This window comes from Polyodon spathula, chromosome 1 (assembly GCF_017654505.1).
Source record: "Polyodon spathula isolate WHYD16114869_AA chromosome 1, ASM1765450v1, whole genome shotgun sequence".
Classification (NCBI taxonomy): Eukaryota; Metazoa; Chordata; class Actinopteri; order Acipenseriformes; family Polyodontidae; genus Polyodon; species Polyodon spathula.
Window position 1 is genome coordinate 6,121,438 of NC_054534.1, and position 72,089 is coordinate 6,193,526.

A 72,089-nucleotide genomic window follows, 5' to 3' on the forward strand; every position below is an offset into this window, starting at 1 on the left:
ACTGGTTAAAGCCATCTTTTATAGGCTACAATCATCAATCAACAATACATCCCTTAGACTTGGAAGTATTTCTTTTGGGACTGCGGGGGCCATCCTTGCTGCAGACGTGCTCTGCTGGATGTACTGTAGTAAGACATTCCTTCAAGGTCACCGGAGGATCTTACATTTGACACAACTTTGTTATCTGTACATGCATAAAAGAGAACAGAACGGGACTTCTTCCAGACTCACTGCTTAATACAGCTGTGAAATTCACTGAATTGGGGTACAATGTATGTATAGCGCCCCCACATTCAAAAGACTATTTTAATTCAGCACATTTTAGTAATAGTTGTATCATGTTGCATTAACACTCATAAACCAAGCTAATATTGATGGGTTTAATGTATTAATCAAAGTAGTTATTAGTAGCAATTAGTCGTAATCATGTTAAAGCTGAATATTGCTTTCTAGAATTGTAAAGCTTCACAACGTGGTGTAAGCATTTACACATTGGTCACAGTGCCGGGGTAGAATATTTTCAATTCTATAAATCTACAGTGTGTTTTTTATGTTTTTTTTTTTTTTTTTTTTTTAATTAATTTTTTTTCTGTTTCAATTGTAAACTCAACCATATAAACATTTTAAATAATACAATGTATTGTTTATAAAAACAGTATAAATAAGAGTCTTATATTTAAGGTGGTTTGAAGTGGATTTTTTGTACTGTGTTTTTTTTCTATCTATCTATCTATCTATCTATCTATCTATCTATCTATCTATCTATCTATCTATCTATCTATCTTCCATTCTGTGGTGAAGGTATGGCATGAGTTACCAAACTACGTTGTCAATGATGAATCAAAGGGATAATAAGCTACTAGGAAGTGTATGAGCATTCAATATGTTATTCTCTTCTAAGTGGTTGTAAAAAGATTGTGGTGAAAATCATGTTGTAGATCAACATTTTTACTACATTTTTTTGTTTATTTGGTGGTGGGGAGCTTGAATTTGAAACCGAAAAACATAGAGTAGTATTTTACTATTTTTGTGAATTTTATACACAATCCCATAAAAAACAAAATACAGCACCCTGCCGTTACTGCATATGCAAGCTGTAGGGCTTGTCATCCCAAGACACTTGACGTAACTATACTGTAATCTAAATTTCAATGCTCAGAGAAACAGTCACATGGAAAAACATAGGGAGAGATCATTGACTGGAGCTTCTGAGCGCTCTGCGCATGTGTAACATATACAGGACATATAACATGCACACAAGTTGACCAACATGAAAGGCCTTAAAAGCCTAAATAAATGTAGTCCCCGACCGTCCCAGTTTTCACAGATGACTTCCTTTGCTGTGGGAACCTGCGCTCCCTCTGCTGTGTTGCCTCACGCTTTAGCTGCGTGTGACCTTCAGCACCGACCCACCTGCTGGAAGCCATGTTGGATTCTCTGTCCAGGGAGATGCCTGCTTGACAGCAGAATGGTATCACAGGACAGAGTGGAGGAATTTCTCTTTCTCTGTCATCATTAAGGGGGTTCCCCCTATGGTGAAGGGAATGAAAAGTACGATTTAATGTTCTCAGGAGAGTGGCAGGGGAAGAAAGGCTCAAAGCTCTGCATGCTGCTTTCTGAGTGGGTCACTTCAGTCCTCGCAGCGAATGGGATGTCCCTGTGGAATTTACCATAGACTGAAAAGAAAAGGATTAAGACCCTTTTAAGGATGGAAATGCAACAAAAGAAGCACTTTTATGATGTAGCAGCATAAAATGAGGGCCTCCATTGTGTATCTGATTGCAAAAGATCTTTGAATTGAGCAGCCCAGGTTGTAGGCCCCCATCCCCTGCGGGTTTAGTGGCTTGTACAAAATGACTTGTCTGCATTAGAACCAAAGAACGGCTCTCGTTTAAGGAGTGAAGTAAGAGATTATTGGTTTGTTTCTTTTTTTTCCCCACACCTACTGAAGTGGCCTGGAGGGGGGCTCCACTCAGTGAAAGTTAAAGAAGAAAACAAAGTAATTTCTGTTCTTCCAGCATTTGCGCTTTCTCTTTTTTTTTCCTCTCCAGTCTGCCAGACCGCATTAGTTTAAAGGAAACCAGTTGCTTGCAACAAATGACTGTAAAAAAGTAATTACATTTTATTTAAACTCACGGTTAAAAGTAAAACAGTTTTACATGTACCGACATTTTCATCAGTGAATGCAATCAACTTATTTAGTTTGTTGTTTTTTTAACACGTATCTATCTATCTATCTATCTATCTATCTATCTATCTATCTATCTATCTATCTATCTATCTATCTATCTATCTATCTATCTATCTATCTATCTATCAAACTTATAAGCACATACCGTGCATTTGCTTTATTTAATTCCAAACTATTTCAATTGCTGCCTCTAGGTGGTAAATAGACTTCCCCAGTAGCCTTTCTTACCTAAAGTAGACATTAACAAGCCTTAATATTTACAAATTGTTTTGTATTTAAATGTGTTCAAATGTTTAGGTGTTTTGTTTTTTGTTTTTGTTTTTGCAATGTGGGTTTCAGAATCCTCCCTCTGCTACACACACACACACACACACACACACACACACACACACACACACACACAAATCAGGTATATGAATTGTATACGGTATCTGCCTGACTCAGTTGTGCAGCATTTAAAGAGTTCTTGGTTCCAGCTTTGCTGTTAGCGCACACTTATTGCTTGATGTCACCCACTGTAAATACTCATTCCTGAATGTGCACTAAAAAAAAAAAAAAAAAAAAAAAAAAAAACTATAATAATAAACAAACTACTAAATAGAGCATATTAAATAAAACCAAAGTTTGTTTTTAGATAACACTATGGGTTTCCAGAACTTTTTAAAAAAGTGCTGTGTGTTTTTTTTTTTTTAAAGAGCTTTTATAGCAGACAAACAGGAGAGTTGCCTTGAACTGTCTTGTCCACAATAATGCTGCACAGTAAAACACTTACTAAATCAAACCAGGCATATCTCTCCACAACCATAGCTGAAAGTAATAAAAGAAAAAAGACAGTAAAGTACATATGAGCCTTTTCATTAGGTACTGTAAATGTCTTTTTTGTTTTATATTGAACACCCAGCATGAAACAAACATATTTACACAGACACACAAATAGTCCCAGCCCCTTCGCTCCTCAGAGGCAGGTGGAGAATCCTTTACATACTCACTCCCTCTCCTGTTGAAGCCAATGAAAAGCAATGAACACTAGAGGGGGAGCTTAACCGTGCAGGAGGCTTCTATCCTCAAGGCCTCTGGGAGGGTATCAGGGTGATCCTATTGCTTAAATGAGCTAAAGCTAAGGCTCTAGACAGCTGCGGTTCAGAGGTCAGGAGGTTGAGAAGAGTGCAGGGTCAATTTATTGTCGGTTTTGGGAAAAGGGGCTAGCAAATCATAAGTGGAATAGAGAAGCTTTAGCAGTGCTCACGCTGAGATACAGAGCAGTTTAAAACCCCTCTGGAGGCAGGTTCACATCAAGAGGAGGATTAGTAGGGTTTCTTTTTTCTCGTTTTTGAGGCCTTTTTCTGTCATTAAATTGTCTAAGGAATAATTGAATGAATTATCATAAAATTTTGACAAATTCATTGACTCAGCCAGGGAGCAAGCTAGACGTTTTCTTATATTTTCTTCTAATAAGACATGACATTTGAAATTAGTTTATGTGGCGGTTAGACCTTTTGCTTTTTCCTGTGGTTCAGGAAAAAATGAGCATTAAGAGGATAGCTGTAACCTTAACTGCCAACTAACAAAGTGTGTCCTTGTTCTGGCTTTAACTTAATAGCGGCTTCAAGCCAGATAGTGTTATATTTTGAAAAGTCTTTTGAAAATGTTTCTTTTATATATTTTCATATGTTATATTTTTATCTTATGCCTTAATACCCTTTTTTCAGCCATGGATTGTAAAAATGTCTATAGCAGCAGGGTTGATATGAGATGTTAAGGGATAATGGCAATTTACTTCTTATATCTTACCCATCAACATGACAAGTTACTTCTTACATCTTACCTATCAAGCACTATAATTCACTACTTAGGTCAGAAATGTGCAGTTTTTAAAGAAACACGTATTTTGGCAAATATATTTTCATTTAAAAAAATGACATCTAGTACAGCATCTGGTTATTTCACCTCAGCAGTGTATTCAGGGCCAAAGCATCTTGCTGGCTGCAAAACATTTCTGTCATTGTTGGTTGCTGATGGGAAAGAAGGCCCTGCAAGGCCCATGTGTCTCTACAGGTGAATTGTCCAAGGAAGTACATGACAGTTTAAAAAGCATGGCTTACAAGCAGAGATCTATTTAAACTTTGATGTTTAAAATGTTATTTATTTATTAATTTACTTTTTTTTTAATTCTACATTTTAGGCCAATGTGGAAAATGGCTTGACTTTTTTTATTTATTTATTTTATCACTTTCACTTTAACAAAAATTGATAAAATTCTTGTTGCAGGAATGACCCTCTATCTTTTGAATCATTGCATAACTTTCAAGATCTATTGCAAGGTCATGTCCTTCAGGTAGACTGGCTTCAGAATGCAACAACAACAAAAAATGACCAGAATCAACAGAAGAGTAGCTCTCTGTAACATGATTCCAACACATGCATTAGAACTGGGGTTCAAAGTGCCAGCTGATTACCCCTTCCTTTTATATTGGATGGTTCATGATAGGGGAACTTGTTTGGAATTTGAATTAGTGCTTGTTTGAATAAAAAGCTTTAGTGTTGTGTATGTTGCTCTTACTGACAAAGATAACACCGGGCATTTCTAACCCCCTGCACTGTGCCACACTGAGCGGCTAGGTGCTGCTCTATGATTTCTTGCTCTGGTGGCGTGCCCTGACTGCGTCTGCTGAGTGAGAAATGTGTATTTGCAGACAGCAGTAGGGACCGCGACCACGTGCCCGTATCGCTTGGCAAACGCTCCAATACATCAAAAAGATTTGTTCAACCCACCTTTATAGAGGCCAAATCGAGCATGTTATTTTGTGTTTAGATCTGATTTTGGAGCCTACCAGTCATGAGAGCTCTCCCTCTCTTCGATTTAAAGAGAGTCCTGTAAAGCAGTGAGTGTTCACACATGCTCTCATTAGAGAGCTGTGTGTACTGACCCCAGGGTTTTCTAGCACAACGCTGTGAGTGAACTTCAAATATTACAGCAGATCAATCACTTCCAAGCTAGGCTTTTATGTTATTTTTTTTTTTCTCTAGCTTTCTTTTAAAGTTTTGCAAGCCTGTCTGATTTTACAGTACAGCGTTGGGTTAGAGGAGTAGAGGTCACATAAATGTTGCGGAAGTTAAACTTTTATAATTGAAAAAATCATAAATGAAGCATGGCTTTCTTACCAAGTACTGCAAAACCATATGAGTAGAAATGTTTGATTTTGTAGTGCATTAATTCATATGTCTGTGTCAACTTGTACAGATCTTGCTCTATGTATAGTAGATGTACTAAATTAAGTAGTATAGCCGCATGTTCTGGTAAAGGCCTCCCATAGGAAGATCTAGAAGTCTTTATGGACTGGTTACCTGTGGGTTGACACTATGACATCCAGTACAGTAATTATTGAATTGAATTGTACTCATTTTCATAGACATTTTTTGGGGGCACTGTTTACATAACCTTAAGGACAGTTCTAAGGATTTTTTGTGTGTATGTTAAGGACCGTTTTTTTAAAGCCCATTTTATTAATTAAATCAAGTTTACAGTTCATGAATCTTTTCCAATGTCTGACAGGGTTTATTACTTCATTCTAATTTTTCAAATCACTATGTAAGAGAATGTTTAAAAACATTCTTAAAAAAAAAAAAAAAAAAATAAAAATCACTCCTTAAAGTTGGGGCCATTATCACATAATAAACTTAATTAGTAGTCTGCTGTCCTTCTATGCCTGGGAGTTTAGGGATACTTGAAACAACATGTTTTCTAAAATGCACACACCTTTTGACCACTGGTCAATTACTAGTTTCATGGAAAAAAAAAATAAAATAAAAAAATAATTTAAAAAAAGAAACACTTACTTGATATATAATTGAGAAGAACAGTTCTGCATGATCGTTAGAGGTTATGACAGCTTTTATTGGTTTGCATTTTTTATCTGGTTCTCCTTTTATATCTGAGTAATTCTTAGACTTCCTGGTAGTTTTGAGTTACTATGCATTCTGTAAAACAGGGCACTTATTATGGGACTTTCTTTAGTAGATGAATTTAATTGACCCAAGGGTTTGGTGTCCAGGTGATAAGCAGTTTGTTGGGAGTTGTGTTGCTCAACCGCTGCTGGTTAGTGGTGCTTGGGGTGAAAGGGTTTCTGTGCCTCACTCAATCAAATTGCTTACTAAATAAAGAGCACTGGTACCCCAACATGGTATCCACACATGTTTCTATATATCTGGAGATGCGCTTATCCAGTTGTCATGAAACATTATTTAGCATACCTTATTGAGCATATCACACTTGATATATGGGAGTGGCTGTCTCTCTGTACATCCCTCCATCTGTACTGTATCACACTTCTTTGCATATATTGTAACCAATGTTATAGTGCTGAAAGTTAAAATACAACTAACAAGGGATTGTAAGAAAAAAACTATTGTTCAAAATTAATAGTCAGCATCAAAAAGTCTGAATAAATTACACAACATATACGTTATTCAAAATAAAATGAATAAAGCAAGCCTGCTTTGTTAAACAATCAACTAATTATCTGAAAACTCCACCATATTCAATAAGCCCAGCAAAATAAATTCTCTTATCAAATCCCCAGTTCAAATGCATGGCCCTTCTTTGCTGCGTAACGAATTCCTGTAGACATCCAGCACTGTTCCAAGATAGAAAAGAAACAAAGTCCTCTCCATTGAATCAGAAGCTATCACAATCCACAAGGTTATCTTTACTCACTGCAAAGTGACCAGTGAGACAAACTGTTATGGAAAAAGGAATGCTATTTTCAGCATGCAATTCCTTATAGCAGAGACGATCTTTGGTAGAACTTAGCAGATAAAGAGTTCAGCAACTTTGAATTTATTGAATAAAAGAGCACACATGCACCAAGGCATGTCTGTCTTGTAACGTTCCCGATTGACTGAAAAAGGTTTTTGTAGACACCTGTGTTTGGTCATGTGAACTGGTGAGGGAAACCTGGGTCCATCAGGCTGTTAGCAAGTGAGATAACTGTGAAAAGACTCAGTTGGCTACATTATATTCTACAACAGAACATTTAAACCAGTGTAACAAATCACAGTACAATAGCAGTAAGCATAACTTAAACGTAACTTAAACGTGTAATAATACACTTAACGGTAATAATACACTTTTCTGATGAAACATGTCATTGCTAATTCTTATTCTATACTATTCTGTACATCAGGTTGATATATCTCATGGTCATGAACTTTTTTAAACGAATTATTTAATTTGTTCATATTTGTATCATTACTAATCGCTCTACATTTGAATGTAAATCTTTGGTGAGGAATGTATATTACTGGCATACTTGTTCTCAAAATGTCTTGATATACCCCTGAATAGATAATAGAAGGTAATATATGTTACCTTAATTTGTATTTTTACATATAAAAAGGTCCTCAGATCAATGAACGACTGGTGAATAATAATACACGGTAGTGATTAATTTGCCCAGAGGAATCGTCGTGTTGGAAGTACAGTAGTAGGGACACATTTAGATGGATTGCACTCTGGGTTCAATGTGCAACTCCTTTTATGTACATGTTACATATTACACCACTGCAAGCAAGCACTGAAACAGTATGCAGTACTTCCTATCTAGAAGCAGTAGTGGGACATGAATATTGAAAGGTTAAGGTGCCTGTGAAATGTATGTAATGAGTAAGGCTCATAGTTTGTTACTATAGGTTCATTGGAGGGCGCTTGGATAATTTACGATACCCATTGTCCCCTCTGCAGGGATTAAGTCTGAATTATGTATGCTGCTATATGCGCACAGAACTGAAACATTTTAGTTTAAGTCAGCTGCTGACTCATGGGCATGAAATTATACAGACCTTGTTGTTAAAAAATGATGTTAGTCTCTTGTTGTTTAAGTCACAGCATTTTATTTGCAGGTCCCCAGAGGGAGAAAAATAATAGGTTTTGTAAAAAGTTACAGGCATTTCTATTTCCAGTCTTATAATTAATAACATTATTATGCTGTGCTTTCTCACCAAATCTTGCCTGGTCTTGTACATTTTTAAATCCCAAATGATTTATATTACCTTTTTATTTTAACCTTAGAATTTTGTAAGCAAATGAGGCCTGTTTGTGAATCTCGAGGAGATTAAAGCCTATTGATGAAACTTTTAGGGAGACTGTTAAATTAAGGCCATGACATTTAACTTTTTTTATTTTTTTATCTGATTTAATCAAAGGCAAATTTAACTGTTTAAATGAATGGTGTTTCAGGTCAATATAAAATATTTACCACACTGTTCATGCTCTCCTTATTTATTAATTAGAAAATATATTTATTTGAGGTGGAATAGTTTATCAGATACGGCTGCCTAGTAGACCAGATATCACACAGGTATTAATCTTAATTTAATAATATTTCTAAAATCAATTACATACAAAGCCTACATTTTAAACTGCAGAATATTGAAATTAGGGTGTTTAATCATAGCATAGAGAATGCAAACTTTTGATTAATCAGTTAATCATGTATTTTAAGCCCTATATGGAATTGAAGTAATAGTCTACCCAAAACAATAAAACAGAACATAAACATTAAGCTTATTAATACCTAATCCCTTTAAAGTGAGAATCAATCCATATTTCTGTGAATACATACATAAATAAATGATGGCATCTCGGAGTGGCTCACTTGGCACAAACAAGTGGTGTGAAACCTACGTTCAGGGGAGCTTCCAGGTTAGCAGCGTATTGGCCCCACTGCTACAGTGACCCCTACTGGCCATACACCTAGTGAGCTGAAGCTGAAACCGCAATATCTGGCCTTTGTCTTCCATGGGTCAGTATCTTGTTGACATCTGCTTTGGAGCTCCTGTGTGTAAACAGATGATTGGATTGAAGGAAACCCACCAACCAGTTCTCTTGGGCTGCTGTGGGGAGTTCCTGCGGTCAGGGAACATAACTGAACATTTTAAATTGGAGAGATACTATGTAATCAGTGTTTTGTTGAAGATCTTTTGGATCTTTTGCTTATTTGATACAATAATTCTATTTTGGAATATGTATGCATTCAAAGACAGTGCTAAAAATAAAGGTTGTTGCTATTTCCTGGTACAAAATCGCTTCCTGTGCTGTTTCTCAGTTTCACTCCATTTGTCTACCTGCAAAACGGAGCCTACTGCACAAGATGTCATTACATACTAGGATGAAATGCACTTGAAAATCTGTATACCCTATCCTACATTTAATTATAAATAACTGAAAGGTCTTCAGAAATAGGGTACCCGAGGGATGGCATTGCGAATGCTAATAAGAAAACAGATTAGATAGCCTTGATAAGCATTTCTTTGAAGTCAGATATTCTTCTTCTTCTTCTTCTTCTTCTTCTTCTTCTTCTTCTTCTTCTTCTTCTTCTTCTTCTTCTTCTTCTTCTTCTTCTTCTTCTTCTTCTTCTTATTATTATTATTATTATTATTGGTATTATTATTATTGGTAATAATGTAGGTTGATCCTTGTGCAAAAAAAATATTATGGTTTTTTAATTTATTTTTCATTTTGTATTTTATAATTACAGTACATAATGTCCCAGTATGTTATCTCAATAAAATATTTGTTTGTCATATTATTGTCCATGCACAAATTGTTTTAATTTAATCGTGATGTGCTCATAAATTCTAGGATATTATGGGAATGTTATTTAGAAAAAAAATCAAGCTCTTTAAATTTCTAAGAAGCCCTTTTTTTCTTATTACAATGTCGAGGCCCGGGGTCCCCATGGTTATACTGGCGGCAGAGTTGAAATAACCATAAGATCAATGATACTTTTTGTATAAAAGGTTCCCTATACAATTCAGCAATCACTAATAAATTAGAAGGTGGAGAATATTGATGTACAGCCCCGACTGTAACACAAAGAACTGAATTTAGTAAAAGGCTGCAGTGGGTAATGAACAGTATTTTAAGTCGGCAGTTTAACCTCAGTGCCTGTCAACTGTGACCTTTTACCAACCCCAATGAGAGCTTGATTTCTCACTTTGTATGCTGCTGCTGGCAAAAAGAGAGAGGGGGACTGTAGGATGTGACAGCCGGAGACTTCCATGAAAAGGAGCACGTACTGAAAAAGTGTGTTTTGCAATGATTCAGTACATTTGTTTCAATGTTCCTTGCACTGGTTGCGGTTGCGTTGGCGGATTGATTTGTGTGGAAGTTCCTCGTCTCCTTCAGCAAGGAGGCGTTATTGACCTGAATGGGAGCTGGGCTGACCCCTGGATGACCCCGCTCTTTCACCTGGAGTTGACCTTGAAAGGAACTGAGGTTTCACCCCGTCGTTTCTCGAAATTAAAAGCAAATAAAGAACCTTATCAGAATGCAAGCTTGATTTGAACTGATACTGCTTTCTTTCTTTTTAAACATCTTTAATGCCTTTCACACATTTTGAAGTCCTGCAGCTGCTCTGCTTACAGTATTTTATTGAGATTTATGAGCTGGAATTATCCCTCCTCCTTGATGCTAAATTTATATAATTTATCATTATTGATCGCAGCCTGCACTTAAACCTTCCTATGACAATTGCTATTTCAGTTGTTGTGGGCAGTAATGCAGTGGGGTGATTTAAACCAGTTTGAAAGCTATCTGTAATTACACATGAATAATCCATGAATGCTCTGACAAATCTACACTTACAATCAGCCAGGGTTTTGTATTAATACTAGCCAAGGCCAGGACATTTTACCCTCCTTTCATCCCTCCATTTCCAGTGCCAAGAAAACTAAAGGGAAGCTATTGTAAACCACTGCCTTTCCTGCTCAGTGTCTCCATATTTTCCTTGTCGGGCAAGACACTGGGTGTTGCATGATGTTCCACTGTGGGTTCAAGCACCAAATGAACTTGACTGCACATGAGTGGAGGAGGCACTGCAGAGTGTGCCAGCCTTCGTTTAAGACAGTGTTATTATGCTGAAGGGGCACAGACCACATTTTAGTTTTTTCAGTCCAGCAGTAGAGAAATCAGTGGGACATTTATTTTAATTCCATTTAATACAGGGGTGTCAAACTCCAGTCCTCAAGGGCCGCAGGGTCTTCTGGTTTTCATTCCAACTTAAGCTCTCAATTAACATAATTGATCTAATTATTTGTTCAATTTGACATTTAATATTTTTCAAGGTCTTTCACAGTTGATGGTTTTAAAAATGCACTTGATTCAAGGTACACTACCTATAAAACATTTTGAGGCCTGAAGAGAAGAGTTAATTGTGTCCAGTTAATCAAATAATTAGACCAATTAAGTAACTGAGAGCTCAGGTGGAACGAAAGCCAGAAGACACTGTGGCCCTCCAGGAACTGAGTCTGACACTCCTGGTTTAAAAGGTGTTGTCAATATGGGTAGTGTGTGTGTGTGTGTGTGTGTGTGTGTGTGTGTGTGTGTGTGTGTGTGTGTGTGTGTGTGTGTGTGTGTATAGATATAGATATAGATATAAAAATGTCATTGGGGAAAGTAATCATTAAAACTATTAAACTTTTTTTTTTTTTTGTACCCCGTATTGCTGCTAGTGAATTATAGTTTGCATTGGTACCATTCCAAATAGAACTAGTCCAGTATCATTTTTTGTTTATCTGGTTTCATAAAAGGAAAGTAGTATTTCAGGGACAGCATTGATTTGATCGATTTGCAACTTTGTACAGCCTCCTCTTGTCACTAGTTCCAGTATTTAGGTTGATATTGTAGATAATAGACTGATAAGCAATACTTCATGAATAAGTAGCTTAAATTTTTTAAATTTTATTTTTATATAGAATTAATTATTTTGTCTCTAAATCTGCATTTACCTGGCTTTGAGCTGCTTTGAACTTGAGCTGCAGATCACAAATGCAGCCATTCCATTCAAATCACTTGACACTTTCAACTTGCATGGTCACATGATTAGAATGGAATGATGGAGGCTCACAGCCCTGGCACTTATACCCCTTCTCCACTAGCACATCCGAACCGTGAGGGCTCGGTACGGTACAGGTACAGGTGGTTCTCCACTGGGTATTTGTCGAGCCGAGCAAGAACCAAGCCGTGAAACTCCATCTGAATCTGGCTCCGAGCCAAGCCGGGCCAGGGGCAGGGTTAACAATTGTCGTCATTACGTTGCATCAGTCAGTACACTCCAGAAAAAAAAAAAAAAAAACATGGAGGGCAGTGAGTGTGATGAGAGAAAAGTACAGCCTTGGGATGCTGAGGAAGTGCAGACTCTAGTTTCTCTGTGGGCAGATAGAAGTGTTCAGGAAGATCTGGAATCGTGCGTGAGAAATTAAAAAGTTTATGCCCAAATTTCTGACGATTTTAAACAAATGGACATAAACCACGGGTACGGTACACTTAACTCCCACACTCAAACACAAAATCTCTTCCTTGAAAAAAAATACGGAAAATAAAAGTTCTAAACTTATTTACAAAAATAGTCAAACAAAATACTGTACAGTTGTTGACATAATGTGTGGATCATAAAGAAATTTCTAAATATAATTACAAAATATGGTGATACAATGTACAGCAGTACCGTTGATCTATTCATTTTTTAACCATTTGTTTGCGCATCTTTTGGCAAACTGAGTTAATTTATAACAGCAGTCTTTCGTTGTGTGTGACATCAGAAGCACTGCTCGGCTCTGCAGTGGAAAAGCAACCCAGCCTGTCCTTAACCACCCCGTAAGGGCTCATTATGGCCCCAGCATGGCTTGTTAGTACAGTGGAAAAAAGGGCATTAGTATCTTCAGCACAAAGCAGGATAAATGCCATAATCTAAAATTGGAGCAACAGAACACAGACCAAATCAGAAAGATTGCAAACACCACAAAAGAGTAAGGGAGATTTAAAAATAAAATGCTATTTTAAATTCATTTAATTGAATAACAATATACTAACAGGTCACTGATATGGGTGCTTACATTGCATACTGTCTGCAATTTAAGTAAAGTATTTGGTTGAATAGGACAAAGCTCCTTTAACACTTAATTACCTTAGCACTGTGCTATCTGGTCCACAAGCATATCTGATTTCATTTGTTTGCTTAAGACTGCATCTTAATGAAGAGAACAACACCCACTGGTACTTGCCTAAAGGAGAAAATAAAAGAAAATAGTCACAAATAAAGGTAGATTATCAACCAAACAGAATGAGTTGAGGTAACTAAGACATGGGGCGATAGGATAGTAAAAGAAAAGGTTTAATTTTACAGATTGCAAGTTCAATTAGATGCTTTAATGTGCTGCCGAATGTTGGAAATAATTACGCCTGGGTGCTTAATAGTGTGAAAGCATGCAAACTAAAGAAATCCCTTTTCTTCCCTTGGGATTTTTAAAGAACAACACACAACTTAAAAGACAAAAGCAACATTAAGCTCATAAAATTAACAGAGCAAATGATCTGAAAGAAACACAACAAATCCGATCTTATCACTTTACATATGTTAGATATGGAAAGGTGTCCAAAGAAAATACATTCATGATCCTCTCATACAGCTTTACAGCAAACCTTCCCTCAGGTGACATGCTCTGGTTCATTGGAAGGCCACTTGATCCACGCAGAGAACTAAACTGACCCTGGAATGTGTGTGCTCATTTATACAACAGTGTGTTTCCTCTCATCAAATTCAGACGGTCATGCTTTCCTATTTTTAAGCTACGTCTATAGTCACTCTTTCATGCAAACAGACTTTGTTGTCATGCTGGTTTGGGGAAGCTAAGCATACTGGAGAGAATATGTCCCATCTGGACTGGGGACTCTCATATGCCGAGCAGGCATAAACATATTAGAACAGCAGTAGTGAAAGTGTGCTAAAAACAGCAGACTGCAGAGGGGCAGCAGATTTGCTGGGGAATAATAGTTACTTGTATTGGAATTTGGACAGGACCCTAGAGCCAGTGTTTCATCAACTCTTTAATTTCACAAAGCATACAAGACCTTGATTTTAAAGGTGTAAGGCAGTGAAACAAAATATAACTTGACTGATCATGTGGCCGATTTTGAATACCACTGCTGTTTAACTCTGTATTCACCCTGCTGGAGTTTTCCCCCTGGGTGGATTTACTGAACCACTTACTAACATCAATACATACAAAAAAAAAATACAGAGAAATTCGATCCTTGAAAATGTATACAGTCAAATCTCACTAAAGGCCATCTGCGATTGGAATATACTTTTACAATCCAGATTCTATTTGAATATAGCAATGTTAGGCCCAACTGTTGACTGGCCCACTGTATGTCGATTTTAGGGCAGTGCTATTAAGATTCACAAACCCCATTAACAACTACAACACACTAATATAATGGAGTATAACAGCTTCTCTTGCTGCCACAGCAGCCCCTCCTCACTTACTAACACACCCTGCAAAAAGCCTGAGAAGTGTGTTCCCAGGCTGTTTAAACATCTGATCCACTGCCCCAGAGTGGTGTGCTAACCATTGAGCTTGACAAACCTACTAGACTCTATTTACTCATCATTATGCTTGTTTTGTGATGTACTGTAACATGTTCTCAGCCTATGTACGATACCTAATATTTAACCCCGACATATATTCAAAGGTCACCATAGTACCTAGATATTTTGAATGGAACTGCCCTGTGTAAAGCTATGTATTTGTAAGCATTAAGCTTTGAGAGGAATATTCTTACTGTGCTTTGTAACTAACACATTATCATAAGACATTTATTTACATTGTTACATACAGTATGCATATACAGTAAAAGCTTGCTCACAACAACCACTCATTCCTGGAATGTGAGGGTTAATTAACTGAAAACGCTTTGCGACAAAATTCACAGCTGATGCATAAATGCAGCCTTTCGCATTTAAACTGAATTAATATTTTCAAATATATCGATTTATATAAAACCGTTGAAATACATTTTGATTCCATGTTGTAACACAATAAAATGTGGAAAAGTCCAAGGGGGGGTGAATACTTTTGAGAGCCACTGTATCAACAGCCAAAACTGACAAGCTTGAAGAACAGTGTGTAATTATCTCTCAATGGGAGCATGCAGTTTCTTTAAAAGTAAGCTTTGGCTGTTTATAGTTATCATTACAGTTGATCCTTTTTAATAAAACACATATATAGTAGCGTTTCACAGAAAACAGGAGAGACAGACACATTGGTTCCAAAAGATTTATTCAGCACCATTTTCCCTCAGTCAAACACACAGTTCATAGCTCCCGGAACCATGGCAACCACGACACAATAAGGCGTTGCAGCGCCTCTTATAACTCCAGCCCCGTCCCTTTATTCAAAGTTTACACATCCCATTGGTCCTCAGCCGCACACTTTGGGCCAATGGGAACACACTGAACATGTGAACACACAATGACTCACAGATGGGACGAGACCACGCATTACACTACCGATACAGCAGGAAGGGCCAGTTAAACAGCAGAGTTAAACAACGGTGGGAAATACAGAGAGGGAACTGCCACTGTTTTTCCCTTCCTCAATGGTTTGTCAGTAGTTTTCCACTATAACTATCAACTCCAGTTAATATTTGTACAATAAAAGTTTCAGTGAATTAGACCCTACGGCCACTGTACTTCATTCATTTTTATATTTTAAAAGCATCTTTCCCATTTTTTTGAACATTTTATTATTCATGCCATTTCCACACAAACAAGTATTTGTCATAACCATTAGCAACCGATTAGGTTCTTTTCTTTTTTTATCACCACTTTTCTGCAGGGATTAGAGTTATTAAAATGCTGGCTGTCAAAACTAGATTTTTCCTGTCTGTGAAGTAATAATGTACAATCACTGGCAACATAAGAAACAAAAATATGAGTTGGAGGCTGTAGTGTTTTTTTTTGTTTAAAAGTTGTTTTCTGGTTTTCTTTGGTAAGGAATTGTCTTTAACAATACAAAGCAGAGATGGAATATCCAATACTTGAGAGTTACTGAACACATCAGGAGCCTGCTGGAAATGTATTCGGCATGCTGGCACCTCCTGAGGGTAAGGCCTCTTTGTGAGGACTAAGACAATGCACTCCAAACTTCTTCAGAAGGGCCTGGCTCTTCCTTTCCACACCATGAGCTCCCCTCCAGGGCCCAGGCTAACCCCTTCCACTGTCTCTTTGTTCTGCCCCAGACGAAGGCTCTTTGTGTGCATGGGTGTGCTTTTTTAGACCAACATGCTTTAATAACAGTGTTTAAAACTGTACTTGATTAAACAAAAACATTGCTGTATGACTGGCTTTGGAAAAAAGCTTGATTACCACTTTCTACATAACATACTGATCAAGTGAAAATATAATATGCTGTCAGTAATGGCTCATTAAGGCTTGAATAGATCCCAGCCATTAGAGTGCTGGTGAGAGCAGGCGTGCAGGGCTTTCAGTTGATTGCCATCTATAATAGAATAATGTTTGCTCAATGTGTTTGTTTTTTTAAGTCACTTAAGCAACCAGAAAACAACCAATACATGTTTTATCTTTGTCTTATACTGCACATGGTTAGATCATACAAACAATCATGTCACATATTGAAAACCGCTCGAGAAGTTGTCTCAGAAAATTGTACAGATAAAGGAGCTTCATGATGGTTCGTTTTTATTCTGTAAGCTGTCACAATATAAGATGACCAGTAAATTGTCATGAATGTATTTCTTTAGCTGGCAACATCAACAGTTACCCATGAGCATGACATTGAAGGATTGTCATTTAACACTATTGTCCTTTTAAAGCTTTTGCTAATAGGCTGTTAAACGTTGATTTAACTGGAGAGGATGTCAGAAATGCAGCAGCTTTTCTTGTGATAATGTACATGTGCCTTAAAGAACATCAAATAAACAAAGATTTACCTGGATTTGCATTCTCAATCCACACATTTTCGGCACTGCAGACGGGTACAGGGAAAGGGGTAAAAACAACTCACATGGAACCAATTGGTGCTAATGTCTAATTAATATAAATAATGAATATTTCACTTGCTGCAGATCAAAGGGATTCACAATTTTGATCTGCTATTAATTGCTGAAAATGTATATACATTTTGATAAGATCATCCTGTTATGTTTTATAAATTTGATGCATCCCCTATGTGAACCATATGTATTCCTTGGCTCAAGAAAAGGAATTTAGAGGGCCACTTTTTAAAAACAAAAATTTCAGTCATCAGCTCCAGACTGTTAACTTGTACATTTCTCAAAAGAAAACAATGATATAGGCACATGTGCATGTGCATGTGCTTGTACAGCCGTAGTGAAAAGAAAGGTAGTGTAAATCCCTTTGATCTGTATTAAACCTGTGTGATTTGTTTTGTTTATTTGTCAGGTAAAACTGCAAGAGTTTAGGTTCCTATGTTTTTGTTATTGCTCGAGTAGTTTGTTTTTCTTTTAGTTTTTATTATTTAAAAAAAGCTTAAGCGCTTAGATCTGAAGTTTCCATGTCCTGTGTCTACTTTTAAAGGGGCAACGAACTGTGGAGCATGAGCCCCGATCCTACGCACAAACACACATACACTTTTTTTTCTACCCAGTTTGAAATGCCCATTTCGAATGTTGCCACACCATTGCAAGCCACGTTCCAATCAAGAGAACTGAAGGAAAGAGCCACATCTTTCACCCAAGTGGCAGTGTTTATACTAGGTGAGCCACGAAAAAAACAAACATGTGAAAAACTATTTTAATAAACAGTGCGCTTGCTAATAAATATACCCTTGAACCTCCATGAGATATTATATTAGATGGAAGAACAGATACAAAAATTAGTTTAGATTATGAATCCAATCAGTTGGAACAGCCACAGCTGGATACGATCACATTTTAGATAGCATCGTGGTTTTATCACTGGCCTGAGTACACGATGTTATCAGGGTTTGACTGGAACTATCTTTAACAACAGCAGCAATGTTTGCATTACAAGCTCAATAATGTTTTAGATGTCTAATGACGACATGACCCTGCAGTGATTGCTTGTTTTTATACTATGGTTTGTTGTGTTTTAATACACAGCGTCCACACCTAAGACATGAAAAAAGAAACCAGAAAAAAGAATCCCCAGCAGGTCTACTATATAATATTGTTACAAAAGAAGTTCTACAAAAGACATAATAAGCATAATTGCATCTTAGTGTTCAGTGTTAGATATAATGTATTTAATGATATAATTTATATCCACAGTATTCTAATAATAATTCAGTGTAATGGCCATCAAACTCTGATATAAAAAGGAAATGTTGGTTTTCACCAGAAAGCCCCAGTGTCCCTCTTCCTCCCTTTTATAACAAATGTTATCTGGGCTTTTAAAGACACTTCTATTATTTCAAATCCCGACATAATTCGTCCTTGTCATAGAAATGGATACGCATATGTGCCAAATGTCTGGCCAACACCCTATCAATATTGTGTGATCTGATGATTCATTTAACAGCTAGCTGCATTAGCTGCTTTTGTTTAGTGAAGGCTGGAGGTCCACTTACTGCGGTAGAAATGGAATTCTCTGCATTTCTGTTGCATGTTCTTTAGTTTCTGATTGCCACTGTAGCCATGTTGTATGTTACTGTAGCAAAAGCATAAAAGGAAGAAATACATTTAAAAAAGTGCATTAATCAAATAAAAAAATGCAAACTAAAATATATGGTTTATATGTATTTATTTATTTAGGGTTTGATTGTCAAACAATTTTTAGTGAACTGCAGAAGCATGTTTGATGTTTTCACAAATTTTAGGAATGGCAATTAGAAGGCATGATTGCGTGGAATTATATTACCTTACACAATGATTTGTGTGACTATAAGGAATTATATTAACTTACACAACGCTTTACTCAAGAGGACATACTGGTGTTAATAGCAAAACTACGGCAAGAGTACTTTGATTAACCATGGTAAAATCATAGCACAGTGCAGTGAAGCATAGTAAAAACCGAGGTATACAGGTAACTGTGGTAACTCACTGCATTCCTGTTCTGATGAGTGTTCCTCACACGGGTAGCTCATATTCAAGTACAGTATAAGAATCCCAGCTAGGTCCTGATTGAGAAATCCACAATGGACAGCGGGTATTGATCTTTTTAAAACATTGAATTATTTTAAGGGAGTTCACTTCAAATATTTACACAGCCATGACCTTTACGACTCAAGTTTCGTTTTTTAGTGGTGGCCTGTCATATTCAATTATAAGACCGACCAAGTTAATACAGATAGAGAAAGAAAAACAATAGGACATAAACTACTTTTCTGCATTAATAACATCTGTAATTCTTCTTATTCTTATATATTTAACCTAATGCTATGGTAAACATCCCTCACAAGCTTTAGTGCTGCAGTTTCTAGTGTGGGTACTACTAATACAGTAAGAAAATGCATTTTAAATCTTCTAAGGCTATGTGGGTATTTAAACACCATGCACAATTAAGCGTCAAGTCATCTATTTAATATATAAATGCAGTGGACCACAAATATGAAGACATTGAACTTTTGTATTCATGTTAAATAAATACATTTAAGAAAGAATACATATTAGTTTAATTAAGTAGGACAGTCAAATAGATGTTACTGTTCTTGAGTTTGTATTTCAAATGGAATAATCCTTAGGGTTTGGACCGATAATAAGCTTTTATTCTATTTGTATTTTAAAAGAGAGAACCAAACAATTAAATATTATGTTTCAAGTTAACATGTTTTTTCTCCTTTAAAAAAATTGAAGAATGGCAACGTTTAACATTCTGTGGGCACATGTGCTTAATGCACCAGCAGAATGTTCAACAAGCACTAATTCTTGAAGTGTATAACTAAGCATGTTGAAGGTCACATACAGAATAGTGTATATATTGTCTCACAAATGCTCCACAAAGCATTGTAGCCTTGATATATTTTTAAAACCTGTTTTTTTTTTTTTAGCAATTGTCATGACATATCCTACATTGGCAGCTGATTTATTTAGGCTAAGCATGTGTAAATGTTGGCACGTTTGCTTTTCTTTAGCCTGGAAATGATTGATTACTGATCCAAATCACTACCTCAATGTGCACGTGATTACACTTGGAAGTATTTGACACATTATTTTGGCTTTTGCTACAGAACCATAACATTCCCATGAAACACAGTTTTATTTAAAACTACAAAGATAAAATAGACTTCAAGGATATACAAGTATTAGCTTTATTATAAAAGTACACATATTTAAGCAATTCTAGCGATTTTAAGATAAGCAGTCCCAGGTTATGTGTTACCTAACAAGTTTGTTTAAAAAGTCAGCTGGATGGGTCCATCAAACCATTTATTTTTCTTCTCAAATTACTTGTTTACATTTTCAATTCATATAATTTCATAGTTTTGATTCCCTCTTGACCTGGGGGCTTGTAACTGAATCCTAAGATCTGGCTTGTGGCCCAGAAAAATGCAGAAAACTGTTTACATTAGCAACAAGCTTCAGGCCTTTGATAAAACTTTAAAACTGCACTGAAGTATCCTGGCTTTCCCATATACTCTCCATACTCTTCAAATCCCTTGTCATTATAACAGATGTTTGGATTACTCTTCTGTAAACTATGTCAGAATTTCAATCTCTGCTATCGGTTTATTATTCTCCAAGGGTGATCTTGCTAATATTCACATAAGGTTATTGCTATTTCTGTCGATTCTAGTTTCACATACATTTCAATAGTATTTGAATAATTCAGAAGTTTTTTTTTTTTTTTTTTTTTTGTGTTCAAATGTTTTTTGGGGAGAATACAAAAACATATACTTTAAAATACAATACAATAATTCCCCAAGATTTACATCCTTACCCCTCCCCAACCAAACCACCCTCCACAAAAACTACCCCTCCGCAAAGGACCCGCCTAACTAATATCAGTCAGATAAAACTGAAGAAGGATTAATCAAAGATCGAATGGAGTCTGCAGCCGATCTCCAGACCTGCATAGTCTTCTCACCAACGCCATGGACCTGAGCAGTAGAAAGTTCCATATAAATTCTATCAAGAAAGGCGAGGATCAGGTGATGGTAGGGGAGGGAATGAAGAGGTTGCCAACGAAGAGCTATCATTTTTTGCTGTGAGACTAGCCAGCCAGTTCTGAACCAAGTTTTGATAAATAAATAAATAAATAAATAAATAAATAAATAAATAATAAAAATGCAAATACCATTTAACTAAGACAATGGTATGAAGAACCTTTATCAATGTTGTTTCAGTGCATTGCATGAGGTATGTTTGTTTGCTTAATAAAGGCTTCAACTCAAGCAAGCAGAAAAGCGTGCCTTAGATTCCTGTATGAATAAACAGCTTGAATGCCGATCCTTTTAGTTTTTCTATTCCATAACATTCCAGAAGCCCTTCAACCAAAGAGAACGTTCTCCACAATATGTCGGAATTCAGTGCTACTAAAAGCAATGTTCACCTTCATCAGTTGTATTGTCTAGTTTAAACTGATAAGTCACTTACACAGCCTTTTGTTGTTTATTTTAGTTGGAAGTCTGGATTGGAATAGCTGGGAGAGGCAGCAGACTGTCAATAGGATAAAAAAGCTTTTGCTTTTGTTGCTGGTCTGATGTAAGAAAGTTTACAAATGAGAGGAGGCCATTCGGCCCATCTTGCTTGTTTGGTTGTTAGTAGCTTATTGATCCCAGAATCGCATCAAGCAGCTCCTTGAAGGATCCCAGGGTGTCAGCTTCAACAACATTACTGGGGAGTTGATTCCAGACCCTCACAATTCTCTGTGTAAAAAAGTGCCTCATATTTTCTGTTCTGAATGCCCCTTTGTCTAATCTCCATTTGTGACCCCTGGTCCTTGTTTCTTTTTTCAGGCTAAAAAAGTCACTTGGGTCGACACTGTCAATACCTTTTAGAATTTTGAATGCTTGAATTAGGTCGCCACGTAGTTTTCTTTGTTCAAGACTGAACACATTCAATTCTTTTAGCCTGTCTGCATATGACATGCTTTTAAGCCCGGAAAAATTCTGGTCGCTCTTCTTTGCACTCTTTCTAGAGCAGCAATATCTTTTTTATAGCAAGGTGACCAGAACTTCACACAATATTCAAGATGAGGTCTTACTAGTGCATTGTACAGTTTTAACATTACTTCCCTTGATTTAAATTCAACACATTTCACAATATATCCAAGCACCTTGTTGGCCTTTTTTATAGCTTCCCCACATTGTCTAGATGAAGATCTTTCTGAGTCAACAAAAACTCCTAGGTCTTTTTCATAGAGTCCTTCTTTAATTTCAGTATCTCCCACATGATATTTATAATGCACATTTTTATTTCCTGCATGCAGTACCTTACACTTTTTTCTATTAAATGTAATTTGCCATGTGTCTGCCCAGTTCTGAATCTTGTCTAGATCATTTTGAATGACCTTTGCTGCTGCAACAGTGTCTGTCACTCCTATTTTTGTGTCTTCTGTGAATATAACAAGTTTGCTTACTCTACCAGAATCTAAATCATTAATGTAGATTAGGAATAGCAGAGGACCTAATACTGATCCCTGTGATACTCCACTGGTTACCTCATTCCATTCTGAGGTTTCTCCTCTAATCAGGTCTTTCTGTTTTCTACATGTTAACCACTCCCTAATCCATGTACATGTGTTTCCTTGAATCCCTACTGCATTCAGTTTGAGAATTAATCTTTTATGTGGGACTTTGTCAAAAGCTTTCTGGAAATCTAAATAAACCATGTCATATGCTTTGCAATTATCCATTATCGATGTTGCATCCTCAAAAAAATCAAGCAGGTTAGTTAGACACGATCTCCCTTTCCTAAAACCATGTTGACTGTCTCCCAGGACCCTGTTACCATATAGGTAATTTTCCATTTTGGATCATCTTTTAGTTTCCATAACTTTGCAAATAATAGAAGTCAGACTTATTGGTCTGTAGTTACCTGGTTCAGTTTTGTTTCCCTTTGTGGATTGGTATTATGTTTGCAATTTTCCAGTCTGTCGGTACCACCCCTGTGTCTAGAGACTGCTGCATGATCTGGTTAACGGTTTGTAAATAACTTCTTTCATTTCTTTGAGTACTATTGGGAGGATCTCATCCGGCCCAGGCCATTGGTTTATTTTAAGAGCTCCTAGTCCCTTTTAACACTTCTGCCTCGGTTATGCTAAAGTTATTTAAAACTGGATAGGAACTGGTTGACATGTGGGGCATGTTGTCAGTATCTTCCTTTGTAAAAACTTGTGAAAAGTAATTTAATATATTTGCTGTTTTTTTTCTTTCTTCATCTATGATTTTGCCATTTGTATCTCTTAGACATTTAACCTCCTCTTTGAATGTTCTCTTGCTGTTGTAATATTGGAAAAAGATTTTGGAATTGGTTTTAGCCCCCTTAGCAATGTTCATTTCTTTTTCTCTCTTGGCCTTTCTAACTTCCTTTTTGACTTGCGTTTGCAGTTCCGTGTACTCTTTCTGTGTACTTTGTTTTTGGTCCCTTTTTAATTCTCTGTAAAGTGCCATTTTTCGCTGAATATTTTTTTTTAATTGATCTATTAAACCATTTTGGCAATTTCTGAGGGTTAAGTGTGAAATAAGTCACGCCCCCTTTGGAACCTATTTGCAGCTACTACACTTCTAATTTCGCTGAGGGTGTGAATCTCGCACAAAGAATATCAATGACACCGCACTCTATGGCACTGTTCTAATGAAATAAGTGCAATTGCAAACGCTGTGGTTAACGTCAATTGCCCCCGTCCCACAGGGAGTGGCTTCTCAAAGTGTGATTCTGATGAAATTAAAAACCCGGCACAAGGGCGTTTAGTGGTGCACTGACAGCGCCCAGCCAGTCAATGTTTCAAACTAATTAAGCTCGTACACTAGCAGGCAACCAAACCGATATCTTCTTTCATGTCTGCCAATAGTAGTGACTTATTTCAATCACGGAAACAAAGCAAATGAGCAAAAGACCCACTGTACATGGTGAGAAGGTTCTCACAATAAATCACTGATATTGTCAGTAGCCTTTACGTTTTGTCGTTTTTTCATCTTTTTTCTTTTCTTTCTTTCTTTGATTTCCTTTTTCAATGTCAATCCAAACGCATGCAGTTGCTATTTAGGACTACTTTGTTTTTTAGTGTGTTCACTTGTTAAAGGTCCTCATTGCGCCACTTATATAAGCCTGATGTATGGTGCAGGCGCTAAATAACGGCGCAAGGCAAGTCTTCAGAATACTGTCGAGTTCTCGGTTCCAGCAGGCAGGCGCATCACACGTGTTGCTCTAGCTCACTGTGCAGAACGGGTTTGTGTCCACATCCGAACCATAAGCCTGCAAGCAATCAACTAACTGTAACTAACAGCATGCTGTATTTTACTATCATACAGTTACCGGTCAATAACTAACCCTGTGTTTGGATAACAGGCAGGAAGGACCGATGCCGGTTCAGACACAATAACAAACCCCCCAGGTAACAAACCCTTTGTAACAAAACCATTTCAGAACAGGGTTTTTATTTTATTTTTTTATGTCTTCGTTCCATTTATGCGCTACAGAATCGAGGGCAAGTGATGTTCACGCTTGCACTCACATTTGTACTGTGATGATACAGCCCTAAACGTTTCAACCACATATGTTTTATATAAACAGATTAAATACCTTAATATCAGCTTTTTGAATGCTTTTATTATTATTATTATTATTATTATTATTATTATTATTATTATTATTATTATTATTATTATTATTATTGATTTAATGACTTATAATATGTTTAAGTGTTTTGTGATCAAGTTAATCAAGCTGAGAGTATACTTTCTCTTGCATTCTGTATGACAGATCTGACTCGCATCGCTCACGACAAAGCAAACAGTGTGTGAGGAAAAATTAGAGGAAGCCACCAGAAACTTATAATCATACATGAATTCTAGTGGTCTCAACACAAACCACACGTGTATATTGGCTGTATTAGCTACAGTGTATTTATTATTATTATTATTATTATTATTATTATTATTATTATTATTATTAATAATAATAATAATAATAATAATAATAATAATAATAAGAAGAAGAAGAAGAAGAAGAAGAAGAAGAAGAAGAAGAAGAAGAAGAAGAAGAAGAAGAACATAAGAAAGTTTACAAACGAGAGGAGGCCATTCGGCCCATCTTGCTCGTTTGGTTGTTAGTAGCTTATTGATCCCAAAATCTCATCAAGCAGCTTCTTGAAAGATCCCAGGGTGTCAGCTTCAACAACATTACTGGGAAGTTGATTCCAGACCCTCACAATTCTCTGTGTAAAAAAGTGCCTCCTATTTTCTGTTCTGAATGCCCCTTTGTCTAATCTCCATTTGTGACCCCTGGTCCTTGTTTCTTTTTTCAGGCTGAAAAAGTCCCTTGGGTCGACACTGTCAATACCTTTTAGAATTTTGAATGCTTGAATTAGGTCGCCACGTAGTCTTCTTTGTTCAAGACTGAACAGATTCAATTCTTTTAGCCTGTTTGCATATGACATGCCTTTTAAGCCAGGAATAATTCTGGTTGCTCTTCTTTGCACTCTTTCTAGAGCAGCAATATCTTTTTTATAGCGAGGTGACCAGAACTGAACACAATATTCAAGATGAGGTCTTACTAGTGCATTGTACAGTTTTAACATTACTTCCCTTGATTTAAATTCAACACTTTTCACAATGTATCCAAGCATCTTGTTAGCCTTTTTTATAGCTTCCCCACATTGTCTAGATGAAGACATTTCTGAGTCAACAAAAACTCCTAGGTCTTTTTCATAGATTCCTTCTCCAATTTCAGTATCTCCCATATGATATTTATAATGTACATTTTTATTTCCTGCGTGCAGTACCTTACACTTTTCTCTATTAAATGTCATTTGCCATGTGTCTGCCCAGTTCTGAATCTTGTCTAGATCATTTTGAATGACCTTTGCTGCTGCAACAGTGTTTGCCACTCCTCCTACTTTTGTGTTGTCTGCAAATTTAACAAGTTTGCTTACTATACCAGAATCTAAATCATTAATGTAGATTAGGAATAGCAGAGGACCTAATACTGATCCCTGTGGTACACCGCTGGTTACCACACTCCATTCTGAGGTTTTTCCTCTAATCAGTACTTTCTGTTTTCTACATGTTAACCACTCCCTAATCCATGTACATGTTTTTCCTTGAATCCCAACTGCGTTCAGTTTGAGTATTAATCTTTTATGTGGGACTTTGTCAAAAGCTTTCTGGAAATCTAAATAAACCATGTCATATGCTTTGCAATTATCCATTATCGATGTTGCATCCTCAAAAAAATCAAGCAGGTTAGTTAGACACGATCTCCCTTTCCTAAAACCATGTTGACTGTCTCCCAGGACCCTGTTACCATATAGGTAATTTTCCATTTTGGATCTTATTATAGTTTCCATAAGTTTGCATATAATAGAAGTCAGGCTTACTGGTCTGTAGTTACCTGGTTCAGTTTTGTTTCCCTTTTGTGGATTGGTATTACGTTTGCAATTTTCCAGTCTGTCGGTACCACCCCTGTGTCTAGAGACTGCTGCATGATCTGGTTAGTGGTTTGTAAATAACTTCTTTCATTTCTTTGAGTACTATTGGGAGGATCTCATCCGGCCCAGGGGATTTGTTTATTTTAAGAGCTCCTAGTCCCTTTAACACTTCTGCCTCAGTTATGCTAAAGTTATTTAAAACTGGATAGGAACTGGATGACATGTGGGGCATGTTGTCAGTATCTTCCTTTGTAAAAACTTGTGAAAAGTAATCATTTAATATATTTGCTATTTTTTTTCTTCATCTACGATTTTGCCATTTGTATCTCTTAAACATTTAATCTCCTCTTTGAATGTTCGCTTGCTGTTGTAATATTGGAAAAACATTTTGGAATTGGTTTTAGCTCCCTTAGCAATGTTCATTTCTATTTCTCTCTTGGCCTTTCTAACTTCCTTTTTGACTTGCGTTTGCAGTTCTGTGTACTCTTTCTGCATACTTTCTTTTTGGTCCTTTTTTAATGCTCTGTAAAGTGCCTTTTTTTCGCTGAATATTTTTTTTAATTGATCAATTAAACCATTTTGGCAATTTAGTTTTACATTTAGATTTGTCTACTTTAGGGATATAATTGTTTTGCGCCTCTAGTACTACATTTTTGAAGAACAAACATCCTTCTTCTGTGGATGTTTTCTCCATTTTACTCCAATCTACTTCTGTTAGTTTCTGTTTCATACCTTCATAGTTTGCTTTTCTAAAATTGTAAACCTTAGCTTTAGTCATTACTTTTGGGGTTTTAAAAAACACTTCAAATGAGACCATGTTGTGGTCTGAGTTTGCCAGTGGTTCTCTGACCTCTGTTTTAGTTATTCTATCTTCGTTATTTGAAAAGACTAAATCAAGGCATGCCTCCCCTCTAGTCGGTGCCTTGACAAATTGTATTAGGAAGCAGTCATTTGTCATTTCCACCATTTCTATTTCATCCTTCACGCTACCCACCGGGTTTTCCCATTTTATTTGGGGGAAATTGAAATCCCCCATTAGTATGGCTTCTCCTTTGCTACACGCATTTCTAATGTCATTGTATAACAGATTAGAGTGCTCACCGTCTGAATCTGGCGGTCTATAGCATGCTCCTATTATTATGCCCTTTGAATTTTTGTCCGTTATTCTGACCCATATTGATTCGGTTTTATTTTCTTTGTCCAGGTTTAACACCTGGGCTTCAAGACTGTTTCTTATGTATAGCGCTACCCCTCCTCCTCTTCTGTCCTGCCTATCTTTCCTATACAGTGTATACCCACAAATATTATATTCGTCCCCATCACTCTCAGACAACCACGTTTCTGTAACACCTATCACATCATAGTTACCTGTTAGTGCAGTAGCTTCAAGTTCTAGAATTTTGTTTCTGATACTTCTAGCATTTAGATAAATACATTTAATGGTTGTCTTACCTGAGTTGTTGTTCTTGTTTTGATGCGGTCTCCCTTCTGTTTTTTTGTTGATTTCTCCCCCCTTCCTTTCTAGTTTAAATGCGTCTAATAAATATACCTGGAAACAATATAGATAAAGATCCGCTCTTTATATTTTAATATGCATGATGGATGGAGGAAGACCGCCTATGTCAAAATTAGGTATTGTAAATTCTGTTTCATTTAAGTTCTGCACACACCGTTCTATTGGACTAGTAGCCTTTGCTTGGATATAAGATGTACAATTTGTATTGATGTGTTTTAGCCTTTTCTACCAAAGAAAACCAAATTGTGACTGTAATTAAATAATAGAATTGGTGGTTCTATATAGAATAACAGCCCTTTTTTTTTTTTTTGTTATGTGGGATTTCATTTCCATGTTGAGCTATCCAGGCACTTACTACAACTCATTAAGTACTCAGTGGCATGTGCTAATCTTGAGTAAATCAGGATCATTTATTTTAAACCTCTACACAATAACCTGTATGGAAATAAAGTAATTGCAAAAATCCTTAAAACTTGGAGTCTGCTGATTTATATATAAACTGGATATCTGTATTAGCTCAGGCTGAATTTTGCAATTGGGATAGAAAGGGTCAGCTTCAGAAGTGATGAATGCATTTTTTCTGAAAGCTGTTCTGAGCGTCCTTGAGTTTAATCAAAACTATTTGTTTTTAGTCAGGTTTGCTGTTGTCTCGTTGCTCTTGTCCACTGATGGCTTGACATTAATGACATCATAAATCATGTGAAGAGGCGGTTTTAGGTTGGTAGTATTTGAAGTGTTTAAGATGTCTGGGGACTCAGAGGAATACGTGATTATAGATGGTGTTAGCTGAGGAGGTCTCTAACATTACACACAAAACACAAAAATTAATAAATAAAAGCAAATGCAATATGAAGGTGTACAGTGTGTGATAAATCTTTAGAGATCAGTAGAATTCAGCAGACCTCTTGCGATTTGAAACAGCAACATTTTTGCTTAAAATAAAAAGCCTGGTACCTGGTGCTTCCTAGAAATTGTAATTGCCCTCTCTCAGTCAGCGAAGAGAGATAGGCAGGGAGGCAGTTTGACTGCCAACCCCCCTGGCGAGGCCGTAAGTGAGGGGGAGTTAAACTCAAAGGCACTGAATGGAAAGACAGGTAGGGTTACATTTACCTGGCTTGAATACTGTGATGGTGAGCCACACCATTGGCCTGTGAGGTCACTTTGCATACTCTAATTGCCATTGATTGAAGGTCGACATGAATGTCAGGGTTACCTCCTTAGTAACAGGCCTGAAACTTTTCATAGCTTTACATTATAATAGTCATATTAAATAAAAATGTAACTTTAATGTAAAAGTGAATTAGGGTTGGTTTATACTTCTGTCGTAGATGAATACGACACCTCAGGGCAGACAGCTGTAAAAGCTGTGCAGCTTCACTATGTCCTGCATGAAGGACGCATCATGTGGCATCCCTTTGACTGCGTAGCTGTCGTTCAAACTTTAATACAGACTGCATTCGCGTAATTGGAAAAATTGACTTTTTAGGTGATATGTTGAGTTTGTACCTCTTATACAAGAGGTTTAATAAAAATCAAAAACGACAGTGTTGGTGTAGGCATCCTCTCAACCAACAGTGAATCCGAAAGGGAGAATTTTATACATTAGAGAAATGCAGGCAAGACATTTTTAGAATGACAGGGTGAGAGGTTTTGCAATCTGTTAAACAGGACATTCTCTTCAGTCCTTTTCTATTTTTTTCGGAATAATACACACCAACATTCTTTATATTATTTGGGCATCTTTATATTGTTTAAGTGAGGGGTTATATAAAAGTGGATGTTTACAAACTTCTTCTATTAAAAGTTCCTCAAAGTCTTACTCCATAATGGTTACCACAGTACGACTCTGCAGCACACGTGGACATCTTTCAACATCATCCGACCCCATGTGATTTCTGGTCACAGACATATGAGAAAAGGCTTTACGACTTTCCAGAAAAGTGTGTGGATAACGTAATTCTGACCTGTCACATTGGGTCGGAGACATATTTCAAATCTTGAAATAGTTCACATATTGTGGAAGTTCTTATATTTTTTTTTATGCAAGCAGTTACTTGAAACCACAAGGTTATTTAACTGAACACATCAGAATTTAAAAAATAGCACTGTACATTTTCAGTGGCTTTACCATGGCAAAAAACAGTTCTTTATTCCCTGGGAATGTGTAGAATATTTCACTTGTATTTGTTTAATACCCCATGATGTGTTTGTGCACTGCATAACTGCCATGTGTAATACAATCACCAGCACATTTTACATTTGGGACTGAGCAAGCCTTGGTAGTGTGGAATTTCTGTAATTACGCCTGGACTAAAATGACCACTAGTTTTGACCTTTTCCATTGCACATCTTAGCATACTATTGCATAGCTATGTCAAACTTGCCATTTAAGTGGAAATAACTTTCTGTTACCTCTGGCTCTCAATTAGTCCTTCAGATTGTTCTAAACAATAGCTCCCTGTTAAAGCACTTCTGTGCAGCATACCAATTCCATATACAAAGTCTGCTTCATACAGAAGTTGCCCTAATTCTGCTAGCTAAGCTATGGTTTCCGTTTCTGTGCATTGCTTGCAGTGCTCAGCTTTGGCTTGCAGTCGTGTTTACAGTGTTATAGAAACGTATTTAGAAGAAGTTGCGTTGGCTCAAGTGGAGCAGAGAAGAGCATCCCTTGACTCGTGAACTCTGAAGCCACAAACAACACCAGCAGCCAAAAGTATGCACCACCATGCTTATTTAATTTACTAACATACATGTGTCTTTGTTTATTTCTCAACAGAACTCCATGTGTAAGCATGCAGTCTAAGAACAGCAGCATACTCAGTGATTACAATTGTTAACAAGGCGGAGGCTATTTCAGGTCACCCTTATGCATGTGGTAAAAGACAGTATGTACAGCATGTGAACAGAAACACAAAATATACACTAGCAGTGTCAACTCAATTGGATTATCAGAAATACTTTGATTAACACAGCAAAAAAAAAGGTCTTCAAAAAGAGTATACAGAAAATTCAAAGGCAAATGCGCTGTTCATTATATCATCACAATGGTAACCAATGGCAGCATGTTATCAGTGATCGATATTGTTATCTCAACTCCATTTTGATAATATGATTCATCAAATACAATGTATCTCCATATGAGTGACATGAAATATGTTACTGCCAGCTGCTTTCTCCAACTCTTTACAAAATACAAAATCACATTTATATTAAACTTCACCATATAAGATCGGTATCTTACACAGCCAGTGCACATCACTAGCAATCATCCTGTGAGTAAAATTTAAAGTTATTAATTATTTTTTTTTTTTTTTTTTTTTAACTTTTCAGTATAACTGAAAACTAGCTAAATATCAAAAATAGTAAAGTAAATAAATAAACAAAATGCTTTAGATGTGTAGGGTTTTATACTGGCACATGTAACCCTAACTCTAATAAACACATACAGTAGTTGTTTTTATGAAGTTTTTAAACAAAAGTGTTAATAATATAAAATATGTCCAGGTTATGAAGGTTTATTAACTGAAATTTCTGCTCATGCTCTGCATTTTTCCCCCTTCTATGGCAACATTCTTAAATTATTATGTTTTGTTTTACTAATGTAGGTGTAAACGGAGGTGCCTTCCTATGTCAGGCAGTTTGATTGACATATTTAGCAGAGTTTCAAAAGAAGCCGTTTAGTTCAGCCTTAGTCATCTCCATTTTGAGTCATGGTAATTACTTACATGTTCTCCTTCTAGGATGACATAGATTGATGTTTATTTTTCTTTCAGTATACATTTGTTAAAAAAAAAAAAAAAAACAACACATTGTCAGAAAACAATGAATGTCTATTGACAATATTAAACTGTCTTCTAGTAATCCTTGTATTCTGTTAGTGTTTTGAGAACTGGATGCAGGTATTTTTCAAACACTGTGTTTTATCTCACAAATATGAAAGACTATAGTGGAAAAGTATTGGCAAGCACACACGCCCAGTGTACGGAGTTATCGTCATGTACATGACAAAGAGATGACAGGAAGTGACAACATCTAGAATGAAGACCTTAGTCCTGCTGAATGATTTCAATCAGTTGGGGAGACTGAGCAAGTGACAGATCTGGGAACAAATGAACACAACAGGTACATGCTGAAAAGCAGATTGTATGCACTCTTTTCAAAGGTTCCAGAACAGATATCATTATATTATATCTCTGTTGTCAACTGTGAACAAGAAAAAAAGAGATCTGTCTATCTATCTGTCTATATATATATGTATCTGTCTATATCTAGCTGTCTAAGCATTTTCAAAAGCAGAACAACACCTGTTAAAGGTACAAAACTAAAGGTAAAGACAGCAGGTATTTATTTTAAGGCAGTTAAAGCAAATTAGGTTGTCTGTTTCTGGTTTTAGAAGGTGGTTTTGTATGTTGAAATATATTTTTTTTACATTTCTATCTATATGACTGTCTTTGTATCTAATATACATATAGTTATGTACATCTGATATACGTCACAACACAACCAGTGCAGCATAACCTGTACATTAGCATTAAAGCATTGGCCCCTGCTGGCAGATGTAATTTAATGTGCACCATGCTTCGCCTAATTCAATCAGGTCCTTGCATCCCCCTCTTTTATATTCCAATTTGATTCGTGTGCTAAAGCCATCAAGATTCTCAGGATGAAATGAATGCTTGTATTAATCCTGAAATTTCCATTTAAAACGCAGCATCGACTTGATTAATAAGGTTTGATGCTGAATAATTCTATGACAAACATGGTTGGATATAGGAAAACCACAGATGTGACCACTGGGAAAGGCCTTATGGGAAAAGGGGGTCAAAGGGAAGCATTGGCCATGACTGAGGTGATGAATTCTTTAGCTATTCTCTTATGCAATTAACAAGCACAGTTTCTATTAATTTGCTGCCCCTAGAGGCATGACTGGTCAGATGTCTCAGGGCCAAGGGTCATAGGGGCAGAGCAAGGGTCAACTGAACAGCAGCTCTGAAGCAAAATGGAAAAATGGATGAAATCCAAATTAAATTGAAATGCCACTGCTTTTGATATTTGGCAGCGTCTATTAAATATCAAGGATCTGTATTCGGCTTAAAAGGAAACATTCTATCCAAATGTAATTGGAAATAATCAATCTGGGGCAGCAGTGTTTGAGCATTCAATAAAAGAAAATCAATGCAGTCCACTGTAAGGGAGGACAAACGATGCCAGTTTTCTTACTAAAGGGATTACAGGTGAACAGACATTCAGTGTCGATATTGTAAAGCAATGGGAAGTGGTATAATATCAAACCAGCAATCCATCACCATCTGTTACACGTGTTGCATTGATCGTAGACACATTGACTTATATTTTAGGGTTTGCTTATTTATTTATTTAGTTTATGTGCACTGGCAGTGGTAGTTTTTCTGTTTACTTCAATGTGCTTTGCATATATACTGTATTCCTTCAAATATAAGACACACTTTTTAAACCAATTCTTTCTTCTAAAAAATGACCTGTGTTTTAAATTCAAGTACAGTGATGCGTGCATTAAAATCGTCAACAAAAAATGTGACTGCCTTTGAAACAGTGATTTTTTGAAAAAAAAGAAGACAATTGGTTTCATTTATTCGTGGGAGTGTTAACTTTGTATAGTTTTGTAACAACTGTCTGCAATATGTTTCATTGCAATCATCCTTTGCTGAGAAATCAGTGATGTTGAGAGAGCGAATCCATCCAAAGTTTGCACCTGGCAGATTCGTTTCTATTGCTATAATCAGTTGTGTTGATGGCCTTCATAGAGCTATTTTAGAAAAAGAAAAAAAAAAAAAACTTCTGTAAAATTGAAAGAAATCGGTCGCAAGGTTAATTGGTACAAAACAGCAAGAGTTATCAAAAGGAACATTATTTTGATGCAGCCTTGTTCCCCATCGGGACAAAGGATCTCTTTTATGCTTGAGGGAAAACTATCCCACATGTTTAAAAATATTGCTTATACTCTGAAGATTGTATTTTGTGGCAGCCCTGTGCAACTTCAAAACATGTCATTGTTAAACTGCTTTACAGGGGGGGAATTAAGCCTGACACCATTTTGTTTATAAAAGCGCAGTTTAGATTTGCCCAACCCCTCCAATTTCTGGAAACCCTAAGTCTGTGTCATTATTTAACGGAAACTGACTATCTCAGAAAGGCTTAAAGTGGCTAATAGTCGCACATATGTTCTTCAGCAATTAACCAAGCTCTCTTGCTATTCGGCACTCGGCTCTTCAAGGGCGACTGATTAAGAAATGCTGTGATCTGAAAAAACATGGAAATACGTTTTTATCTTTTGCAAGAGGGGTGTCTGAAGATCATTTTAAAGAGGAATTAATTATTGTACAGCCATGTGTTTAAAGCTAGCCTGTTAGCAGTGACCAATATACAATCCTACCACGTGAAAGAAATGCAAAACATTATTGTTTTAAGTCTCTGAAAACTAGAAACATATGCTATACACATCTGAGTCAAATCCTATCATAGTTAACGCTACAGATGAATGGCATTCAAGGGTTCAGTAACACTTATTCCATCTGCCACTGTAGAACTTCAATTCATTATTTCACAGAATGAAACAACATTGTTGCTGTTTAAGGTACGTGGTCGTAGTATTGATCACACTTCTCCACAGTGCCTTCTTAGGATGCAGAGTGCAGTCAAACATGCACAAGCATCATTCAGCTCCCCTGCTTCTGTCATGTGTTCCTTGTACCTCAAACTAAAGCAGCCTTAAGACAAGAAAAAATGCCTCTTTAGTTGAAAGCAGACAGGGCTCTAAGCTGGGCTCAAGGGGCTTATGCAGATGTGGTGACCTTTCTTCCAGAGACCAGATTTTACACTCAAATTGCCATTAGAGCTCTCTGTTCCCTAGAGGTTCACAATCCACTTGTATGTCTCCCCCTGCCAGGGTTAAAAGTCAGAATGGCACTATGCCCGCATTGCATGCTAAATGGAGTGGAACATATGTAAACTGCAGAACAGGCTTCTCAAATGGAAGGTGTTACACCGGGGGACGTGAGGACTCATGCAACTCTACAACACATGTGCAAACATCACACAGGTTATGAAGTGCAATCCCTTTCAAGAAATAAGGAAGACTTCTGGGATTTACTTTTATGTTATCTGTTTGTCCAGTACACCTTTGAGTCTTATTTTTAATGTAGAGGCTAGGATTAAAAAATTACTGATATTTTATTGCCATAAAACTGGAAAGAATTTAACATTTAAATACCCATTTCTGGCTGTTTTTTTATTTTATTAGTTTTATTTCATTACAAATGTTTCATTAGTCTCCAAAAAGGTGCCTTTGCCTATGTACTTTATTGTAGGAGCCTAATGTATTTTAGACTGTGTGTATTTCTTCAACAATGTACTTCGCCTGTTTTTAGAAGGATAAATAGGCAATGTATTACTGAGTGATCAATCAATATGTATGCAGAACGGGGGTTACAGATTGACAATTATTTTTGTGCTGCGCAGGGTCTGCAATGAACTTTCCTTTGAACAGTCATAGGTATGAGGTGGATATCCAGGGGTCATGAGATTGATAGCCACATGATGGCTCAGTCACAGTCATGGAGATTGTATTATCCTGTTTCTACACAACTCCATATCTATATTGGAAATAATAATTGCTACACATTGTGAAGAGAAACGTCAGTGTGTAGACTCCTGTATCCATTTTGTTTTATTTTTTGTATAAATATTTCAAAGGATATAATAGTCCGGTATGTTAACAGATTCAATATTTGATCACTAATAAATGATGTACCTGTGATTAAAAGGTGTTGGTCCTTGTTTGAGAGCTGGGATATAGTTTACAGTAAGTTAAAGGAGAATGTCTGACCATCTGTATGGTTTATCTTTCACATGCATACAGATAAGTACATAATGCCAGAGAGTAGAAAGGTCTTTCCAATATAAGCAGAGGTATCAACCATCCCTAAAGTAAATGTGAAAAACTGATACAGTATTTTATAGGTATGTATCACAAGCCAGTTGGTTCATTCATCATAACTAGCAGTAATGAAATTTTTCAGGTTCATGTTGGTTAACCAGCCATAGAGTCCAGCTGCTTGGTTAGAAAACTGTATGAGTGTCCTTAGATTACATATCACATAAACAACCAACAGCAACAACAGCAAATAAATGATCCAGGTAAAGCCATTTGAGCTCTTCAGGGTTTTAAATGGGTAGTTTTGCCAGTCCTTGTTTCATTGCCATTTTTATTACTGAACAATATTTCTGAGCCATCAGATTTACATCTATGAAAACAAGTCGGCTTGGTTCCATGGGCACCACTACCACTTCAATTACAGTCAGGTGGATTGTGTGTAAATGTGTGGTGGTAACATTGGGTTAGTATAAAGCAGCCTGCAGACATTTTCTGGAGGTCTGTCGGGAATTATATCAGCCAGCAGAGGAAGATGCATGCTGTCACAACAGTCCTGTCAGGATGGCTGACCCAGAAAGGCATCTGCGTCCACTAACTAAGCCCAGCACTACAAATTACACACAGTGTGCTTCCAAATCCCAGCCTCTGCTAAACAACCTGTCTCTTCTTTTATCGTTCTTTTGAAAATGTTGTATTTGTTGAGTGGTTCACTATTGCCAGTGCTGAGATGGCTAGGTGCGAACAGGCAGCCACGCACACCGCAAGTGAGTCGTTATTCAAAAGAGCCCAATCAATCATGAGTGCTGCCAGTCTCTGTGGATTCCCAGGACCAGTTGAGAACTGTTGTGACAGCATGATTGTTCCTCGGCTGAAGCAATGCTAGACTGCAGGGATATACCATGCAGAGGACTCCTTCAGATCAAGCCCTGGGGTCACTGCAATCTAGGACAGTCCACAGTTATGCATTGCCAGCACACATTTATACAAAACAGATGATTATCCTTGACATCATGTGAAAGACAACTGTATCTATATATAAATATAAAGAACGTAGAGTGTGCATAGCATCTTTGCACAAGTGATTGGCCATAGTTGTTACATAAGCACTGGTGATGGCTTGTACTGATATGTTCTTAACATTCTGTGCTTTGCATATCTAATCAGGCAGATTATTGTTTTTATTCTGTTTAAAAGTAAATTCCAGTTTGCTTGACTAAGTGCATAAATGAATAATGGTCAGAATGATATACTGCTCTGCCAATTGCTTTTGTTTGTTTTTTTGTTTGCTTTTTTTTTGTAAACTTACAGTACCGTTGCCATTTTTTTGCTTGTGCGACAAAACCTTGTAAATTAGTATTCAAGAGGGAGAAGTGAATTAGTCATGTGAAAAAAAGAATGTGCAGAAACCTCACCTTAAAACATGACATCTTGTAAAAAATGAAAGGAGATTTAAGGTTTGGAGGAAAAAAATAGTGACCATGTATTCATTCTTTCATTCCTTCCTTCATTCAATAATTTAACATGCTATTCACGTGAAGTGTGTGTTGAATTGAAGCAATGGCTAGTCTATATTGAAGCTGCTCAGCATTGGTTTGTTATTCTAGTTTAATGCTACTTCATGAGTTTGCTGTTATTGTAACATATGCTGAAACCCAGTATGCCACAGCAAACTGGCAGCTAATAGACAATGCAGCACGGACAGGCAAGTTCTAGTCTCCTTGGCAATTGTGTTCAAACCAAGTACTGTACCTCCCCTATAGATAAGAATTTTAGGCAGCATGTGCAAGACTAGGTTAAGACAACCATGACCATGGATCAAAACCTCAACCCTAACTCTGATCTTAACCCTAACCCTCAATGAAAACTTAAAATACAGATGAAGTTGTTTTTCAGTCATAGGTTATTCAAAGCTGATTCTCTGGTAATAATTAGTATTTACCTGTACTTTGATTGAAATCAATAAAAGCAAAGGCAAGAGGTAAAAGGGTTTCTGCTATCAAGGGAGAGCCGACCAATTCTGAATCTTAATTGTGGTACTACACATATTAATCCTAGCACTGTGTGATTGAAAGGACTTTGTTTTGCTTTTGAATCATAGCACAACACTGCTTTGATCTCTGGAGAACAGCCACATGTTTAGCAGCCATATGAAGGCTGATCTAATTGATTGATCAATATTTGGTTTATCTTGGCAGTCCAATTACCCGTTTGTAATCTATACCTATTAGAGAGATGTGGCTCACCCTTCACAGACCCACCACCATTCATCACTACATTTATGGTGCTTTATGTGTCTTGCAGCTGACTGTCTTCAAATGACCTGCATTGTACTCTTTTTACCTCTACAGACATTGTTGATTCTATATGATGAGATATGGTTTTAGGCTACTCCTCATACATTGCGACCATTTGGAACCAAGTGGTGGAACACCAGTGGGCTAGGATGTGTTATGATTCCATATTGTTTGCAAAATGTAAAACTATGTACAGTTTCAGGCAGGGGACTCTAAATGCACCTGCAACTATGATTTATTGATTGACGGGAAAAAAAGAAGCAAGTCAAAGTGCTCCGATACATGCTTGACAACAATTTTTATTCTCTAATAAAATGGTTGTTTTTAATCGCAGTAGTTGTCCTGAAGTAATGGAGCATACATAGGTAGAAATGGATTTTAAATGAAAGAATGCTTGAAATTCTTGTATTGTATCCGAGCTATCTCGAACTTGTACAGAACATAACGAGAGATAAAACATAAGAGTCTCCACGAAATTGTTACGTGAAATTGATGCATAGTGCACATGTTCAAGTTACACAGAGCAATGATGCATGTATTGTCTGGTGCTCACAAACAAACAGACAGGAGATTCATTAAGTTTGTCGTTATAAACAATGAATGACTATATATATATATATATATATATATATATATATATATATATATATATATATATATATATATATGTACTGTGCAAAAGTTTTAGGCAGGTGTGAAAAAATGCAAAAATAGACATGTTAATAGATTATATTTATCAATTAACAAAAACCACCCTTTGCCTTCAAAACAGCATCAATCCTTCTAGGTACACTTGCACACAGTTTTTTAAGGAATTCGGCAGGTAGGTTGGCCCACACATCTTGGAGAACTAACCACAGTTCTTCTGTGGATTTAGGCAGCCTCAGTTGCTTCTCTCTCTTCATGTAATCCCAGACAGACTCGATGATGTTGAGATCAGGGCTCTGTGGGGGCCATACCATCACTTCCAGGACTTATCGTTCTTATTTATGCTGAAGATAGTTCTTAATGACTTTCGCTGTATGTTTGGGGTCATTGTCATGGTATTGCATGATGGATAAGTATCTGCCTGTACTTCTCAGCATTGAGGTGACCATTAATTCTGACCAAATCCCCAACTCCATTTGCAGAAATGCAGCCCCAAATTTGCAAGGAACTTCCACCATGCTTCATTGTTGCCTGCAGACACTCTTTTGTGTACCTCTCTACAGCCCTTCGGCAAACAAACTGCCTTCTGCTACAGCCAATTATTTCAAATTTTGACTCCTCAGCCCAGAGCACCCGCTGCCATTTTGCTGCACCCCAGTTCCTGTGTTTTCATGCATAGTTGACTTGTTTGGCCTTGTTTCCACGTCGGAGGTATGGCTTTTTGGCCGCAAGTCTTCCATGAAGGCCACTTCTGACCAGACTTTTCCAAGCAGTAGATGGGTGTACCAGGGTCCCACTGTTTTCTGCCAATTCTGAGCTGATGGCATTGCTGGACATCTTCCAGTTTGCGAAGGGAAGTAAGCATGATGTGTCTTTCATCTGCTGCAGTAAGTTTCCTTGGCCGACCACTGCGTCTACGGTCCTCAACATTGCCCATTTCTTTGTGCTTCTTCAAAAGAGCTTGGACAGCACATCTGGAAACCCCTGTCTGCCTTGAAATTTCTGCCTGGGAGAGACCTTGCTGATGCAGTATAACTACCTTGTGTCTTGTTGCTGTGCTCAGTCTTGCCATGGTGTATGACTTTTGACAGTAAACTGTCTTCAGCAACCTCACCTTGTTAGCTGAGTTTGGCTGTTCCTCACCCAGTTTTATTCCTCCTACACAGCTGTTTCTGTTTCAGTTAATGATTGTGTTTCAACCTACATATTGAATTGATGATCATTAGTACCTGTATGGTGTAATTGTTTCATCATACACCTGACTATATATATATATATATATATATATATATATATATAATATATATATATATATATATATATATATATATATATGCCTTTAAAATCCCTGACTTTGTGCAAGTGTACCTAGAAGAATTGATGCTGTTTTGAAGGCAAAGGGTGGTCACACCAAATATGATTTGATTTAGATTTTTCTTCTGTTCACTCACTTTGCATTTAGTTAATTGATAAATATAATCTATTAACATGTCTATTTTGAAAGCATTCTTATTCTTACTTTACAGCATTTTTTTCACACCTGCCTAAAACTTTTGTCATATATATATATATATATATATATATATATATATATATATATATATATATATATATATATATATATATATATATATATATATATATATATATATATATATATTTCAGTATTTAGTTTTGGAATATCCAAGCTGTCCCTAGTTACAGGGTAATATATTTGTTAATCGTTTGAAAAAAAAACATGTTAAAAACTTCCTAAAGGTAAAAAATGAGTGGACCACAGAATTAACAGAGCAGTGCATTGGTAATGATGGAGCCAGTGGCAGGGACTCAGTGCTGCTTCAGTATTAGTCACTTGGGTATTCTTAGGTACTCATGAAATGGGGATTATTGCATTGTTATGAGGTTGAGAAGCACCATATGACAAGACCATTTGTTTAATGTGCAACATCAGCTGTTTAAGGAAGCCTTTTGCCAATAAATAAAGCAAATGTTCTTCGTGTAGAGTATGTATAGCAATTGGATGCAGTCAGTGATTTTCCAATTCTAAATACAAAGTTCTTAACGGTTATATAGACAGGCTCGTTACTTGATACTAGAGTATAGTTAAAACATTTTGCGTGCCTTCTTTTAACACTTATTTTAACAGTTTTAGTGTTTTTTTTTGTTTGTTTTAACACCTTTGTTAAAGGCGATTGTGATCAATTGTGTCTTCAGCAGAACATGCTACTACACACAGAGTATATTGTTGCTGTTTTTGTTTTGTATTGCTTTTTAAAGGAGACTATCTTAAAGCCGGAACACAAGGACATTAAGCTTTTATGTGAGCAGCAATCTGTCTCTTAAAAGCTTGAAGACTCAGTGGGGTTTGAATTTCTTCAGGCAATTTGTTTCAGGTACTAAGAGTCAAGAGGAACAAATCTATTAAAAGGCTGATGTTAGAGAAAAATGTAAATGGATCCAACATACTGTACAGAAGATCACATATTATGATTTTAACAGTTAATTGCAAGCATAGTAACAAATTGTTAATAATGTGTCGCGTCACTTGAATTGCTCCATGACAGGCTTGGGTCTTGTTTACTGTGTTGAAGTGAATCTTTTGGTCAGGTAGTGTCACAAAGTATAAACTTAGGCTCCATACGCTTCAAGATACAATCACATATCCCATGTAACACAGCTGTAAACCAAGAACCAATTACCAATATTACCAATAACATCGGTTGAACTCAATTAAATAAATACATTCCATGAGCCCTGTATTATTGAAGCTTGTGTATAGAAGGACCCCCGTCTGGATTATCTGGAGATGAAGGACCTGAATGTATGACTGTAGATCCTATCAGTGACCCCTACGTGTAGGTGTGATGTACCTTTATAAAGGGCTTGTCACTTTCTTCAATCTGTAGGGGATTCTTTTCTTATGCTGGTAAATCCTCGTTTTCCACCATTTCTTTAAGCTTTTTTTTTTTTTTTTTTTTTTTTTTACGTCTCTGTGGGGAAATGCATAAATAAAATAAGAAAATGAGCCTCAGGTAAAATATTGTTATTTAGGCCACTGATTCCATGGAGAAACCAAATAATGCTGGAGATTTAAGCATGTTGTGAGTAGGAAGCAGGGAAGGAAACAAAAAGTTACAATACAAAGTTTCGGCTCAAATCCTGTAGGTCTTGGTCTATTTCAAATAGATGTACTGTTAATTAGACCCCTGGGAGACAGAGGGTTCTGCAGAGTGGTAGGTTGCTTGCTGGAAGGCATCAAGAGGATAGTCCAATGGAGATGGAAGTGCTGTAGGCTTTGGCCATGTGCAATAAAGGCTATCTTACAATTCTATAAGGTTACCACCCAAAAACCTATACCTGAGACAGAAAAGAGATTAAAATATTTATTGGTTTTAATCTTTTCAATACTTTGTATGTGTTTCTGGTAGTATTACTAGGCAGTATGGGGTATAACTGGGTTGCTGTTTAATATGTTGAATTACAGTTTGGACTAAAGCCCAGAAACTCCCCACTCATTGCTTGTCCATGTGAAAGTACACAAAATAAAGTGTATTATAAGTCATACACCCTTACCCTCATGAGTGTCTCATGGCTTTGCTGAAGGTTGATCCATGGAAGGAATAAAAAGCCCCCAAGAGCTCTTGAGAAATCTGTATGTTCTTCAGCTTTGCCTTGTTATTAGCTCGAAATGACCAGCACAATCCAAAGGCTCAGGTTAAAAGTGTGCTTTCTGCAGGAACTCCAGGCGCAATAGTTCAATAAACTGAACTCTGGATAAAATCCCTGCTGCAATCCCAGCGTACACACATAGGAGTAGAACTATGAATCAAGCTGCTGTGAATCCCAGCATACACACATAGGAGTAGAACTATGAATCAAGCTGCTGTGAGTCCCAGCATACACACATAGGAGTAGAATTATGAATCAAGCTGCTGCGAATTCCAGACTGAAGCTGCTAGACAAGAAAGTCCTAAATGGCCCAATTCTGAAAAAAACACATAAAATGTGTGATTTGATGTGCAAAAAATATCTGTGTTGCACTGTGCTATCAAATTTCTTTAAACTGGACAATCCATGAAACATGAGAGGTAGAAAGAGCCATTAAATCAAGTGATATCCTCTGATCTTGATAAAGAATATTTGCATTAGAGACTGCAGTGTTTTTTTTAGTATTGAGATATATTGGAATGCATTTTTACATGTATCTTCAGGAAAGCTTCCTAGAAGCTTTAGAATGTAGAGCTACTGTGACCAACTACAATTTATTATGAATTATTATTGAGTTTAAATCTGAAAAATGCTCAAAGGTATTTATTCCAAAACTTATTTATTACAATACGTAACAGGCAGTCAATTTAACAAAAAAAAAAAAAGAAAATCCTACAAACTGGTTTTTCACCGTTTAGAAAATGTCCTTTTAGTTTATACATAATATTAATGGTTTTCATACTATTATTATTTCAATGCAATGATAAAATAACTCCACTCAGACAGTCAAATGCTATTGCAATCTTGGAAAAATTACATTTAACTTACTCGCCTCTGGTCCTGGGTATACCCCTAGAGTATATGATGTTTGTGTTGCTTTTATACTTAGATCTAGTACATTGAAAAAGAAATATAATGTATTTGAACTTGATACTCTGTGTTTTTTTGTTTTTTTTTACTACGGTCAACCTGCAAAAAAAAATGTCACCCGTCAAATCCCTCCTAGGGAACACCCGCCCCGTCCCCAGGGGTGGGGGTGGGGGGGCAGCTGTACCTAATCAATGCAGACTACTGATCCTTCGGTGTACAGCAGGAAAACCAAGGCTTTGATTGCATTGAGAATACTCCACTGTGTATTACCACAGTTTTGATCAAAAGGGAAAAGCAAAAACAATTTACCACACTGTAAACACAACTCGGGATATTATTCTAACATGAGCAACACAATAAAATGCAACCGTCTTTATTAGTGGTGTACTACTTTTTGTAAGGTAAGATATAAATGAAGATATAAATGATTTTAACAGCGACTCTGTGACAAAGGGGGGCATCTGGTTAATATTGTTTTCTTCCTGTTAAATAAACCTATGGGTGGGCATTCATCTAAAAATAAAAATAATAAAAAGGAAAAAGATATGGTTGCTGCTTATGTATCATTATCCTATAACATATTATGTGGTAATGGAACCAGTCCGATTATCACAGTAATTGTCAGAATTTCTGTGAAAAGCAACAAGACTGCTAAATAAAACAAGGTCAGTATATTATAAAATAACCCAGCCTCAGATTGGAGGTCTTTGTTGATTTTATATCTTTCTTCATTTCTTTTTTTTAACTCCCACAGATTTATCCTTTCAAATATTAAGTCATATTCCAGCCATTCAACACTCCCACCCCACCCCCACCTTTACTTTCATTACATTACCACCTCATTTGATTTAACAGCACAGTTGACAGTAGGGTTAAAATACAACTTGTTGGGAACACACAAAAAAAAAATTAAAATGGTTGGATCAGAAACTCCTCAGATAACAGTAGCAAACGTATATGATAGGTCAAGCTGGTTTACTTTGTTTGCAGATCTTCGCCCTAAGATTGTCCAGTTCCGCTGCTGCATTTCAGTCCCTGGAGTTGACAGTCTGATATCAACAGCTTTGTTTTTCTGTTATTTCTGGGCATGTTTGTTCTCAGTTTCAGTTTCTACCAACCTCAGTTGCCCCAGCAGTATTTCTCAATCATAGCAATGTTAAATTGGTGTTCTGGTTACAAATTAGGTGTAAGATAGACTCTCACATTATTTTCTAGGAATGCATTAGTCGTCTTTCAGTCTGTGCAGTGCTTGCTTACTGTACTTCCCGTTTTATCAATTTATTTCCTGCTGGGAACTAGGAAAAGAAAACCAGGCTTAACCTGTTTCAGAGCTTTATTTTTGACTGAATACTACCAAATAATACCAAATACCAAATACTTTTGTGAAGTCCATTACCAAGGTTCCCTTAAAGATTTATTAGGCTAAGAACATGTACACTGTGACATCCATCAACTCCGGTCAAAAATGCAAAACAAAACAAGGAAAGATTTTTTTTTCAACTATCACTGTTTTTTAACACCCAAAAAACAAATTGAAAAGGGCGTGTACAACAGTGTTTTATGGCAATGGGGTAGATACTTGAGACTTGAGGCAATAATCCTTGAACACAATCAGGTAGTTACCTATAACCTCTCCATTTTTTTTCTCTGAAGGAATGACATCATCATCTTGTGAGAGGCAAATAAATCTATCATTGACATAATAGAGCCACTTTCTACTTTTGAGGCCTGGTAGCAACAAGTTTCAGTAATCTTTTTTTTTTATTTATTTTTTTAATTGCCCACATTGTTATTCCTCTGGCAAATACTTGCCAGTTCGATGAATACTTATTTACAAACAACCCCACCTCCACCCTTTGTTCCTCAATCCATACCTAGGCCATAATTAAACTTCTCCATATTTCCATTAACCTGTTTTCTCTGGTCTCCCTGGCTGATGATATGCAAAGCCAACTAAAAGGGACCTCATGTCTGGCCATTGGTTAAGATTATTATTATTTTTTTTAACAATAAATATACGCCTTAGAATTCTAGGTGAAAAAAAAAAAAAACTATTGAAGATTTTCTCAAGCTCTACACAGAACCATCTCAAAGGACCAATTTCATAAAATCCCATCTATCAAGTAAAAATGTCTTCATTAGATCTGAGGCCTAAAAGAAAATATCAGGCCAGCAGAATGCTGAAGGTCTGCGGCTGACCTTTCTTTGGTTTTAATCATTGAAACTCTTGACAGCTTAATAAGTTGGAGGTGCTGGATCACAGCCTAACTTAATAAGGCCCACTGCAGAGCCCTGGCCACCTATGATTGCTCCCATAAGTCTTAGCACATCTGGTACTATGTCCTTGGGTGAGAAATATTTTCCGTAACTTTCCTTATGATCAAAACCCTTCACCCTCTTTATTAACACTGGAGTGATGCAGTGCATTGTGTTTCTCGATGGCTTCATTGATACCCAGCACTTAGTGCATGGTGCATTCATGTTGTATCATTGCTTCTATTTCAGTTTTACTGCAGGGCTGTTGCAGCATACTATCTTTATCATTACACGAGGCAGTTTGAATGATGATCGATGAAATTAGCTCATGGCAACTTGCCCAGCTTGTTTAAGGCCTTGTTGATATAATGTGTTGATTGGGAAACCCTGCCTGAAATACCTGATTTCCCTTTTTAGTGATTTTTTTAGTGCTTTCCTTTTCTGTTTTTATAATTAGACCATAAAGAAAGCTGCAGAAAAAGAAGCAGTGCTTCTAGTTAACCTATAGTACAGAGGCGGCTTGTCATAAGAGGCTACCCTTATGTCATGTTTTCCAGGTCTACTGTATTGCTATTGACTAATGTAGCCTCAAAATGGGTGGGATTCTGTGTGTATTCCTCCTGCAATCACCTGTCTGTCAATTTTCTTCGCTTTCAATTGAGGAAAAAATAAGAATTACAAAATAACAATAAAGGTTGTCTAAAGCCTAAACTGGACCTTTCAACAGGGAGGACCAAAACAAATTTGCCTTTGTAATTGCTCATGGTACGAAAAAACTGAATGGTTGACTGAATATTGGCAGTTTGGTTTCTCAAACCGGCTCTTCATATTCCCGGTGGATTTCTGTGGGCTACGGTGATTTAAAAAGTCTTCCACAGGCTGTAAAAATATAGTTTTCTGCAAATAACATCACTCAGGATTCATCAATCAAGTAAGTCCACAATGTTTTTATTATATTCAGTTGCTTGACTTACAGTATATATATACATAAAGCCGTTACTGTTATAGTAAAAACCAGAAAACTGTCTTACAAACACTCGCGTTTCTTTAGTTTTGGCCAGCCTCTTAGGTTTTTTACTAATACCTTTGTGACAGTGTTTTATTGGTATTGAATAATTTTTGGGGGTGTTAGAAAATATCCTGCTCGCTGGATACAGATTGTTGACATCTGAACCTAGAATTTAGAGCTGTGTGCTCCACACATCTCGACTTCTGCCATCTGGGAATAGAACTGGAAATATAGCTTTCTGAAAGCCTTCCTTCTGTCCGGAATGCTAGTATCAATTGATTCTGTACATAAAAAAAACAACAACAACAACTTTGCAAACAGGTTATAGAATGTGGACACTGCAACAGCCAATCAGGATGCAGCATTACAGGTCAATATCCATCAGTAATGGACAGCCAGTATTAACAAAAAAACTAACCATTTTGATCAAATATTCTAGTAAATTAACTAAACTAAACTAAATCCTAAATGTATAAACTAAATTAGTTTTTTAATATTATGCACAGTTCAAACAACAGCCTTTTTTATAAGAACATAAGAACATAAGAAAGTTTACAAACGAGAGGAGGCCATTCGGCCCATCTTGCTCGTTTGGTTGTTAGTAGCTTATTGATCCCAAAATCTCATCAAGCAGCTTCTTGAAGGATCCCAGGGTGTCAGCTTCAACAACATTACTGGGGAGTTGATTCCAGACCCTCACAATTCTCTGTGTAAAAAAGTGCCTCCTATTTTCTGTTCTGAATGCCCCTTTGTCTAATCTCCATTTGTGAACCCTGGTCCTTGTTTCTTTTTTCAGGCTGAAAAAGTCCCTTGGGTCGACACTGTCAATACCTTTTAGAATTTTGAATGCTTGAATTAGGTCGCCACGTAGTCTTCTTTGTTCAAGACTGAACAGATTCAATTCTTTTAGCCTGTCTGCATATGACATGCCTTTTAAGCCCGGAATAACTCTGGTCGCTCTTCTTTGCACTCTTTCAAGAGCAGCAATATCTTTTTTTATAGTGAGGTGACCAGAACTGCACACAATATTCAAGATGAGGTCTTACTAGTGCATTGTACAGTTTTAACATTACTTCCCTTGATTTAAATTCAACACTTCACAATGTATCATGTTAGCCTTTTTTATAGCTTCCCCACATTGTCTAGATGAAGACATTTCTGAGTCAACAAAAACTCCTAGGTCTTTTTCATAGATTCCTTCTCCAATTTCAGTATCTCCCATATGATATTTATAATGTACATTTTTATTTCCTGCGTGCAGTACCTTACACTTTTCTCTATTTAATGTCATTTGCCATGTGTCTGCCCAGTTCTGAATCTTGTCTAGATCATTCTGAATGACCTTTGCTGCTGCAACAGTGTTTGCCACTCCTACTTTTGTGTCATCTGCAAATTTAACAAGTTTGCTTACTATACCAGAATCTAAATCATTAATGTAGATTAGGAATAGCAGAGGACCTAATATTGATCCCTGTGGTACATCGTTGGTTACCACACTCCATTCTGAGGTTTTTCCTCTAATCAGTACTTTCTGTTTTCTACATGTTAACCACTCCCTAATCCATCTACATGTGTTTCCTTGAATCCCAACTGCGTTCAGTATGAGAATTAATCTTTTGTGCGGGAAACAAGCTTTCATGTTGTTAAGCTGAGGGAACATGAAGCCACTTTGGGCAGGATTTTCAAAAACCAGTGTTGCTGTATCAAACTCATAGTATAATATTGAAAGCTTTAGTTGCAAGTGATTTTCAAACAAAATGTGTAATTAATTCAATCCGTTAATGTTTTGAAATTGAGTCGATGAGGTTGTTAATTAACGTATTTCTCGTTAAAAAACTTAATTGTCACAGTTCATGTACATCACTTCTTGTCTCAACGACTAAATAAGGGGAATTTGTTAATCAAATGCATGTTAACAAGATCAAGAAAAATGAACTGAAGTAGAATTCGCTGTTATGGAAACTACTAGAATACAGGGAGATGGCGCTCCCACCAGAGAGCAGCAGCCAAATGGAAATAAAAAATAATGGGAATATCTATTGTGTATAATTTGTAAACTTCATTTAAAATTGTGCATTTTGTCCTGCAGAATGTATATTTATTTAGATAACTTCACATATGCAATGCTGATTTATGATTATCTGACATGTGGGTAAAAATCGGACAGCACAGATTAAAACAAAAATTGTATGTATTTTAGTATGTACGATTGTAGGCTATAAATAAATATGTTTGAAGTATCATTTGTGTTTGTAGTTGTTAGTTATTATTCATGTGTACCATGTATGTAACACTTCATTATACATGTATTAGGTTTTTTAAATTTGCTATAGAACTCATCAACCCAATATGTTTATAATTAATTGTTTGGTGAATTCCTCTAATCATGCGTTTTCTCTGGTACTGTTTGCTTGCCTCCACGATAAATAAACTCAAGATGAATAGACGTAGCCACCAAATACTTTCAGTATTATAAGAAGAGGTTCTAATATGTGCATCGAGACGTGTGAAGGTGAGAGTGTACACTGTACATACAGTGTGGGGGGAGTCTGACAACATTACAAATACGTTCGGCAAAATCCATGACAATGATCTTGATCACATTAGGTATTCCATTCATATCTGCAGCCATCTCTTTGAAAGCAAGCCCCATACTGCACTTTTTAACTATTAGACTAAATGTTTCCAGAATACTTAACAACTGCTATTAAGACCATGCTGCAAGATGTGTTTATTATTAATAGCATTATAATTAAACTAGACCAAATCACGTTTTTTTTTTTTTTTTTTTTTTTGGGGGGGGGGGGGGGGGGGGGGGGGGGGGGTTACAACGAAGGGAAAATATGGTTTTGCTGACTTTATAAACATTTGGATGACACAGTATAGGTTACCTTCACTGTAAATAAAAAACGTAAGTTTGTATAATTTAATGATAAGGCTATTAATCATAAATTAACCATGATTACAGCAGCTACTAAGAATTTTGTAAATATTTCATCTAATAGTTAAAAAGTACAATATCGGCATGGACATTATATATAAACCAATGGAATACCATTTGTGTATAATTATATGTGTGTGTGTGTGTGTGTGTGTGTGTGTGTGTGTGTGTGTGTGTGTGTGTGTGTTTAATAGAGAGGGAGAATATATGCATGTCTCCAGTCATATGTGGTTTTCATGATCATGTTGCATTAAGTTCTAGCCAAAATTGTAGATATTTATTACTGCCATAGCCTTATCTTTTCACCTATTATTTCGCTCCATTGCCACTGTAATTTATGCATCCATGCATCCCTTCCTGTTGTGTCATCGGGCAGTGTGTTCAGGGCGTGAGGTTACAAATTGTTAAAACAAGTGAACAAATCTCATTCATAACCACAAGTATATAAAAGACTAATACTGAATTATTTTAGTAGTTTCTGTATTGCCTGCATCACAGCCGCGGTCTGTTACATTTCTGTTTCAAGGTGAGTTATAGTCTTTCGTTAATTAAAACCCTCCTTTTCCAAGTGCAAATTAATTCCTGATAAATTATGACAATTAACACGGATTTGCTTTTAAATTGCCACACAAGCAAAAGAAATAGTCGCAAGAAGCATTGCTTGTTAAGATATTAACATTACTTCGTAAATCAACGTAATTTTGGAAATCACATCAGCGTGATTATTTAATAACAAGATAGGCATAATGACCTCTTGAAAATGACAAAAATCAATGCTACATACCGATTTATTGATTAATGCTGGAGTTATCATTTACAGCCCTTTGAAAATCCTACCCTTTGTGGCTTGGAATGGTTTCAGGAGACGCGGTTTCTGGCCACTGCATGACACACCAGTGGAGACTTGGGGATTGCTACAGTATGTTTGGCTCAAACAAGACCTCCTTGTCTCCTGGAACCAGTTTCAAGCCACTGTTCCTGAAAAAGCAGCTTTGTGTTAAAACTTTAAAAAAGATTTCTTTCTTAAAATTTAAAAACAGATGTGGGTACCCTAGTATCCAACACAATGTATCTACCAGTATGATAACTCTTTTCAGATAATGGCCTTTCTACATGTTTATTTTGTACATGTATAAGTGAAAACTAAATGTAAAGTTTGTGTTTTTACAGCAAAAGTGATGTAAAGTGATGTTATCTTATACCAGTTACCAGTTGATCCCAAACATTCTATTCAAGCCCTTCAGGCTTCATGTCCAGCCACAATTAATTACAACTACATCCATTACAAAGATACAGACTATTTTAACAGTATTAGGTTTTATTTTTGTATTCTTTTTTTTTAATTTTGTTACAGTAAATGTTATTCTTAAAGGACATTTTAAAAAGGTTGTTGTCATGGATTAAATTAAGTTGGTTATCATGAGACTTGTAGTCTATTGTTAAAAGGTTGTATGCATTCATGTTCTATTTAATCCTTCAAAACAGACTTTAAACAAAACAAAACGCCCATCTTTTTTTTTTTTTCACAAACTTTGTGAATAGGGCCCATTGTATAAATTTACAGCAGTCTTTTTTAAGTAACACATCTGAGTAAAATAACCCATAATGTCTTCAATGTTTCATATGCATTTCAATCCAAGTGTGACACAATACTACTGTTCTTACATTATGTAATGAGAAGTCTTTTTAATTTATTTATGTTTCTGGCAGTATCTCAAGGTTACAAAGGGTTCTTTTTATGGGACCTTTTTTTCTGATCTGTGTATATTTTATTGAAGGAATATAGCATTGTCTGCCAGAGGCATTTTACTGAACCTCTTTGTTACCTTTCATAACATACAGTATACAGTATGTAGGTGTATTCTCAATTACAACCAGAGTACTCATTACTGCCTTTCCCTTGTAAAAGTTTACCATGGTAAATTAACACAGCACTATTTAAATTCAGTATTCTGTAGCCATGTGTGTATGGTTAAACATGATTTACACCATGCTTGCTTGTGTTGTACTTAACACAGTAAGGATTTACCATAGCTTTCAGAATATGTGAGTCTTGTTCTAACTGCATAACATAGCAGCCTGGGCTTACATTACCTGCATAACATGTACTCCTTGTATAACACAGGTGTACTGCACTAGACAAAACAACATTGTATACAACAAAACAAAATAGCATACTGCCAGTAATACAGCACAGTGAGCTGACTTGCATTTATAATTGTGTGACTGGCAATGCAATCTCTCTCTCTCTCTTACTGCATGTGGTGTTCTTATTGATTGGCCAGCCCCTTTATTTACGTATGCAGAGAAAACCCATGTGTGCGACGTCACAACATCTGTAACACCAGATCCTAAAGAAGACACAGATAAGTAAAGAATAAGCATACACTTCCACTGTACGAAATAGTATCCTGCAATAAGCAGCAGTTCTAAATGTATTATACTTCTGTTTCTTCTGAAGATAGCACGGACAACAGCAATGACCCAGTAGTGTTTTTATTTTTTTTTTAAATCACAAATAGGCCTATTAAAAAAAAAAAAAAAAGAGAAAGTGTCAGTTAAAAGGGCAATCACAGGTTCTGCCTCTAGGGGGTTTATTTCATTGCTGTGTGACGCATGTGCAATGTTTTATAGGTCAAAACATATTATGCAGCAGAATGAAAGTGTCGTTAAAACTACAGTTAAGTGAATGTTCATCTCATTGCTGACAAATCTCTGTTACCTCCTTTTTGATGTTTTAATAAGTGGAACTGTTTCCTCCAATTGAAATGAATGCACTCTGTTATTTGACTGAAAACAAAAGACAATTGATATTTGCCAGTACATCTGTACTTAATTACTTCTGTGTGTTGCTGTGACTTACACTACTCTTCAAAGTAATACCAAATGGGTTTTGTCATTTTTTAAAATTTTGCCTGTATGCTGTTTTAAGAATCAATACTAAGTATTATGTGCACAACATCAGAAACAACCTTATCATTAATTTATTTAAGTTAAATATGTAATTCCACATATAATAAATAATAATAATCTTTATATAGTTTCTTTCATAGTGGACCACCATCACAAAGCACTTTACAAGATACGAGACTAAGATGTGTGAACTATGCATCAGCTGCAGAGTCACTTACAACAATGTCTCACCCAAAAGATGGAGCACAAGGATGTTAAGTGACTTGCTCAGGGTCACACAGTGAGTCAATGGTTGAGCTGGAATTTGAACCCAGGACCTGCTGGTTACAAGCCTGTTTCTTTAACCACCAGACCACACAGCCTACTGTGTGTGTGTGTGTGTGTGTGTGTGTGTGTGTGTGTGTGTGTGTGTGTGTGTGTGTGTGTGTGTGTGTGTGTGTGTGTGTGTGTGTGTGTGTGTGTGTGTGTGTGTGTGTGTGTGTGTGTGTGTGTGTGTGTGTGTGTGTGTGTGTGTGTGTGTGTGTGTGTGTGTGTGTGTGTGTGTGTGTGTGTGTGTGTGTGTGTGTGTGTGTGTGTGTGTGTGAGAACAAGGTTAAAATGAAACCTACACAACTATGCATCTGTTTTATGTATTTATGGTTATAATGTCTGCCGCCTTTCTTTGACTGATGAATTATCCTTGCTGGAGAGCAAAGGCAAAAATATAGAAGCTTGATTTGTACCTATGATCCTTTTCTACTTGGGGAAGCAGGTTTGGATCCTGCCTTAACTTGTTAATTGTATTCAGCTTTATTTATGTCATACATAATTAAACAGGTCTGATTTTATTAAATTACTAAATCATAGATAATCCAAAAAGACTAGAACTAATTGGACAACATTTCCAGGTGTATGCTTAAAAAATGCAAATATAGTATTTTTTTTTAATATATTTACAGAATATTCAATCATATAAAACATGTATAACAATGTTTCCTGTATGAGCCAAATGCTAATGTACATTTTTAATCTGGTCTGGAAACAATATTGTTGTTATGTAATAGGGTACAGTGTACACAGTGTTTAGAATAATGGATTAAACAGCAGCCTTTGACTTCAGACTACACAGTTTCTTTGTTCTTCTTTGAATTCCAGACATTGAAAACACCAGTGCTTGTAAAAACATGTATCTTAAACTGCCAGTCACATATCCTCTCACCTCCTGTTATTTTCTGACCTACGACCTTGATTAGTTAATCTTGACTCTTGCTGGCAAAATTGCCCTTGATTTACTCTATCAAGGCTCTTCTTATGAAACTGAATGACTGCTATTTTGTAAGAAACTGATTTTTTGAGCTTCAGAAAAAGAAAATATGAGCAGGGTCAGCCAAGGGACAGGGTGGACGGGAAGTCAGAGAAAGAGACGAGGAAGAAATAAACAACTACAAGAGCTATATTAATAGGATTATCGACCCACGGATTTCCATACATCATCTGAAGAAAAAACATGAATGTTAATTGTTCTGTTTTAACCCTTTCTACTCTGAGGTTACTTCTAACCCGGGAGGCTCGTCTTGACATTGAGTCGGGGAAGCTGTTTGCTTGAATTTCGGTTTTCACTCTGTCCTGGTTTTTGCTGGCACAGCGGTTTCTGACAATGGGCTGCCTTTTGCTGTTGCAGTGTTGTGTTTTCATGATGCCTCTCTGTTAAAGCTGAACATCCTTAAAAACACAGAACCACTATTACAGTGTCATGTATGCTATGTACCACTATTACAGAGTCATGTATGCCATGTACCACTATTACAATGTCATGTATGCTATGTACCACTATTCTTAGTATAATGTGTACAAATATTTCCACTTAACCTTTTGTTGCACTTTAAAGGGACGGAGGGAGGTTGGGATAAACACTCGACACAGGCAGATAGCTGGTGAGAACAAACGAAGCGGACTGTGAAGATCTTCAGAGCCAAGCAAGCATTGATATCGTTCTGGTCTGGAGGTGTGGAGCTCTTGCGGTGGCCGGGGTGTTTGCTGTGTTTCTGTATGTTAAGGGGCAACATAGGGTTCTATTTTGGGACAGTACTTATACCTATATCAGCCCCATCAATTTAACTTGATGTACATGTAAAAACAATGTAGGATATAAATTGGATTCCTAGAAGTAGACTAATTCTCTTAACAAATGATTGTTTTGTATAAAGCAGTGGTTTTCAAACAAATGATCTAGTCTACTGCGTACCCCCATTTGAGATAAGGTCATAATATACCAATGAAAATAGGAAAACATGGTATTTTCTAATTACTAGATTAAGTCCTGTAAATATAAAGCTGCTGTTAAAAACAAACTAAATAAAATACAATTTATTTTGTGACTATTTCCAAAAGCTAGTTTGTTGAAAGTAGAAATGGGATATTTATATCGGGCAGTCAAAAATGAAATTAGCAAAATGCAGGAGCAGAGAATCCAATTCCGGACACTTTTCCCAATCCCAGGATTTAGGCATTTTTTTTTTTTTTTTTTTTTTGTAATAATAATAATATTGTGCTTTTGCTTTTATTAATAATTACCGGTGTGGAGGTGTAGAGTAATGCATTCATACAACAAATGAGTTCTTCAACGAATTACAGTAGAAGTAATTAATAATGAAAAACACATAAAGCATTGCAAGTGTCGCTTCAGCTCCAGCGCAGAAGTGAATGATTTCACTGTCTAAGTAGGGCGGCCTGGCTGCCTGCTCAACTCAATAATATGGTTATTTAAAAAAATAAATGTATATAAAACACTGAACTAATTAAACTACTAACACTGAACATTTAAACTCCAGAAAGTTTACAAAAACTTACCTAATAAATACTACACATTTTTAAAAGAAACAACACCATACAATGACAATCTTTATTTGATTTTTTTTTTTTTTTTCAGCCCACAGACTGCAGTAAGCAAGGCACTGATATTTAAATATGTAAATTAGCCATGTGTGCACTCAATGCTCAACACACTATCAGCATGTGGCTGGGTGTTTATAGAGTTAACCTCGCCCAACAGAAAGAAAATGTACACCAGTACAGCTGTGGTTGTATATTAAATAATATTCAACATTGTTAATTCGATTGCTAAATCGCAAAGTACAACAACATGATTTTTCTCGAGTACTCTATGACGAGAGCTTGCGTACCCCAGTTTGACAATCACTGGTATACAGCATACTTCACATGTTTCTGGAGACAAAAACATCTTGCAACCTTCTGTTTCTTTCTAAATAAACCTAAAGATTCTTCCTGATGAAAAGCAGCCCAGCTAAATGTAAGATATAAGTAAGATGTGTTAAGACTCCTGGCTTTACCAAACCAAAAATATGTTTTATTTGTTTTCCTTACAATACAATGTAATACAAAAGCTGTATTTCTAAAGTAAACATTAATGAGATTTATTCGAGTAAGACTGTGCCAATAAAAACATTTTTAGATTTATACAAAAACAAAAACAAAAAATTCCACCAACAATGGACAACCATAAAGAGGAAACCGACAGAAAGCCAGCCATAAATGAAGCAAGTAGGAATATCACTTTTGGCACGCTTCCCTGAACATCTTTTATATCAGGAATGCAATACAATTGTTTACACAAGAATTAGCTAAACATATTCCTGAACCAGGCTTAGCATCTAATTCAGACCCTATTCAGCCTTATTGCCTGGTTTATGATAGCAAAATCATCCTTTACAGATTGACATCATTGTTTGATAAAGACCGCTTTGGGTTCATTAAGATCACTTAGCTTACCTTTGGGACTGGTCCTACGGAGGTTATTATATTATTTAAAAATGTTTCAAGAAAGTGCAGGACTACAGCAACACATCTTAAATTGTCTTGAAATGCAGTGATGTACGGAGTTATAAAGTACTGAAGTAATACTTTAAAGAACAATGGGGTGTGCACAAAGCTGAACCCTGAACACTGAACATGTTCTCACTGACTTGCTTTAGGCTAGAACTGCTTGTATACTGCTGATATCTACTTTATACCCTTTACTGGTTTAAGCCATTGAGAAGCCACATAAGGCATCTATATATACAATAAATGTGCTAGGTTGGTTTCCCATTGAGAGTAACAAACTAAACTGGCTGCCAGAATTTTCACTCTTATTTGTCAATCAAGCAATTTAACCTGTTTTTTTTTTTTTTTAAAGGTTATCACCAGAAATTACAGATCATGACTCTATTAAGACTAATGACAGCCTTATTTCATTTATCAGCAGAACCATGCCTCCCTTAATACCTTAGTAAGAGTAGGACTGTTTTAGAGGAAGCCAGTTTCCTGTGTGTAATACCAGTTTGTTGACCTGTAATAATATGGTTAACCCCTCAATATCCAAATCAAATTACAATTTCATAGTATATTACTTCATGCCACATCACTTGTTTATAATAACAAAACTGATAAATCAATAAGGGAAGAATAAATACATTGAAATAAATAAATAAATAAATACAAATATTTATACCCTAGATTGTGACAAATAGATCAAAATAATCTGTCGGTTAATCTGCCCTATTCTCCAATCTTGTTTTATTTTTGCCGCACTTACCAAATATATTTTTGGAACTTCTTTACTTGATGGCTGTAAAGTAAAATACTTTTATTTTCTACCAGTACCAATCTTGATAAACAGCTAGAAGTGGATGATTATTAAATGTTAGAATGATTAATAACGATCATGTGTGTTTTCTTCTGCAGTGTAAGTAAAATATATCATTCACATAATGCACAGGAGGTTGGCAGAGTGATTTATGCATGAAAAGGCTGAGGCCCTTTTTAGACATGTCTTGTGTCACAGCTGAACCCTGGCTCCATGCATTAAGGAAGTTACCTGAGCTGTTTGAGTTATTCTATTCACTGTCACCGCTCTTTACAAAACTAGTGAGATGTAGGCTTTCCTTCAGGCTATGTGAAGGGGCTGTTAATTCAGTCAGATCCATGATAACGACTGGGATGGGAAACACTTTGACTTTCACTTAAGAGAGTTCCTGATACAGCAAACAAATCTGTTAGTTCAGAAGTCTGTAAAACAGCAATTGGATATTCTTGCAGCGTTTTTATATTTTGACTATGAATGCAGAATTTTATAACCTGATGTAAATTGCTGAAGTAAAATGATAGCAACGAGCATTGAGTTTAAAATTTAATTCTGTTGTATTGTAACCGTTGTTCAAAAACATCAGTTCTCGATTTATTCTGACATATATTGTATTATTTTCAAAATTTCATGCAAACTTTCCGCTGGTAAAATCTGATTTTGAACTAATAAAATAAATATAGCTGAAAACAGTACTCTGCATTATGGATTATGCAGATCATATTGAATACATTATAGAGTGCAGCTGGCTATCAAATACATTGTATTTTGTTTAGTTTTATTTATTTATTATGTACTTCTGCTGGGAGTCTTTGAGTGTACTGAACAGCATCTTTAACAAAAAAAAAAAAAAAAAAAAATGTAGAAAACAGTTAGAGAAGATGCAGACAGAATATGATTTTAGATTGTCTATCAGTAAAGGATATACAGATAATGTGAGCATCATCCAGAAAGACAATGCCTTTGACAAGATAATAAAGGCCTCTGAAGAGTAAAACATCACCACATTCATACATTCGGTGTCTCAAGGTGCTACTAGAACAAAGCTGAATATATGAAATTGGTGTTGAATATTCAAAAGTATACTTTATACAAGATAACAAGTAGCAAGCAAAAAGACGGTCGCACTATATACAGAAAATGTTGTTTTAATGCTAAACTAGCTTTGAACTTTATGCACTTTGTATACTTTATGTGATGTATTAATTGTATACACTTAATATACTGTATGAATTTTATATTGCATGCATATCACATATTGGTATTAGTATTTATTTACCATCAATGCCTACTTGGGGACTATCGATAGAGATGAATGAATGAAATTAATGTCATGTTTACATGACATCAATGTTATAATTGTATGCTGCCATTGACAACATAATGAAATAAATAACCCCTACCCAAACTCCTATAAAGGAAAAATAAGTGCAGAAGCAGGATTTCATAGTGACCCTCACTACTATCTGTAGAGAGACCCATGAACCATATTTCAATTTCTGCCCATGTGCTTGAAAGCCTTGATTTACTATTTGAAGGCTGATAAAGTAACGCTTCACTTTTTAACCTCGCTCCGTTAAGTTTATATCTGCTGTTGTCGTCGTCCATCTTTGTGAAAAAATGTGCCAATTATTCTGCAGCATGCAGGTCCTCCACAGCCAAAATATTGATTATTTTCAGGATACCTGTAGTTGCTCATCCTCACAACTTGACGGAGACATCACATCCCTCCAGCAAGTTTTTTTTTTTTCATTTGAGGGAAATTAATCTGGCACTGTTGCAAAACCCAAGCGCTGCATGCAGAGTCATCTTCGTGGATTACAAGGAAACAAACACAAAACATCACAGCTTGCATGTCAGCACCACTGGCATCACATCATAGATCACACATGCATTGGAAGCGAACAGAGTGGGCAATATCAAAAGAGGGATGCATCTCTGATGATCATTATTCAGACCATTGATATAGTTGGTCTGTTTGTTTGACCTTTTCAAATGATTGCCATTCCCTGGTGTGATGAATACAGTTGCGTTGTGACCCATTATAAAACATTTCTAGTGCTAGCATGTTGGACCTAATATATTTGCCTTCAGGACGGCTGTGTATCACCGACATACAGTGGATCCAGTGTGATTCTGGCCCTACCTCAGTTCTACATTACTAGCAGGAGGAGTGTAACCACTACATGATCCTGTCCAGCACACCCACCTGCTTCTCTGTAGGTTTTCATCTCACACCAGTCATTGGAAATTGAAGTATGCCTAAAGATATTGACTTGCTTGTTAGAACAAAATGACTATGACACAAAAAATGTATAACACAGAAATCATGCTGTCTGCAGTGTGTTGACTATGGTCTTCAGGAAGCCTGTCTATGCTGTTAACTGATAATCCAGGACCACCACACAGCCTTTCTTAGTTGTATATTGGCTTCTGAAGACAGCGCCTCAGCCTGTGAAGAGATGCCAGTTCATCAGTTCAAGGGAACCCTGAATGACTCCTGGTGTAGTGTGAGATTGAATCGCTGCACACAAAGAATCCAGAAGGGTTCTTGTGGGAATTTCTCAAAACCCAAGTAGGTTTTCCCCATGGAGATTACATCATTACTTTGATATCTATTTCCTGAAGCTTTTCCCATTACAACATTCTTCTGAGGACTAAAAAAAAAAAAAAAACTATAGACGTGTGCATATTTGTGCAAACATGGCCCTTACATATCCCAAATAAATTAACAGACAATTTGGGTCAATACCAGAATTGTTTCCCATGTTTAACAAGCATAATGCATTTTTTATTTGTTGGTTTACTTTTATTTACAGATCTTTTCATAGAACATTAAAGTCATAACTAGACTTTTAGTTAGCTGCATGCCATGACATTAAATATACATCACAGCTATAACTTACAAGCAATGATGTGTGGCTTGCATGTTCTTATTCACACCTTGTACTCCCTCGCTATTTCACCATTCAAAATCCACTCATTTAGTTCATTCTTAGTTTGGCCATGTTGACAGTAAGTTGTCCTGACACTACATTATACTGTATAGGTCACTAATCTGTGTTCAATATTTCTTTTTTTATTTATAGGACAGATATCAAAATTAAGAGGGAGTACAGTTTATCGTCTGAAAACAAGTTGGATTTTTTTTTCTTTTCTGGTAACAGTAAAATATCCATGACCGCCACAACATTGCCATCTTTGGTTCCTGCCTGCTTGTGCTGTTTTCAGTCACATAAGCAATATGAAGTTTCACTTGTACGTTACAACAGCAGCCATAAAATGTTAGTCCAAGTGGACAGACTTTCCTACCCGTGCCTTTTTTAGTGTACACTTGGGCATTTTGAAGTTATGTGTTGTTCACTTGGCTTGGTTCTAGAAGTCTGGTCACACAAGCAACTTGATGCCAACAAGAAGGAGACTTGTGTTGCCTTGTTTGACCATACTGGTCAACATGCTGTCGACAAGCCAGAAACATGTTGCCCATTTTAGGACATGCCTCTATTTTGCTGGCAATGCATACTCAAATCTAGCCAATCATACTTAATTGTTGTATCACATGGGGGGTTATTGCTTTTATGGCATCCAAAGCACTAGGACGGTTTCGAAATAGTCACTTGAAAAGTTAGGAATTAAGTGAGATGTCAGCCTTTCTTCTCTTTGACATAGTAAGTTTTATTCACATGACAATAAAACAAATCATGATTGGTTTACATTATTTTGTTGACAGAATATCATGAGCAGGCTTGTCTCTCATATGACCACAGTGTTTATAAGGCAACACGTGTGGAACAAAAGTCCCCATCTTGTGGAGGTCATGTATCCAGGCCTTTATACGTTTTACCTCTTTGATTAAGCATTTTGAAGTTACTCTATTAACTATAACAATAATATAATGTATACAGATAATAGCAAAACTAAATATTACACATGCAGCTAATGTGTCACACATCTGTTGGTGCCAAAATTAAAAGCTATTTCTTAAAAAAAAAAAGTTTTGGTTCAGTATTTTAACAGGGCTACAAGAAGTAAAATCTAGGTTCCTTTTTTAATCCTAAATATTTCATGTTTATTACAGATGAGTGTGAGAAAGATGATTCATAAAAAAAAGCACCAGATAGATTTTAAAATCTTGATGTTTTGAAAATTGCAATTCCTTATAAAGTTATGTCCCTGTTTGAAATTAATTTGTTTCTATTTTTCTGGTCATTACGGCCAACCACACTTTCACTAGAGACCTGGTGGGAAGTTTGCATGTTGGTCACCTCACAGTCTGAATCTTAAATGCTGTGACAGTATCACAGTTTGCTCAAAATATGTTTAGCAATGCAAGCTGTTTTCTGTTAATAGAAAGTAAGGAAATCTGTATTTTGCCATGATATAGGAGCTCTGGGATCGTGAACTTGTAGGAACGCACAGTTGCCTTCTCGTTCTGTGCTCCTAAATCAAGCCAGGGAAGTTAATGTGCTGTCTGCAGGGCTTAAGGAAACAAGAATTAAAGTTCAGGCACATGCAGAGAGGTATTTTAATGCCCGGGGTCCTCAAATCCTTTGTTTACACGAATGCTATCATTGAAGTGAAGCGTCTGCTGTACCTGTTCAAGTAAGTTCAGCCTTACAAAATCCTTAAAATGTATAAATGGGTATATAAGTAGCTTAGCTTAGGGAATGTGAATAATTCTTTTCCCACAGAAATGACAAATTATAAATGTAAAACAGCCTCCCCTGGCATTAGAAATGGAAAAGCAGCTTTTCACTCGAGTTAATAAAAAAAAACTGCTAGTATCCTTTTCAGAATGCATAGGCTTAAAAGGCATCCAGTTTACCAGGGTAGAGCTTAAGCAGCTCTGACTCATAAAGATTTCAAAGTTCTTCTTCTTCAAAAAAAAATACATTACTTTCTGTGTGATTGAAACATGTGGTATTAGAGCTTAGATTTGATGCTACCAATGATGGAACAATGTAATTGTTATTAAGATGTTTACTAATAGCATTTTTAAAAGTATGTATTTTTTGGAAAATATCTCCTCAGTGTGGTCCAGTTGTGATACAGCAGTCGTTGCCAGGGGGGTTCTGCTCTTTTAGAGAATGATGCTCATGGAGACAGACTGCTTCAAGAGTTGATTCATATCCACCACATTTTCCAAGTACTGTATTTAATACCAGTTTGATACCTTATTAGGTGTGCTCAGTGTGATTCCCCATTGCTGCTCCTGCTTAGATCCTTATTTTCCCATCCATAATAACTAGTTACTGAGAAAACTCCTTAAGGCTGGGGAAGAATATCAGCGTTGCACAGGCTTCAGTGCACAGTGCTTCACCTTGTGTTTCAGTATACACCATCCATATGCTTCCCCCACCCCAAAATAAGCCTTCAATATTAATTAATTAATTAATTAATTAATTAATTAATTAATTAATTCCCTGTAATGCTAAAGAGATGAAGTACCGATACATTAAGATACTCAACAGTAAGGCTCAACACTTATTTATTGATTTCCGCAATCTTATTATTGTAATGCTGATGTGATTGGGTTACATCCCATAGTGGTTAGCAGCATAGACCTGCACATTAGTGGACTGGCTTATTTTTTGCTGACTGTGAGATGTTTCTGACAGCCTGGGAAATGAAAAGGTTCCATCTGTCTGAGAGGCCAAAGGACAGTCCCCCATGACCTTTGACATACATTCTTCTTTTAGCAAACCATATCATTACTGATTTGCTGCTTGAAAATATACAATCACAGTTCAAATGGATGTTTAACCCAAAAATAAGACAATAGCTTTTTGGCCAGAATAAAATAATACTAAACAAATGGATTAGAAATGTCGTTATCTTTTTCTAATGCCATTTAAGCACTATTCCCTTGCATTTATTGTGTGCCTCCACATCACTCTTTTAGCAAAAGCAGTTGAACACATGTATAACCAACAGACTGTCATAAGTTGTGTCTGGGATGCTGTGCTGCTCTGTCACTTACTTCTTGGACACTGATTCACATATTGTCAGAGATTGGGAGGCTGCGCCCTGGCAAAGTCTGAAGTTGTCAGCAGAGTGGAAAAGTTATAGGCTCAGCCTCAACAGAGAGTGCATTTGCTTGGTTTCTGTCAAACAACGTAAAACGATACTTCTACACTTCCTTCCTTGTAACGTGCTTTGAGAACGTTCAGATTTCTACTTTACACCAAAACTGCAAAATAAAAATAATATATACATTAAAAAAAAAAGTTCCCACATTAAAGACGAGACTGCTCATGAAACAGAAAATGTATACAAAAGTATGGGAAACTGTGCATGTTGGTTGAGATATTTAATGAGAAAATAAGATATGCACTGACAGTCAGCTGTCATTCATTGTCCGTTATTCAGTGAGCCTCAGGCATTCAGCCAGACCTTCCTGATTTTTTTTTTCTTTTTCCTACTTTTTTCTTGTTTTAAGTGGGGGATGGGTGAGTCTGTCAGAGGAGTCGGCACTGAATAGACTTTTGTTTTGCTCTTTCTTTTGCCTCCTGACTGTGTCAAATGCTTGGTGCCTCATGCAGTTCTTGCCCGACAGCCGCAGTCTGACTGGCTAGTTAGCATTCAGAAACAAAGCAAGAAGGATGAAAAGCTTGCCCAGGCTGCAAGTTAGTGATCATATTCAAATAACCGATCAAACAAGTCCATCTAGGTGATTGTAATTGGGCAATCGTGTGACATCCACTACCTGGTTATACAGTGAGGACCAGTATCTCTGTAGATATTTTTCTTTGATTCTGTATGTTTTTGTTTGTTTTGGAGGTCTGAAATACAACTTGCAGGGATTTAGAACAAACTGGCTTGGTAACAGTGTATCATGTTGAGGTAAATGTAGCATTCTTGGTGGAATAGAATTGGGTTTGCATTATTGTTTAGAGCCTAGAGTTTGAAAAGCTGGTCAATCCAGGTTAAGATTTATATTTTGTAACAGACCCCATGGTATATTGCTGTTACCCTTTTAAGAGTTACTTTATTTGCATTTTAAACACCTCATGACTAGACTTCATGTGATCAAAACTGTAAGTGTTTCAGGCATTGTTTTAACCTTTATTTTTTAAAATTATGTTTAGACTGAGTTCCTCGTCTTTAGCACACTAGGTGATTTCTCTTCAAAGGTTTTGCAAATGTTAAACCTACTAGTAAAGATATCCCAGCATGTCTCAACACTGCCTCCCCTAAGAATTAAGCAGGTCATTGAGTTGCCATGCCCTGCTGATCCTTCTCCTTGCCATGGATTTACCAGAGGTGCTCATCAGTGACAACTAAGATACACATATTTCTAAATGTTCTTGTCTTTGCTGTATTAAAACTAATTTACTCAACCCAGTGAGCCACCAAGCCTCTCCCTTCCCCTTCCCTCATGCTTTCATATAGTAATGCCATGAGGAATGTATCTGCTATTTGTCCCCCACATGACATTCTGTGGTAGGTGGTTGATCATTTCAGTAATGTTTTACATCACGGGATCAGTTATGTCAGCTATTTCAATTATTCTCAGAGAATGGAAAAAAAGGCCCAATCCTTTATAAACATGCTTTGTTTGAAAAGCTTTTTGGAACAATTCTGGTCCATTTAACTGCTGATTACAGTCGTAGTTAATGAAAAGAAAGATACCATTTAAATATTTGTAAGTTTTTAAAAAAAGAGTTTTGTACAATACAGTAACCATTGTTTACAGCTGTTTTAAAGCCAAAGGGACCCTTGCATTTTTTAAATGTCAAAAGCTGTCATTTTAGCTTGTTACACATCAAAACCATCTTTTCTGTAGCACACAAGGCCAGTAACAATCCTATAAAATAGATAACCACCCACGCACCCCCTTGAGTAATTCTTCTGTAAATAAGACAGTGAGTGGGCCTTAGTGGGTCAATATAACTTGTAACAGCAATAGATCCTTACAGATGAAATTAGCTTTTATTGCTAAGTGGAGCAGACTTGTTCTCATTGCAAAGGGTTAAGAAGTACACACGGTAAAGCATAGCTCTCATTGTTTATTACACTTGCCATATTTCAAACAAATATTTCCAACACCTTTCTACCAACTGACTGGAATCAACTATTCCTGATTCCCCCAGAGTACCCTTCTGTCTGTGGAATGTTTACAATACTGTGCCCAGGTCCCATTAAAACATGCTGTAACTAATGCATACTGTCACTAATCTCAACAAAACTCAGTGTGGCGGGTGCAAGGGCACTTTGCAGATTAATACAATTTTATTGTTGCTTGATTCCAGACAAACAACTTTGTAAAAAAACGGTTGAAGGTTAAGTGGTTAAAGTTATTTTATTTTGTATTATTATTTGTTTATTTAGCAGACGTCTTTATCCAAGACGACTCAGAGACCAGGGTGTGTGAACTATGCATGCTTTAATTCTGTAACTGGACTATAAGCTGGTGTATGTTGGTGTGAATTTTTGCACCCACCCTTCCCTGACCCTTGCCAGCTAAGGTTACTGGCCTTTGCCTCTAAAAAGCAATATTGAGCCGTACCCATTGAAGTTCACAAAATGAATCTATTATCTTCCCATGCAGCTGTCATGTAGAATACTAGATTCCTGAAAAGCTTTTCCAGTATTGTATCTCCATGACATTTACCATTCAGAAAGCCTGCTGACACAAGCAGGAACTGCCAGGGACGAATTAACGTAATAAAAAAGCATCAAAGCCAAATCAGAGTGCAGGATATATTTCTGGTTCTTTTCAAAGCCCTGCCCTCAGCACCTGGACAGGGATTTTATTAGCAATGGCTAAAAATGTTTGTAGGTAAGCTCCAGCCTGTTATAATAGCATGAAAGAGCTGACTTGTCATCATGTGAGTCTGAGATGCCTTTATCTGGTGCTTTCTTCATGCCTGTTTGCAGAGAGGAATTATTTGTACCCTCAGTCTGCCATGTCTTCACTCTGTTCTTTATGTCCTCACTCTGCTGTGTCTTCACTCTGTTCTTTATGTCCTCAGTGTGTTGTGTCTCCACTCTGTTCTTTATGTCCTCAGTCTGCCGTGTCTTCACTCTGTTCTTTATGTCCTCAGTGTGTCGTGTCTTCACTCTGTTCTTTATGTCCTCAATCTGCTGTGTCTTCACTCTGTTCTTTACGTCCTCAGTGTGTCATGTCTTCACTCTGTTCTTTATGTCCTCAATCTGCCGTGTCTTCAGTCTGTTCAGAGGTTCTAAGGTGTCCAATGTCGAGACCTGTCAAGGACACAAAAAATAAATAATAAAGAATGTGCCAGAAAATGATGAATAACTGCACAGCTTTAAACAAAATAACAAACCAGGGAGTAAAACAGAGGTCTACCCTAATGGACCCAGTCCATCAAGCAAGCCTCACCCTTTAACTCTCAAGGTCAACCTACACATCTGTGCAGCCAGCCTTTCAGTTTTAGTTTGCTATGAGTGACATTGATTATGTAAATGTTTTACTTATCTTGGTTATAATCGTAGGTATATACTGAATAGCTGTGGACTGAATTACTGTTACATCACCTTGTCCTTGCTGTCCTTGTAGGTTGGTACAGTACCTCTATCAAAGCAGAAAAAAAAAAAAAAGATTCTACTTGTCCTTCATTTTCTGTATCTAATGCTAGGCTTTAAAGCAGTTGTAAAATGTGTTAGTAGAAGCAGTTGGACTATTGTTTTGAATTTGGAAACTATTTGAATATTATTTGAGAAGGCTGTTTTAAGATTGAATGACTGCAGTGAGGGTGATGATGAATATTCTGATGCCACATCTCATTTACCGTTCAGGGGACTCCTGCTAGTTGCATCCGTTTTTATTTAAAAATGTAAAAGGACTTCTCATTCAACAGACACTATGACAAAATAATAACCTAGGTAGTAAGATAGACAGCAGGATGAAGATGAATTGTAACTTACAGCTCAAACCTTTTTGTCCCTGTCACAAGGGTAGGCTGCACAGTGCAGTCGTACACATACATCTGCTGTTGTACAGCTATTGGAAGATATTAACTTTGAGATGACTAAACAGTATACATTACGGTTCTGAGTCGTTTTCACTTGCATAGAAAGCTATAACTCACATGGGAATTCAGACTTAATTCCATTTTTTTCCATGGCCAATCACAGCTGCTGTTACATGTCCACTGTCTCACTTCAAATGCCTCCAAGCCAGTACACAGAATTGGCTCATTAAAAGAGGTCTGGCCCCCTTGCGGTCAGGAAATGGGCCAATTAACTCAAACTTGGGCATCACTTGGCTCAGGAAAGATGCTGGAAAAGAATAGGGCTTTATTATTTTGTTTCTCTTTGAAAAGGCCATATTAACAGCACTGTCGCTGAAATTGGATAAATTAAGAGCAGAAAGAACTGCTTACAAATACTCTTTATTGAAAGCTAGCTTTTGAAAATGTAACTATACATCTGCATCCAATTACCTTTCTCGCTTGTTTAGGAGCCAGATGGGTCCTACCTAGTATATTTCCTTACGTGAACCCACAGGCTGAGGTAAATCAAACAGATATATATATATATATATATATATATATATATATATATATATATATATATATATATATATATACCTGTAGTGTTACCACTAGTGTGAACAGCATGGATAAAGTGTTTTTGCAATCTGAAATTGTAGTGTCTTAGTTTAAAATGAGCTACAATTTAAAAACGTGTCTTTGTTTTCTGACACCTGCCAAATAAAATTAAAAAAATAAAAAAACACAGTACTGGCAAAAGAAAACTGTCATTTCAACCCTGTGACACAATGTAGGAACCATCATAACATTGAATACTGGCTACAGAGTAAGTGATTCCTGCTGACCTTATACTGTATCTATTCTGTGGTAAGGAGTTAAAAGTTATAGGTTAGTAATTGTTGAATAAAGTAAAAATTTCTTTAAGTGTTGAGTTTATTATGACTCCCCATTAACTGGAAACCTTAATTTAAATAACCAAAACATAGCATATATAATTGAGAAATGTTCTTCTTAATTGTGACATTTCAGTTTTCATCACATCATGAGTAAAGTACTGGTAGTTTACAGTTTGAGATCTCTGGCGACAACTTTTAGTTTCACTTTTTGTTTCATAATATTAAGTTCTATTAACGTTTTCTATCTCACAAGTAATTACCACTGCATCAGAAATGCAAACTTTACACAGACAAGGTTAACGATTTTTTTTTTCTTCTCCAGTTAGTATTTGGTATTGGTATTCAATTAGTCTCAGGTGTTTTGAATCCAGAATGCTGCTTTATAGAGTCTGTAGATATTTAATTATGTATAATATATTTTTTTGCTCCGTTTTATAGAAACTCTAGGCTGGATTCATTCAAGTCATCTACTTGAAAGTTTAAAAACCTCCAGTGACAGGAATATGAATGTGCCACACTGTCATATCTGTTTCAGCTCATACATATTCAATATCCCACCGCTCTCAAAGATTTATGTCAGACTTTGCTGAAGTGTGGTTTTCAACCATTTTAGATAATAGCATGCCAAATTGTTGTTATCGGGTGATTCAGCATTCGTCGAGGCAAACTAGAGGCAGCACAAGAACTTTAACATCCTGAATGCCAGAACCCAATATATCTAACCTTACTGAAGTTGGGGTGGAACTTAAAATCTTTCATGGGGAAAATTGCATATTTTGGAAGAAGATTATGGTCGATCCTGTGGATTATCTTTTAATTAAGGATGGTTGAATTGTGCCCACTCTGCTGTAGCAAATGCCTGGCTGCTAATGAAGTTTAAACAGACTTACTTTTATTTAATTACAGCTAATCACAAGGGTACATTGTAGAATTGCCTTTGATCCGCACAGAGAGTGGTAATCTTTGTGGCAGATAGCATTGCCCATTCTCCTCTACTCTTTTTAAAGTTTCTGCGGGAGGTCCCAGATTGACTAACGGTTAATTGAGACAGCCAGGGACAGTGTGTGTGTGTGAGTGTGAGTGTGTGATTGATGTATTTGTGCACCAAGAAGCCATCCTGTTTTCCAAAGGCCTACACTCTCCATGTGCAGTCACCTCCAGGGTGTGTAGAAGAGCAGAGAGGCCTGGTTGTTTGACATAAGGGACCTGTGGGGGCCAAGGTCCTGCTGGATCAGTCAGAGGGAGAGACAGAGAGAGAGAGAGAGAGAGAGAGAGAGAGAGAGAGAGAGAGAGAGAGAGAGAGAGAGAGAGAGAGGGGGAAAGGAAAATGTGCTGCAGGGGGGTCAAAGGTTACAGGAGGGCAGCAGGGAGCAGTGTGAAGCAGAAGAGGGCACTAGTTAACTGATCTATTTCAGAAGCACCAGCAGGCTTTTAGTTAACAAGGTTATATGTGGCTGTTGGAATGGCCAGGGTCCTGTTTAAGCACTTAGGCCAGACTCAGAGAAAAACAAACAACAGGTTTCTCTGGTTGTCTTTTTACTGCTACTTCAAGTATAGTACCTCAGTGTCTTACTGAAGAGAAGAATAAGATTTTCTTGTTTAGCAACATGACTAGGTATGTAATAAGAACTAAATAGCTCAAAAGACATAAAATAATAAAATCAAATAAAAATCTTTGTTTTCTTATAGTATAAGATTTGTAAGCTGTGGTATTTTGTTTTGATACAACTGTGTTTCTGTATACAATTATTCTGCATCATAAACTTGTAACGCTCATAAATAATAATCCCAGTTGTTGCTGATAAAAGTTCAAGGCCTTACTCATTGTTAAAGTTGGATCAGATAATACTTTGTAAATTACCTACATTTCCATTCACATCTACTATTCTAATTCTAACCATAGAAGAAAAATAAATAAACATTGATGTTGTTCCTGTTAATATTAGTAACCTATGCACAAGGAATTATGCATGTAAATGTTTTAATGTTATCTAATTCTGCCCTACTTTATCTGTATATAGACCATGATAAATATGTAGCTGTATCTATCAGGAGACAAATAGATTTATTTGACCCTCCTGTTCAATAAATAAAACTCTACTAAACTATTTAAATTAATACAAAATAGCTTTTCAAGCTGACAGTGCTAAAAGAAAACCACAAGTTTGTGAGAGTTCAGATCCCCTATCTTGTGTGAAATGAAATATTTAACATTAATGTTTATTAACAGGAAACAAAGCAAAGGGCTTTTTTCTCAGACAGTCTGGTATGCCTTGATGCACTATAATTTTTTTTAATTCAATTCAACAGCTTGGGATGAAATGTTGTTTTGTTTTTGTTTTTTTGTTTTTTTTTCACATAGCAAATCATGATTGAGGTTACTAGGAAATAAGCATATTGTAGTGTTTGTTTATTTAAAAAATAATAGTTTTGCATCTCTCTATAGAATGAACAAAGTTTGCTTCATAAATCTGAATCAGACCTGCTGAATAATTTTACATTAGCATATTGAATTACATACCTCTTTGTAGTTTTCCATCTACACCACCGATTCGATATATCACGGTGTCTGAGTCCAATATAAATCCGCTATACTGTATATCGAAGGCCACGATATAGAGAGACCCATAGAAAAATAAATAGGCTAACAAACACTATACAACCACTCCAGCAATACATCACAGACAGTGTAACTAATAAGAATTGAAATGCACGTGATTGTTTACAGATACAGCATAGAAAACGAGCAATTACTGTATGCTACATGGCAAACGGTAAAAGTAATACGTACATACTGCACGAGAATTACTAAATAATATTACATGAGAAAATCAAAAGTAAAAACTTTCTTTTTTTTTCTTTTATTTTTAATCAGTGTCTTACTTTTGTGTCACTGCAACTGGGGAATGTAATCAGTTACTTATTTCAGCATGTTAACTTGTTTGCATGAATGTTCTGAGGCCGTCCGTACACGAGGGGTGGGTGTACTTAACGAAAAAACTGACCAAATAAATAAATACAAATATTGACATTTCGAAATGGAATACTGTACTGCTGTTATGACTTCTGCAGTATGATTTTGTAACTTCTTCGGTTACATGATGTTAAATAACAGATCTAAATTATGTTCATACAGTTTTTAATTATTTATTTATTTTTTAAAATTTTAATTATGTCTTAATCCTAATATTCTAGGTGCTGCAATCTGTACCACTTTGTAGCGTGGTTTATTATACTACAATGTAGTTTACTACAATTCTACATAAACTGCAGTTGTCCTACAAAATATATACTGCTTATTTGGATTTGGGTCAATGAGTAATGTTTTACTATTCATCCAAAAATATAATTATTTGCAATGTATGTAGTGATAGAAAGAGTCAGCTGCAGATTCAAAGCTTGAAACTTAACATAGTCAAATATTAAACTAAACTAATATAATTAGAAATAAGTAGCTGTTCCTGCATTTTCAATAGGCGAGAAAAACATACCTTCTGGAAACGAGATTGTACTACACCACACTTCATTATGTGTCCCGGGCTATTTCCTATGGTCGCAGTTCTATAAACTGAAATAAATAAATAAAATAGTATCTTACATCATGCCATTCTATTATGACATCACACAATGATGGGCATCACATGACAGAATTCTGTTCCCTGATTGGCTAATGCTTACTGTTGTTTCAAAATAAAGCTCCTTTCAATACCACATGAAAAATGCACCTATACTAACCTATCAGCCAACACAGAAGTGACTTTTACTCTTCGCACCTCAGTACATTTAAATGGAGTTAGGTGTATTTCGGCCTAAATATTGAAATAGAAAATATATTTATCTCATTAACAAATGTCTTACTTTTTATTTCTCACACAAAACCATCCCCTGACCTTTAATTAGGAACACATATTCAAAACAAAGATAAGAATTAACTTGCGTCTTCTTACCCTCCATTTCGCGGAGCCCATTTTCTCTTTTTCA